At 40.8% G+C, this 72089-nt stretch overlaps 2 protein-coding genes across 3 annotated transcripts; both read left to right on the top strand.

Moving 5' to 3' along the window:
* The first annotated feature begins 21220 nt into the window (after positions 1-21220).
* On the top strand, positions 21221-27825 carry LOC117472918. Its single transcript, XM_034118365.1, has 2 exons — positions 21221-21835; positions 25895-27825. Exon 2 carries the CDS (start codon positions 26089-26091, stop codon positions 26830-26832), a length of 744 nt encoding a protein of 247 aa, XP_033974256.1. The 5' UTR covers positions 21221-21835; positions 25895-26088; the 3' UTR covers positions 26833-27825.
* A 3177-nt stretch (positions 27826-31002) lies between these two features.
* LOC117472463 (calcium-binding protein 7) lies at positions 31003-57159 on the top strand. 2 transcript variants are annotated; one of them, XM_034117651.1, is made up of 6 exons: positions 31003-31469; positions 31565-31848; positions 51034-51177; positions 52060-52172; positions 53546-53696; positions 54526-57159. In XM_034117651.1, exons 2-6 carry the CDS (start codon positions 31740-31742, stop codon positions 54648-54650), a joined length of 642 nt encoding a protein of 213 aa, XP_033973542.1. In that variant the 5' UTR covers positions 31003-31469; positions 31565-31739; the 3' UTR covers positions 54651-57159. The 2 variants fall into 2 exon arrangements, with proteins under 2 accessions (XP_033973542.1, XP_033973541.1); XM_034117650.1 differs by having other exon boundaries at positions 31003-31848.
* Positions 57160-72089: the final 14930 nt, after the last annotated feature.

Raw genomic sequence — 72089 nt, 5'->3', positions numbered from 1 at the left:
TCACTTAAATTATAATCTTTACAAACTGCAGTTTGGTAGACAGCACTGAACAATCAATAAAGGCAAACAAAGGGAAACAAATTCTTTCTCAATAGTTGCAAACCGACCTACCATGCCCTCATTCAAATTACAGCCAGAGAGGGATTTAACTTCCTGTAAATAAGGCACGACTGTGACAGTAGTAAGGAGAGCACCATTTCCTATATACAATTAAGCTATACTCCTGCATGGTGCTGAATTTGCTGGCATTTCCTTCTTGACTGCTGTAATTTAGGAACCCCTGACACAGTCGGAGGGCAAACACATTCATAAGTGCACATTTGCATAATGACACATTATGTTGTTTACATCGAAAAGGGAAGCGACAATTAGCAACAGGCTGTAGACTGGGAGAAAGACAGTCTGATGATATTAGAAGAGAGACAAAAATAATATTTTTTTTTAGGTATGGCACTGAATAGTTAGAATTAAAGTGAGTCATTTAAAAATGATATGTATTTAAAAGTAGTTACGATTCCTGAAACCCTCAGTTCGAAAACAAATAGAAATAGACCAAAACCTTTGAGTTTTGTATTGCATGGTGAGTGCTACTGTTGCTCACAATGAGCCTCAAGGTAACAATGCATTTCTCTGTTGTCTCTCAAATAAAAGCCAAGCAATCCTGGGAAGAAGTGGGCAAGACTGCTGCTAATACAATTAAATTAATTTGGCTAGTAAATGTGATTTTGATTGTATGGAAAAAAAAAAAAAACATTACAATCACGCCTTAAGTTTCTATTAAATGTCATGGAATTCTAGTAACTTGCTGATATTGTTGAATAATTCAACCGTTCCCAATGCTGCAGAAGCTCTGTGTAAAGAAGACGCTGCACAAACATACATACTGTAGCCTACCTGGAGTAACAAATGTGCACACACAAAGCAACGACTGTGCAAATGTGCGCTTAACATACACAAACACTGCTTCACAACTCCATGCCAAACCAGGAGTAAGGGTGTCTGCCGAAACATCCAAAACTCTTCCCCCGTGTTGACTGGACTGTAAATCAACAGCTCAACATCTGTGAGGCCAAGTGTCCACGAGGACTGGTCATTGGCATTGCTCAGAAGGCTGCGATGTGGTTAGCCTGGCCAAATGAGATGGTAAACATCTGTCAGAAAGAAAACTTCCTCTGCCTCTTTTTCATCCCTCTCCAGCCCACCAGACTGTGCACACACTCTCTGACACCCACTAAGCAAACAAATATACCGCTAATGAGATTTACTTGTCAAGGAAAGGTAGTTGATTCATGATATGGCACAGCAGCTTATAGAATAAACATGAGGCTCTAACCCTCAGTAGAATATAACATGTGCCATTTGGTGGAAATGTGGTCATGTGCATTCATTTCAGGTAAGGTGACTTCGGGGAAACAAACTCTAAATTATCTAGCACAACAAACTGAGAACTGCATCAGTTTCTGTAAGGACTGAGGCTGCCATAAAGAATAAACTGCCAATTCTCTACACCCAGTTAGAGCAGTCAGATGCCCCATGCAGCATGCCAAATTGAGATGTGTTAAGAAGGTGGAGGCGCCAACGTTTCTACAACGTCGTTATGAGAACCAGCAGTGGCTGTCAGCAGCCGTCCAGGAAGTGATTGTTGAGTTTGGATTGTCCCCAACAGAACAGCTGTCCAATGATAATTAGTTTGGAAGGGGTGTCTTTCTCCTTTCCCTGACTGAAAGTGGATGTGATCCAGCTGGTGGGTTCTCCTGTGAAGGGAAAGAGTTGTGTTAATGTAATGAAGAGCTGCATCCAATATTACTGCTGTATGTGTTTGGTAAATATATTGCAACCTGATCAGACAGTATTGCAGAAACACTTGACTTTAAATGTTATGAAAGCTGGCATCCTTTGATTTTATGATGGCATATAGTGTGTATCACTATCATACCAGCAAAGGTTATGATAGGACAAACTGGCTTCACTGGCAGAACAAAGAACAGCTTTTGTTATTAAAGTCACAAACGTTGGCTTGTGCTGTTCATCAGGGACCATGTCAATAAATGTGTTAATTATAATGCTATAAAATGTAGCTGGAGTTTTGACCTGTTCGTCCTCACGTAAAGAACATAAAATCAATCTTACAACTCGAGATGATGGAGAAGCATTTAGGCTCTCAACTATGAAGAAGGATTCCTCCACTTAGTTTAGTGGGAATGCTGTTAACAGCATTCCCACTATCTGTTCTTCTAAGCACAACATTCTTTATTATTCCGCCTGTTATTTTGGCCCTCTTCTTCTCCCACATAGCAGAAACTCCGTTCAAACATCGAAACGTTCAGATCGGTCGGGAATCGATTGCTATTACTTTTCTCATTCATAACTTTCATAATTCCCGAGATATATCCCATAATTCATCACATTTTTAACCATTGAAGTCAATGGAGAAAATCTTCAGACTTGAACAAATCTTCATGCGACTTCAACTGCTAACTGTTCATTCATACTTTCACTCAGAAACTTCATTCCATCTTTAAAATGTTACACATCTTTCTGACATTATTCGTGTAACACAAAATCTGATTCTTACTTTTAGAGATATTAAACATTGTTCAGACCTTGGTACAGAGGCCTTCTTCAGATTTTAACATTAACTAGAGTGCGTGATGTCACAGCTTGTGTAGGACAGCTTGAAATTTGCCTTCATATTCTTTTTTAAACCTGCCATAATTCCTAAACCCTACATTCCTGAGACATAATTTTTCATGACAAACGTAGGAAAACATCTCGTAGCTTGAAAAATGACAAATAATTAGGCAAAAAATTATTAAACTAAATTCCTCTTGAGGGCATGAAGTGACAAAAACGTTCAACATGTCTCCATTAAAGCCCATTGTAATTTCAGGCTGATATTTCCTCACAGCAGCAGCCGCACACCTTTAGTTAATGTGCCAAAAAGGCCACATTATTGACCCGAAAGTACACAAAAAGCACACTTCAGATACTCAAGGTCCTTGAGATGCTTCACACTTTGAAATTTCACCGATATCTGTTACGGTTCTTCAACAAAACGTTCACATGTAACAGGTTTATCTCTCATTCAGAACAATGGAAACCTTTGATCTCTGGACACCTCGTTAGCTCAAATATAAACACCTCATGGAACACTATGATGTCAACTCCAACTGACATAATTAGAGCAGCATACTTCAGATAATGGTTAATGGTCCTGCCCTCAACAGCTCTACGTCAATTATGGGGTGTCATCATATGCCGTTTCCCTCGCCATAAAAGACGATGTCGCTTTACATTAACTCCTATGAAAATGTTCAAAAAGTGCTCAAATTTCACATGTGTGCTAACAGTCCAGCCGCGAAGACATCTACGGGACAGTTTTGAGATTTCTTCAAATGCCGTTGCCATGGCAACACAATGCTCGCCATGAAACACGGTTTTCTCATAACTTCAGTGAAAATACTCCAAACGGCCCAAAACTTCACAGGTTTGGTAACGATGCAGCCATCAACGCATCTAAGCGTGTTATGGGATGTCATCAAATGCCGTTGGCATGGCAACAGATCATTCGCCATCAAGTTAGTTCAAAAGTTTGCAGTTCAAATATTCTGCTGCTTTTCCAAGCCTTTTCACTTTCTTTTCTTCTCTCATCACACATTCAAGCCCCCAGTGTTCATGTATCATTTCAATCTAAATTCTTCACTTTCTTCTTACACATTACATTTCAGCATAGCAGTTTAGCGTCAGCTTTTCAGCATAAAGCATTCCCACTAGCAATTTCTTCAGGAATTGCATTCTCTATTTACTAACTGGAGTTGAATTTAGACTTTGGAATTTACGGATATAATTGAGGTTCATTTGTTGATAAGTTTGGACGATTTTCTCCTAGTGTGTTTTATTTATTTGCCTGTCTTGTTATGTTCTAATCATACATTTGAAATATTAAATCATTCAGGTGACTAGAAGTCAATGAGAAAATGACGCTATATTACTCACTTCATGTATTACTCACTATACATTATCCTGATTAGTTCTTGGTCTCTGTTGCAAGTTTCAAGTCTTTTAAAAAGAACATGATTTCCTTTTTTAAATGATGGTCTCATTTAGAATAAAATATTTATAAATGTTGCCTTAATATACAGTTAGTTTGCAGAAGTCATGTTATTTCTGTCCAATTAATCGTTTTATCTTTTTCGACCAGACCGTGGAAATTCATGCCCAGAACTCTTTGAACCAGAGGAAATATACAACTTTAATTACCTCACTTGCAATTTTGTTTCCACCCATTATTCCAATCAATGCAAAAAGTCCAGGTCAATGGGAATTTGTGACAGCGAACACAGAAACATGTATTGTATTGTGTGCAATGTGAATCAATGCGTACCTCATTCATTTTTGTGGATGGTATGAAATGTAAGTCATTTTCATATTTTCCTTCTTAAAAAAAGCATTGTGGCACTTTTATGAGCTTCTTCTTTTTCTGCTTTGTGTTTCATATCCTTCAGTTTTGCATAATTTCCTATTGGTAACCAAAGTTGGCTCACCCAACTTTTCAAGCTTCCTCTGATGTCAAAAAGTGCATTTGCCTCTTCGTGCATGTCAACATCATCACTGTCAACCCTAGACTAAAGATATCACAGCAAAGATTTTCCTCCTTCTGTCTCATTCACTTCCTTACAAGGGCTTAATTTACCCCATGATAGCAGTCAGCTATGTTATATTGATTTGCGGCACCAAACTTAGCGAAGGCCTTGTCTCAGGCTGTGATTGACAGCGCTGCCTCACTCAGGCGCGGACGCTGGAACTGAAACATTGACTGTAGGCTAGAACCAAAATCAATCAAGATCACTTAGGCATGACCAGCTCAGCCCATCATTCCATAACTACCGCTGTCAGGCGACTTGTCAGCTGGAGCATTGACTTGACTGCAAAACGAAGGTCCTAAGTTAACATTGTTGGGTTCCACTGTGTATTGCCTACTGAGACACTTGACTCCTGTCGCTGCTGATGACAGTAATAGCAACGGCAAGTGAGCACAGCAGTGTCAAAAACTTTCTTCGGTCATCAAATGTGTTACTTTTTTGTTAAGGAAATGAAGTTCATAAAAGACAAGCAGATTGGTGTATAGTATAGAGCAGGCTTAGTTGTCATTGATCGTTGCCTGTGGTTTGAGATAAGAAGATTATAAACTTATGGGAACTCTATTCATTAGTAAGAACCTTTTTCTGGACTTTTCCCAACTTTTTATTCACAAGCATCATCTTTCTGCCCTAGTTCACATTGGTAAATTAAGGACATCTGGTTTGCATGCCATCTTATAAATAGTTATTCTTATAGTACTCCAACAACAAATGTTCATGTATGTGTGCCAATGTACAGTATGAGGAGAGGCTACTTAAAGCTAGTAAACCCACCTGGTATGATATCACTGTCCAGCATGTGCAAGCAATTGTCTATTTGAGACACACAACGACATTAGCATTTGCTTGAAGTTGTTATTCTCCCATTGCCCTTGTTTGAGCTAAGCATATGATTCCTGTAACTCTTCAGAATACTTCTGACACATCATAGCACACAACAGCTTTAAGAATAGTCATTTGATTCAAAATACAGGTTAATGAACCTTTACAAATTATTTATATGACAGTACCAAATCATTGTTGTCATGCATGTGAATAAAAATGCACCTATCCTAGGATCTCTTCTCTTGAGTTTCTAAGAGTTCAATGTAGCTTTTTGGCATTTAAAAAAAAGCATCCTTGTATCGTTTCACATAGTCCATATTCTTCATTAGTGCCCTAGACTCTAAGGAACTACATTTACGGCCCTATAGGTGATAACTGTCCCTTAAATGGATGGGATTAAATTGCCTTACACTGTTGCCAACCTCTATAAATATTCCTACACTTACTAGCTGATCTCTCCTTATTTAAATGCTATTAAGGTGAAAGTATTAGCAGAGATACCATGTGTGGGGCAGCTCCCCTTGTGAATCCCTGCCTGCCTCATCCTTAATGGAACGTTTTTCCGGTATAAAACTTGCGCTGTTCCTATCTTTAATAGTCAGGCTTATCAGTTACCTGAATCCCCCAGCAATGGAATCCCTAATCTCTACTCAGGGATGGAGAGGACAGCCCATTTCCGATGGATGTGCGGGGAGAGGGGAAGGTGGGGTGGGCTTTTTACACTCTAATGAAGGCTCCTCACCCTCCAGCAAAGCACTCAGTTTGATATTCCTCGACAGGCAGAAATACATTAGCCTCTGTCTGTCCATTTCTCGTTTGACATTACACAGTCAGGCTGAGACAGGAAGGGGAAGCGGGGGGGATCACCAACGTCTCAGAAACTCCCTCCTGTCCTTTTCCTGTAAAGAGCCGTCAGACACCTAAAGTCACCGCAGACAGTAATGCAAATCGCATGACGGAGAACTAACGATAGGAATACATAAACAGCAACATATGAGAATACAAATGGCCCTTTCTGGGTGTAAAACGGCCAGTGATTTATCTGACCAGCAGAGGATAAGGGATGATTTATGATTCATTTTATAGCTCAACAGCCAGCAAAACATAAGAGGACCAAGATATGTTTAATGGCTCATTGGTTACAATCAAAATTAGGTTATCATAGTGGTGCTGCTCCATCAGGAAAGAGAGAAAGAGAGAGGATTTGTACTCAGGAGTGTGTTTGTATCTCGTGGTAATTTGTGTTACTGTGTATTAAAGGTAGGGTAGGTACGTTTGAGAAACCGGCTCGAGATCGCTAGAATTTGAAAATACACAACCGGAGAAAATCTGCCACTTCCTTATAGAGCCCCTCCTCCAACACACACGAACGCGCACATGACCAATGAGGGCACGAGATAAGTTTGTGCACAGATGGAAGGCTGACAGGCAGGTAGGCCATCCAGTTATTTTAGCCGGGCCGGCTAAAATGATTGGTCGTGCTTTTTACAGTATTACGGCTTCCACAGATGACATTTTTTTATGGATTTGTTGTCAAAGCACTTAAGATATTCATTGCTATCGGGATGTTAAGAGCATTCCATGGAATATAACAAAACGTGTATCTCGAGCCGGTTTCTCAAACTTACCTACCCTACCTTTAAGGCTTAAGCTTATCTGGTGCTAATGCATCTACAAGAGCAGGTCCCTCTTCGACGATTGTATCGTACGTCTGACCTGTTCTCTTTCACGGTTCATAACCCCCTGCTGCTCAGAGAGGGAAACTGCTTATATGTTAGGTACAGTTATATTAAAGAGGCCCTATTGTGCTTTTGGGGGGTTTAAGTTTCCTGTTGTGTGGTATAGGTCTTTGTGTATGTAAATGGTCTGAAAGGCTAAAATCCCAAAGTTCCCTCCAGAAGGAGTTTATCTCTCACACATCCCCCCCCCCCCAGCCTGAAACACCTCCATTGGACTCCTTTGTTTACTTACGTAACATAATGACATCACTATGTAACTCTGGCGATCCTCTGAGAAGCACTCCAACACATTGTACGTGGTAGGCTAAGGGTGGGACATCTCTGAGCGGTTGACCAATCACAACAGAGCCGGCCAGCTAAACAATCAGAGCAGACTGGGCTCTGGTTTCAGACAGAGCGTGAAAAGAGGTGCTGCAGCACAGGCAGTATGAGAAAAATAAAGGGATTTTTGAACATTAAAGCATGTTAACATGTCACAGTAGAGGATCAAAATACAAATATGAACCTGAAAATGAGCATGTGCCCCCTAACACTAAGTAAACAAACATTACTGAAGATTCAGGAATGCTTAAATTAGGATTGTTGATAATATGCTTACAGATTTTGTATCCAGTAAATTCTGATGTGAACATTCAAAATGTTTTTATAATAATACTAATAATAGAATCATATCAATCAGCAGATGCAAAGATATTTTATATGTAGTGGCACTTCAGGGGTAAACAAATCTCCCTTTGGTAAAGACTATTTATCTGTCTTTGCTCTGAAGCTTGTCTTCGGGGATATGGCTGTCAGTCAGTGTTTTGCTGACCTTGCTCATGCTGGCTCTGGTCCTGCTCTGTTATCTCTCCTGCTCATCAAGGCTGCAGTAAAGTTGCTCTAGATAAGGTTGTGTGGGAGACCCTTCATCCCCCCTGCAGCCTCTTAATCCAACTCTCAAAAAGCTAGTGCACGGAGAAAACTGTGTATACTCAAAATACAGTATGTCATATTGGGCATTGGGCCTCATATAGCAGCCTCAATCATTTGCAGCTGATACACTTGTCAGGATATCACTCATTTCATTTCATTTCAAACCTTTATTTATCCAGGTTGTATCCCATTGAGATCATTGATCTCTTTTTCAAGGGAGACCTGCTCAAGTAGGTTCCACATGAAACATTAAAAACATAAACAGAGCAACAAAAGGACATCATACATTAGCATTACAGGGATTACAGTTGACATAACTATCCACATGAACAGGTACCAACAGCTTCCGATTCAGTAGCATCCAACCGAGCTTTAAAAACATTTAGTGGCACCAGATTGCTCAGTTTCCATTTCAATTGCAGACTATTCCAGGACAGTGGAGCTGCGCATCTAAATGCTATCTTCCCTAAGACAGTCCTAGCAGTTGGCACATTTAATAAAACCACAGCATGCGATCTCAGGCAGTAGCCACTTACAATTCGCCGTGAGATCAGGGAGCAGATGTAGGATGGAAGTTTCCCTAACATGGCTTTATATATAAAAATGTACCAGTGACTGAGCCTCCGTACAGTTAGCGAAGGCAAACCAGCCCTTGCATACAGGGTACAGTGATGGGTTAATGCTTTACAGTTTGTCACAAATCTCAGTGCACTGTGATACGCAGCATCTAACTTGACCAGGCAATTGGCAGGTGCATTCATATAAATCAAATCACCATAGTCCAGCACAGGTAAAAAGGTCACAGAGACTAGCCTTTTTCTGGCCTCGAGCGAGAAACAGGACTTGTTCCTGTAGAAGAAACCTAGCCTAACCCTCAGTTTTTTAAGCAGGTTATTGACATGACGTTTAAAAGTGAGACAATCATCAAGCCAGATACCAAGGTATTTGTAACAGGCAACCACTTCAAGTTTTATTCCTTGCGTAGTTACAATATCTAAAACAGGCTCTGGTGTCTTTTTAGCTTTTGAAAGCCCATCAAAATGAACACATTGGGACCTTTCAGAGAGGTAGTTCACAAACCACCCCACTGCATGGCTGGATATGCCAATACTGAGTAGCCTCTGCTTTAAGATGCGATGATCGACGGTATCAAACGTTTTGGAAAGGTCAATAAATAGAGCTGCACAACTCTGCTTATTATCTAAAATACTCGCCACATCATTCACCACTTTCATTGTGGCAGTGATGGTGCTATGTTGCTTTCTGAAGCCTGACTGATGTTTAGACAGGATGTCATTTGTACATAAAAACACCTTTACCTGCTCACTCACTAGGCGTTCAAGAACCTTAGCCAGAACTGATAATTTAGAGATGGGCCTATAATTATTTAATAAAGTGGCCTCCCCACCTTTTAGTAGAGGCAGGACATACGCTGACTTCCACAGTTTTGGAATTGTGTTTGTGCTGAGGGAGAGGTTAAAAAGAGTAGTGAGAGGTGGAGCAATAAAATCTGCAGCTATCTTTAAAAAGAAAGGTTCTACGTTGTCCGGGCCGGCCGGTTTCTTAGGATCTAACTTGGTTAAAGCTTCACGAACAACATCAACAGTAAAAGGAGTAAAACTAAAAGGGTTTTCCAAAACACGTTTTTCAGAGTCACAGACTGTGGTGTTCACAGAAGCAGAGTTAGTCACAGAATCAAACAGAGAGCCACAGGACACAAAATGCTCATTAAAACAATTTAACATAGTGGCCCTGTCCGATATAGTGCCAGATGCTGTGGTAATGCAGGGAGGTAGCTCATTACGGATATCACCGGTGGATATCGATTTTATGGCTTTCCAAAATTTTCCAGGATTATTCAGGTTCTTTGTGGTAACTGACAGATAATACTTAGACTTAGCACTTTTTATTTGTGATGTGAAGCTATTTCTTAGCTGCCTAAAGCGTAGCCATTCTACCTCTGAGCCTGATTTCCTAGCCTTTGCCCAGGCCTTGTTTCTCTCATGTAGGAGACTAGATAATTCAGCAGAAAACCAAGGGTTGTCTCGTCCCTTCACTCTAAATTTACGCAGGGGTGCATGTCTATCTATAATTTCCATAAAACCAAGATAAAAATAAGACCATGCAGTTTCTACATCAGCACACAGATTGATTTTACCCCAATCAAAATCAAACAGATCATGAACAAAACCCTGCTCCACAAAATGTTTTTTGTCTCTCTTACTGATAATGCAAGGTTTAACCTTTTGGACTTTTGTGTCCCTAATTGTGGCTACAACACAGTGGTCACTCAGATCATTTGCAAATACTCCCACAGATAAGTATTTATGGGGAACATTAGTTAAAATGATATCAATTAAGGAGGATTTATTTGGGGACTTAATGTTAGGGCGAGTAGGACTGTCTATAATCTGAGTAACATTCAGAGAGATACAAAGGTTTTTAAAATCCTCTGACACAGAAGTTAACCAGTCCCAATTAAAATCACCAAGCAGCACTATTTCCTTGTAGTCAAGTTGAGATAAAAGTTTTGCCAATGAAGATAAAGAGTCCTTGACAGCTGAGGGGGGTCTGTAGCAGCCCACCACCATGAGCTGTTGACCCTTCGCTACTTCAATATTTAAGGCAAAAAATTCTAGTTGTTTACTAATAGATTTGGAAACCATCTTGGTTACACAAAACTTATTTTTCACATAAATGGCAACGCCACCACCTTTTTTAGGACGGTCGGTACGATATACACTATAACCATTTAAGTAGATGTCAGAGGCCAAAATAGATTTATCTAGCCACGTTTCTGATAAGACAATGATATCAGCATCAGTCGAGCTCGCCCAAATGCGGACAAAATCTAACTTAGGTAACAGACTGCGCACATTTAAGTGAATGAATCCCAACCCAGATCTAGAAATAAAATCAGCAGGAGTAGCTATCTGACTACTACTGCTACTGGGCGGTCCAGGGTTTGGTTGTACATTCCCTGATAGCAGAGGTGTGGACTCGAGTCACATGACTTGGACTCGAGTCAGACTCGAGTCACCAATTTGATGACTTTGGACTCGACTTGACAAAATCACAAGACACTTGCGACTCGACTTGGACTTGAACACCAATGACTCGGGACTTGACTTGGACTTGAGCCTTCTGATTTGAGGTGACTTGATAATTTAATTCAGGGGTCTCCAACACGCCGATCGCGAGATGCCGCTAGAAGAGCAGACTCCTGTCGGGGAGAGCAGAATCTTCAGCCGCTGCAACTCTTGCTGAGAATCCATGCAGGCGGGGGCGGGACTTTATTTTGCTGAGCCACCATGCGGCCAATCATATGCGAGGACACACTAGGATCATACCATTATGTGAAAGAAGGGTGGGGGGCAGACGCTCCAAAGACAGCAGGTGTAGTGGTACAGGCCAGCTACACAGAGCGACGGGGAGACGGGGAGCCGGATTTAAATGCAAGCACGTCGGAAAAAGTCAAGAAATTTGCGAAAACCGAAAAAAGAAGTAGCATCTGGCTGCATTTCAATGATATTGGAGAAAGCAAAGCTGAGTGCAGGATTTGTAAAATGAAAATAACCTTCAGAGCAGGGTTTTTTTTTGGTAACCACTCAGGATTTATTGCCAGAGGTGGGAGAAGTTCAGATCTTGTACTTGAGTAACAGTACCAGAGTGTAGGAATACTCGGTTACAATAAAATATCCTGCATTCAAAATGTTACTCAAGTAAAAGTACAAAAGTATTATCATCAAAATATACTTAAAGTACCACCTGCAGAGGGATCTAGATTCAGGTGTTCTTTTCCCCATAGAGACGCCTCGCTGCACATTATCCCTTGCATAAAGATAGATTGTGGGTCCCTTATAACATGCTGTACACAGTGGAAATAAACATTCTGGTCACCTCAACATGATCTTATACATTAAACTCCTTCTGAATCAAACCGTCACGGTAGCCTTACCTTACTGATCCCTCTTACAATAGAAGAAAACACGTTACTTTACCAGCAGAGAGAAAATGGATTATTAAATTATTAATGTGACTAATAAAGAGCAGTTTGATTATTAAGTATTATTCTGTTGATCGATGTCATTACATTTGTTGAAAAGCACATAAGGACTTGTTTAAGACTCGTTTTGTCAAAGTTTAGGACTTGGACTTGACTTGAACTTTCCCATCCTGACTTGAGACTTGACTTGGACTTGAGCGCAAAGACTTGAGACTTGACTCGGACTTGAGCGCAAAGACTTGAGACTTGACTCGGACTTGCAAAACAATGACTTGGTCCCACCTCTGCCTGATAGTAATAATAGCAAAAAAAACAAGCACCTTTTCCTCTTAACCGACACACATACATTGTCATCTGCTTTAAAGTCACCAGCAAACTCCGCGAAAGTGAGATTAGAGCTCAAGAAACAGTCCTGAAGAACCATCATAGCAGGCAAGTGAGAAAGACAAACATTTGTCGAACTGAATGTCTGTGACAAGGCAACCAGTAATTGTTTGTGTAACACATCCGAATCTTTACAGGGGATGTCGACTGCGGGCGGTAGAACAGACCTGAACCCAGTCGACTTCTCAGGATGACGAGAGAACTTCTCATTGTCCAAAATAGCTAACAGGCATAGCAGAATCACGATAGGGGCCATTTTCCCAGACCAGCACAGCATCTGGATAGGCGCGCAAGCAGGCCCGAAACGTGGAGGCGCTCCGGTCTCTCCGCGATATCCCCGGTGCAAAACCTCCTCAGCACAGCAGGATAGGCGAAGCAGGCCCAGCTCGAGGCATAGAGGCGCTCCGGTCTCTCCGCGATGTCCGCGGTGAAGATCCTCCTCAGCACAGCAGTACAGGATAGGCGAAGCAGGTCCAGCCCGAAACGTAGAGGCGCCCCGGTCTCTCCGCGATATCCCTGTGGTAAAATGAGGGATCATTATCAGTGATTATCATTATCAGAAGATGTTCTTTCTCCATATTCATCACAACCTAGTGGCTGTGACACTAGGCTGTGGAAAAAGGCTGAATAAATACAACATTACTAATGCAGATGCTTTTATACAGGACAGAGGGGGTCACTGAATTGGTTGGGCTCTATGAAAATGATATAATACACAACACACAATACTTCTCCTATTTTGTAGGTGTTTATTTGAATATCCGGTGCACTCTTTATCCCCATCATCGAAACACCAAATGAGGGAATATTTTTTGTCAAAACAGTTTCCATCTTTTTTTGTTCCTTTTCATTGTCTGGAAACAATTTTGGATTTTTTACACTTTGGAACTGTGCCATTTAGAAAATCATGTTTTTATTTCCTACAATTCTACTGGTTCATGTGATGAACATATTCAGCAACACTAAATACACATTCAAACAACAAGCAATGATGTAATAAATGATTACATAGCTTTCCATTATGCCAAATGTGTCACAGTTATACAACATGTTACTATCCAGCACAGATTGAGTGGACTGCAAGCAATAGAGGAAACACAATGCGTCCGTCTGTGTCGATACTTGGCAACGGAAACATAGTCATAGAGTCAAAAAGAGAGTGAGTCCTTCACAGTGGGGGTGAATCGAGCATAGGCTGTTATCTGTGAAATGCTGTTGTGAGGGGAGGTTTGGGAAGGAAGGAGGGGTGCATTGATACTGTGGATCCAGTGAGCAGCTCCATGTGACAACTGCTTTGTTAGAAGCCCAGCCATCAACATTGAGTATGAAAGGCTAACTTGAAATTGAGCAGGAATAATGGAACAGGCCCCTATCCATCTGTCACACCTGCAAGCCTTATGCTTTTATGTGCAAATAGCGCATTTAAAAAAAAAAATGCGATAACAAAGCAATTACAAAGAAAAAAAGGAAACATCTGATCTGTGTTGTGCGCAAAAGAGACACAAATTAGGACAAAAACAAATGTAAATGCAACATTTTCATTAATGATTTCTATGATTTATTTATGTTGTTTTGTCTGTCTGACTGTTTTGTTTGTTTTACTCCTGTTTTTTCTGTAAAGCGACCTTGGGTCCCCTGAAAGGCGCTATATCAATTTAAGTTATTATTAGGGTCTGAGACCTAGGTCGGCGAAGACCCTATTGAAATCGGTCGCGCAGCGACCGATAAACCTTTGACCCCCGCAACATATGTGAAAACTCACCAAATGTTGCACGCGTGTCAGAAGTGGTGCAACTTCAGATGTGTAATTGGTTCCGGAACTTTGCGTCAAAAATTGCGTAGGCCACGCCCACTTCCGTTTTTAACCTAAACTCCCCCCACTTTAACTTTCACGTAAACGAACGAAACTCGCTACGCATATCTAGGGTGCGGAGACAAACCAAAAAGCCTCTTGGAGGGGTGTAAAATAACATACAGGAAGCCGGCCATTTTGAATTTGGAGTCGGAAAAACGCGATTTATCGCGTTTTTCGTCCTCCGCACGAAATCTATCTTCTCCCAGGGACTTTATCCGTACGACTCGAAATTCGTCGGGTAGCATCTCGAGACATGGGCAATTAAAAGTTATCACGGAAGTTTTTTTCTTTCGCACGGCACAGCCGTTATTTGGCGCCAAAGTTCGCGTTCGCTCGATGCTAGGCCCATCAAACGCCATGGAATACGATGATGTCATAACTGAAACTGACATGCTCACAACGCCACCAAACTTCACATGATGGTTAACACTGCGGCCCTGAACAGCTCTACGTCAAAGTTTATGTTACTTAATATGGCGTTACCATGGCAACGCATCCCTCGCCGTAAAACACGATGTTGTCTTAATTCAATGGAAAAGGTTCAAAACGGCACCAGACTTCAGATGACAGTTAATGGTCCGGCCCTCAACAGCTCTACGTGAAATCTGAGATCTCACCGTATGCCGTTTCCATGGCAACGCATCCCTAGCCGTAAAACACAATGTTGTCTTAAGTCAATGGAAAATGTTCCAAACTGCACCAGACTTCAGATGACAGTTAATGGTCCGGCCCTCAACAGCTCTACGCCAATTCTGGGATGTCATCATATGCCGTTTCCATGGCAACGAATCACTCGCCGTAAAACACGATGTTGTCTTAAGTCAATGGAAAATGTTCCAAACTGCACCAGACTTCAGATGACAGTTAATGGTCCGGCCCTCAACAGCTCTACGCCAATTCTGGGATGTCATCATATGCCGTTTCCATGGCAACGAATCACTCGCCGTAAAACACGATGTTGTCTTAATTCAATGGAAAACCTTCCAAACGGCACCAGACTTCAGTTGACAGTTAATGGTCCGGCCCTCAACAGCTCTACGTGAACACAAATAAAACACAATGTTGTCTTAAGTCATTGGAAAATGGTCCAAACTGCACCAGACTTCAGATGACGACTACTAGTCCGCCCCTCAACAGCTCTACGCCAATTCTGGGATGTCATGATATGCCGTTGCCATGGCGATAGATCACTCGCCATCAAACACAATGTTTACTGTATGATACTGCTGTAACTCCCATTTACGTTGTCCGATCGGCCTGAAACTTCCCACGTTTGCCAACGGCCGAGTCCGGAAAACTCCTGCATGATACCTCGACGTGCGGACAACAGCCTGCGGAGCGTCGAAGACCCGCTCAACGCTGCTTGCAGCTTTAATTATTATTATTATTATTAATATTTATTTATTGTTTTTCCAACATTTGTGCATTTACAGCACTCTTTAAATGTTGGCATATAATGCCATCTACTGATTAAGTCGTACATACATTTGCATTTTCTTTTACAATTTTCAGAAGATTTGGTATTTTCTGAAAATGTGGTTCAAATATGCACTAGACTGCTAATAAAGCAAATAGAAACTGCCTCCAGTTTACGTCCCCTCAGAACAGGGTCGTATGATTGACACAGCTGGCTTGGTTTTGGAGTCATTTCCCCTTTTTACAATTTCTTCATGGTGGGTTTAGTTCAACAAAGCTAATTTATAAACAAGCCTATAGAGAAAGCATGCTAATGACAATTAGAGGCATGAAATATTATTCTTGCTTTCATGAATTTTAAAGACATTAAATGAGGTTAGTTTGTCATTTACATTTAAAGCACTATTTTCACAATGTGTGCATGCAGACAAGGAGTAATCTAACCAGGTACTTCTGTGAGTATGGATCCCATATTGAGGTACATTAACATTCCTTACAGCTATAACAATTATTCATACAATCAGGATAAAGCTGATCACTTCCATTATGAATATCATAAAATAAGAAATTAGTGGAAAATGACAACCAGTAAAATACATATATTTAAAAATGACTGATGCAATTAAGACAAGGAATGAGCTATTCCTGCAGTTGCATAATGGGATGAGCGTATAGGGAAACTGACAGGTGGACTGAATGCAAATGATATGAACAAAAGCCATCGGCTATTCCTGGACTTATTCTGCATTTCTTTTGTCACAGTCTACCTCATAGTGAACATGTTGAGGAAGGCTGTTTAAGAAGAATGGCAGGTCAGCTTTCAGATACATTTTTTGTTCAGATTTAACACTGGGTCACACATCAATGTAGCGTTACGACTCTGACACAGGAAGCTGAAGATGGAGCTTATATTGCTTGGTATTCAGAAAGAAAGTCAGTGGCGTGAAGTGGAGAGGAGCAGTCGACAGCAAACACACAGCAGTGAAAGTGTGTGGCTGCAGACCATTGACTGCTGTGATTGACATCAGGCTGCTACTGTAAAAAGAAAAAGAGGCTTTGATTCAATCAAGTGCTCTCAGCTCACTAGACTACAATAAGTACATTGTTAAAGGACATTATTCAAAACACTATTCAAGATAGCAGACGCATTTTTATCTTTTGGACTCAGTACCAGAACATGCATGGGGCACCTGCTCTACCAGATGTGCTAAAGTGGCGCTCTCAGCAGGAGCATTTTAATAGTCACAGCTGCAGAAGGTGTGCTTAAGAAAGACACTGTTAGCATGTTGCCTAAAAGCTAATTACAGTCTCAGATGGAGTTTGTACAGGCCATATACAATTATAAGAATTAGAATTCTGTGCTAATCTCATTAGCACAGAAGCTAACATGACTTCAGTCATGCTTGGATTACACAGAGTCCATTTTTACTCACAGTTTTTCTTACCATAAAGGTAGATGTTTGTTAGCAGGCTGCGTAGACGCTAACAAGAATGTTGTCCCATTTGGAGTTTGCAGAGTCAAAAGACAAACTGTCTTATAAAGGTAAACATTTGTCAGAATGCTGCCTTGAAGCTAACACCCCCACAATTTAGTTTGATTCCATGGTGTCAAAGATAACTTGCTGCCCTAATTCGGCGCTTGTCAAACTCTTGAGTGTGTTTTATCTTCTCCACTCTTACATTTTTTTCTCGATGAGGAGTTCGAAAAAATCTTCTCACCAGGTTGGTCGGTACGAAACTGAGACATGAAGGGAACTTAGAAAGAAGTGAAAAAAAAATTCTGTGGAGTTGTTGAGTACGCAGTTGAAAATGTACTATATTACCTAGTAAAGAGGGTAGAAACACCCTTGGCTTAGCTCATGCTTTAAAGTAGCATCGTAGCTACGATTCAAGATATCAATGCTTTTCTGTCTTTCTTTTAAATAACTACATTTGCGTATGTAGAGATTTTCTTCCTATTACCTTTTTGTAAACTAATACTAGTTTTTTTACTAATACAACATATTTTTACAGAAACATCAGGATAAGACCTACATATAGTTGGGGATGTGTTTTTTGCCAGCTCTAATGGTATTAATACTGTCACTTATTTGAGTTATATTAACATCATCAGCAGTATAACTAATACCCGCACAGAACTAGAAATAAACGTTGTTTCTATAGCTGATCAAATATAAGAGATGCCCAGACCAGGAAAATGTTAAATGTGTGTCCTTTTCTAGCATAATATACCTAATTGAACATATCGGACATAATCTACTTAAACTGGCAGCTACGTGCTGATACTTCCTGATAAGGATAACGAAAACGTATGGCAGAAATGAAAAGGTATAGAACTGATATCAGGCACACACACCCACACTCACTGCACACCCTTTCTATATGAAACATTCACAACTTCTCCACGTTTTCCTATCTGCTCTTGCAGACTTGTCTGAAAGGCCCTTTTCTCAGTGGGGTTCAGTAATGGAGGAAGCAGCGATCTCGGGGGGGGGGGGGGAGTGTTGCCCAACACTCTTCCCTGAATGTTACTCACATTATACTAAAGGGTTTAGCTTGAACTATTCCAAACACACTTGGAATCATCTTAGGAAACTGCCAGGGCCTGCACATCCCTAGAGATGACTGTGAATAATTGATTTAGACCAAAGAGACGTTTGCATTTCCCTCCAATTTCCATTTAGAGGACAGTCTTGAGGAAGTGATTCAATAGTTGACTAATGCTTGCAACACTGGAAAGTCTTTTTCTCCTGTACAGGTTTATTTAGATTCAAATAATTAAGGTCACATGGTGCAGCAATTACCCATGTGATATGCTAAAATAGATGATATACACATTTTCATGTCTAAGGACCTCCAGCGGGAGATTTTCTGTCCTCAGGAACACCGCCTCAAAAAACATTTTCAACAGTGTCACGGTTATCTAATCAGATTTCACCTCACTCTTACTGAACTTGCAGTTTGCTTAACTTTTTTCCAAAGGCTCAAGTGTCTTGTGGTTTCTCTTTCCGCTGCCTTCAGTGTTTTTTTATATTTCTGGGTCATACGAGGGAAAATAGACTCAGGCATTTTCTGATGTGTCAAAATGTTTCCTGTATAAGGTGTGTAAACATTCTGAAGCTCACTCAGTAGGTAAACATGGCACGCGTTTTACCCTCGTTTCCACAACTTTGATGTTAGCGAGATGGCATTAACATTCTGGAGGGAGAGCAGGCGAGGTGCTTGTGTTCATCAGATATCCCTCAAACCCGGGGGGGTGTTGGTAACACGGTCAGTCTGGCATTCGCAGGAGTTTGTGAGAAAAGAGGGGGCGAATGTGTGACAGTTTCTTGAAGGATGATCTCTCCTGTGTCTGTTCAATATAATTTCTCAGGGAGTGGTCTAAGTACTGTGGCTCTGTAAGAACTAATCAGCATTCAAATAATATAAAACCTGATTGATGCACTCCTAATGGAACATTAAGTTTCATAAAGTGGCCGGGGGATAACCCAACACTGGCCAACAGCACAGCGTTGTGGCCCGATGATTTATGCAAAGTGTTAATTTTGCATCCAAAACTGCTCGCATAGCAGTTAGCTTGGACATTTGCCACCCAACTCCGCTGCAGCAAGTAAATTACCTTTTCAAGACAATTTCTGGATATCTGAAATAGGAAATCTGCTAGCCATAAACAAAAAGTAGCAAGATTGCAGAGAAATTCATGAAACAACAAATAATGAATAAAATTGAAATTATATTTATTTTATTATTGCATGGAAATTAAATGTATTTTTCTTAATGTCTCAAAATGTATTTTCTTAAATTAATAAATCAATACAAATTCAATTACTTTGGCAGGTGTGGTGAGATAAGGCCAACCATTCATTGCGACTGTGATTGATGTAATGCTCAACAAGATAACCCTTTGCTAGACATAATTACAAGGCATTTTGAATTACAGTAGGCTTTTTTTCCTATTCTAACTAAAAAGATTTTACGGTTATAAACACAAGCCAAAACACCTAGGGAGAACATGTCTGGGTCTGCAGCAGCTTATGTTGATCCTGCAGCTTCATTCAGAGGCAGAGGCAGAGGCAGCGCAGCACCCACTGGCACATGCATTATTCCCTCAAAGTCCTTTTTCCGCAGCTGGAAACTTTTAAGAATGGCGGCACCAGTCCAGCCTTGTTTAGTCACGCAGAGAGGCATTATCTGAAAAGAGGAATGATGCCAGTCCTCCCAACAGAGGCTGTCTGGATGTGTAATGAGATTGCGGGATGGTGAAGTGATCCAAGGTACAGTCTAGTCAGTAATGGCGGACTTTGTCAGCATTTCAGAGTCCCCCAGCATTCTTCTTGTCATGCAGACATTTTGGAAATGCATCACCTAACAACATTACCTAGTTGTAATGACGACTTTTAATGACATGAGTCTGTTCAGGGCTTTGTGAAATGACCACATTTGTCTTTTTTGTTTTTCCCAAACAGAGAAGGAAAGCCTTTTCCTCCATCAATCCCCGTCAGTCTCCGGCTCTCTCTGGCTCCATGCTTATAATCCTGGAGCAATGGGCTCGCAGTATGGGCCATTATTCTCTCCAATACTTTTTCTCTGTGTTGGTCAATAGCCATGGATGTAGTCAGAATTGAAAAGGCTGATTTGTTCCGCGGAGGCAGACGGATCTGAGCACAGGGGCAGCAGCACATCAAGATCTCATTTTATGGAATTCGATAGCTTTCATTTCACAGAAATGACAAAGAAAATGTACTCATATTTTTCAATTACGGATTGGTTTATTAATGTGTTGACATCATAGACTGTATATATAAAGGTTGCCATCCATTCAATTTGGACGAATCCAAAAAAGTTCTGGCATAGCCTGACATGAAATTGGAATCTTTTCTCCTTTTTTTTAATCTGAGTGCGAAACTGTGCTTTGTCCTTGTTACAATCTCGTCAAGCTTTTTTCTCTTTGCTTATCTGAGCATGTGAGCATGAGACTTGGCAAGAAATAAAGCAAGAGGGTGAGAATTTCAGATTTTTATGATTGCTGTTAGTTGAGCGGAGATTAAGGGTTTCAAAATCTGTCATGTCAAGTCCTCATAAGAAATCAAAGGAGCGCAAAGGCCCAACCCCGTCATATCCATTTAATTTAATTTAGACTTATATACAATTGTGTTTTAAGTAATACAACAAAAAATGGAAGACTTAAGCATTCATTCTCAAATCCACCAGACTCCGATCTTACCTGAATGTAAAATGATTTACCTTAGGCTGCTTGAAGTGGATGAAATGTGTGAATTGTTGAAGAAAGGAAGAAAATGGAACAATGTATTTTATTATATAAAGCTTAAATATGTTAAAAACTGTGTTAAAACTCTGAATGCCATAGTCATGTATCGTATAGTTTAATGCTTTAGCAATATAAACAGGATGTATAACAGAAATCCTGACATGGGTGCTCATAAAGACCTAAGTACGCACTTCCTCTTTCGAGGAGATGAACTCTCTATGCATTTCCCCTTTCGAGGAGAAACATCTGTTATGTATTTCCTCGCTGGAAGTGAACAGTTAACCACAGCAACGAAGAAGGACACCTCTAAACGCACCAGCTTGCACGCAAAGCATGTGACAAACCACGTGTCAGACCATGTGACAAGCCGCGGGAAAGAAGAGGATAAAAGAAGACTGAAGAACATCGGAGAGCAGTTCCTCTTTGAACCCAGTTCGAACTTGAACTCTCCTGCTTTAGCAAGCCACGGAAGACGATCGTATACTTACTCGTATTGAGGCAAAGATCTCGGATATAATATGTATCTGGGCAAAACGCATTTCATTTTTTATTGATGTGTGGTGCTATAACTTGTGAAACTTTAATAAAACTACCTGTTCACATTTGTGAGAGGAAACTAAAGTCCATGTAGCCCTTCTGATTATTGTTGGATAAGTGACAAGTCAGATGGCAAAGTAACCTGTTCCCACGCAGCTTGAGTCCTGAGTCCAGTTTGATTCCAGTGTCCTGTTCCTTGGCTGAGGATCAATCCCTGACGGAGTCTTGCAGAGACACCAGAGAGAACAATAGGTAAGTCGCACCTAAGATAACTCTGTTGCTGGATTCTATGTCATATTGGAGGTCGCCACGATCGATTGATCTTAAATACGGCAGCAGTGCTTTACGGGTATTGAATCCCAAGGTTTCAGAGGTGTGTTCATTAAGGTCCGTGTTTAAAGTCTAAAGGGAAAAACTAACTGGGTAAAAGTTGTAATGATGTGTAAAACTGATGAATGGAGGTAGTATAGAAAGAAGGGAGTTTGTCGGTAACACGTGGTGGTGTGTGGGTCACACCTTTTATGCCCGGTCTGAGTAAAAAAATGATTTAGTAACACAACAAAGTCTGCCGCTAAAAGAAGAAAACATACAAAGGCAACCTCATGGTGAGGCAACGGACATTCGCGGAATAATTCATGTCCCCTATAACCCAAAACCCCTAGGGATTGGCCCGGAACCACAAAAAAGAATCTTGGAGAGTATAATAAAGAATGCCATCTCAATTATAAGTCCACAAGAACCAGTGCTGCTCACTCGTTTCGGAGCAGGCAATTTTGGATATGATGAGGATGCCTCGTTTATGGCAATGTTTGCGGTTCTCAGGGATAATGTAGACAGACAAATATACTGGGTGGAAAACACTCCAGGAGGGTACGCAAGGGCAGCATACTGGCTCCTCTCAGGACAATACAAACAGTACTTCCTAGAGTCAGGCCTAAACATAGATGTACGGGAATTTGATCCGCAACTAGCGCTCCTGATGGATAATCTAAACATGGGATATCCAAAACGTACAAGTGTAGACCCGACAGCAAGGCCACCCCCGTACAATTCACAGACAGGGATAAACCAAGGAAAGCTTAAATCCAATCTCACTCTTAACAAACATGTTAAGAGGAAGTATGGCAATAGTAAAAAGAGGAACTGAAACCCCACCGGCACCTCCATCAACCCCGGAACCTCCGGAAAGTGATGGGGCCCCAGCGGGCCTTCCCCAGCCACAATCATTACCCACAGGTACAGGCACAGGCCTACCCAACGGGAACCCCAACCCAGTAGCACCATCACCCCCAAATCCTCCTATAGGAGGCAGACCCCCAAAGAAACCAAAACCGGTTCCCCCACAGAAAACAGGGGCATTACATAGGGGTCCCATTATAGTAGGAGGCCAAACATTTTATGTAACAACGGCCAAACCAGATGAGAGGCCCTCAACCCAGGGGAAAATAGTAACGTTCAGGATCCCAGAGCAATGATTGGAAGACCAGGATCATGAGTCAGAAATGAGAAGGATAGCTAAAGCAATAGTAATAAATATGCAGGGGAATGAAGTACATACAAAGACATGGAGACATAACATGGCTGTCATGCATCAAGATGCTGTAGAATGACAAGCAGGGTTCCCAGCAGAAAGGGCAAAAGGACTAGGGCCACAGTCAGGATACAGACTAACATACCCAGAGCCAGACCACAAAGCCTTCACCAGCTTCACCCAAGTACAGATACATGTACTGGGCAAAAGCCAAGGAAGAGTGAAAAGTATGGATCTGCAGGCTTTGGCAAAAATGATGCAGGAAGACATAGATGACCTAAATGATGACCAGGAAATGAGGGGAATAACATTTAGGTGCAGAACTCAGGGAAAGAAACTAGGAAGCTGGAATGGAGAAAAACTGGTCAGCTGGAATCCATTGCCTACCATGGGATTCTCTCCCCCACAGTAAAATCATCTACATTCTGGTAGACCTGAAAGATGAGGAAACAGCAATAGAAGCGTTGTTCTCATCCTATAAGGAATTTATGGAGGATGAGTGATAAGTGATGAGGAGGAACTAAGACGCCCAAAGCCACAAACCCCAGTGGAATCAGGCGACAGGGAGACAATAGACAGTGCACACGCAATCCTAGAGGATAATGGCGGAAATAATCAAGTCCTACCTATAGAAGGAGAGACAGAAGCCCAAAGACAAGGTAGAAATGAACAGAATAAGAATGTTAACCGAAGTCCTTGGCAGTCAGGTGAACGAGAACCAAAGACCAGGAAGGGAGGTAGTAAGGTTGAATTTTGACACCCCTGACATCCGAGCACGCCCACATACTACCCCAAGCAGGTCATATCCCCCCCCCCTCACCCCCGTCACATTCGGCAAATCCAAGGGCCCCCTGGTCTGACCCAATCATAGAAAGTGAACTCGTCAGAGCACGCCATGCAGCCAGTAATTTTGCCGACGACCTAGAGTCCCGGAATAATAGCGGACGGCAGCTGAGAAACCAGATAAGAGCAACTGAGAGGTCACCAAGGCCCGCTAGATGGGAAATTAATGAGCCAGATGTGTCCCCCGTGGCTCCAAGCCCGGAAAGACATGTAAGGTTCAGGGAAACGGCTAGGGCCAGAAACAAAAAATCAAAACCAATTCCCCCTATGAGACAAAATAACATAAACACCTGGCCTCTAGAGGATGAGCCTCTATGGACATCAGGAGGAGAAGAGGAAGAGGAAACACAGTTCAGACCTAGGTGGTTAGGAGATGAGGAAAAGGAACTGCCTAAACTGATAGATTCAGCGTGGTACAACGCGAGTATGGAACAAAGGCAAATTATGCCACAAACAAGAACATGCGCAGCCGTACTAGGACAGGCAGGAGTAACTCCCAGGTGGAAGATGATGCACCTGGGAAAAGGTTATGATCAGTTCAGGAACATGTTAATCGATAGGGATCAATCAGTACAAAACTATCTAGAGGGGATGCAGTTTGGTGATGAGCCAGACTGCCCCCAACCCATAGATAGAGCAGAAAGAATCTTTCCCTATCCAAACATGGGATATCCAAAACTTACAAGTGTAGACCCGACAGCAAGGCCACCCCCGTACAATTCACAGACAGGGATAAACCAAGGAAAGCTTAAATCCAATCTCACTCTTAACAAACATGTTAAGAGGAAGTATGGCAATAGTAAAAAGAGGAACTGAAACCCCACCGGCACCTCCATCAACCCCGGAACCTCCGGAAAGTGATGGGGCCCCAGCGGGCCTTCCCCAGCCACAACCCATAGATAGAGCAGAAAGAAACTTTCCCTATCCAAGGGCAATAAGTACCCCTCTCAGTCAGGGAGCTAGAAGTTTCACCCCTGAAAGCCCAGAAACAGAAGAACGAGGTCAAAGGTCAGATCATACATATGTCAACACGAATAATAAATCTGTGTTGGAAAAAATCCCATCCTTACTAACCATGGTCCCGGTGAGGAAAAAGGGACAACAGATGGGCGAGTATATAACCAGTTTAAAAGAAGCTGGCATAAGTGAGGAAGATTTAGATGGGGACCATATGGGAATGTATCTGAGACTCACAGGGAGTATAACGGCATCAAAGAACAAGAAAATCAGTGAGCTAGCCACAACATTTTGCCTGCCAGGACAAGATCCTGACGAAGGAAAAATAGATAGGCTAGTGGAGCAAACCTGGAATAAGGAACTACCAATAAGAGAGGCTATGGATATCATAGTAGGAGAAGGTATGAGTAACTTCAATCAGGAGAAATTCCTGATGAAGGCACCAGGATGTAAATCCCTCGCAGCAGGCTGGAAAGTGTGGTCTAAAGCAAGGAAACAGGAAAAACAGCAAAGTCCTTAAGAATGGACAATGGAACGCATTTTAAAAACAAAGAGGTTCGGACATTTCTCGAAGGAAATGGTATACGAGCAATTTGGAGCATAGCATATATGCCCCAGACTAACGGAGTTGCGGAAAGAGCAGTGCGAAGTGCGAAAGATTTTATTCGGGCAAATGACGTACGGCACTGGGACGATCCAAATAATCTATTGCTATTAAATGAACACATTAGCATGGAAAAAATAATCACTAATGACCCGAGTAGTGTACCGAAGATACCCACAAATGACCTAACGGTAGGTCAGAAAGTATGGGTAACAAGAGGCCTGAAAAACCAGGGTGTAGGGATTAAACACTCGAACGAAGGCCAGGATGAAATTGTTATGATAAAAGGTAAAAGGTAAAGCCCTCATGGTAATCACACTGAATAACCTAGGACAGCCGGGAGTAACTTGTATGATCTGCTATGTATATTTTACAGAAGGAAGATCTGCAGGGAGGCGTACTCCAGTCAGTATATCATCAACATAAGCTTAACCTCCACAGTTCATCAGGGGAAATAAATATCTGTCCCTGCTGTGATACAGAGGGAACAATACAAGTGTTCACTAAACCAGGAAGCTCAGAAGAAATAATACAAATAGTACAAAGAAAGCAAACTACCTGGAAACCAGAATGGCAGACAACGATACACTCTATGAAGAGATATGCAGTGGAATCAACCCAGACCGGGACCAGTGGGTCCCCATTGAAGGCGATGATGGGATTGAACCTTGGGACGAGGGAACCAAACAAATCTGGACCCCAGAGCTCCTGGCAGAAGGAGAACAGGGATCATTGCCATCATTCCTGTCCTCCCCCCACACCCTTGAAGAAGAGGATATCTCCTATTATGTCGACAACCTCATCATCAACTGGCCAACCTTCCCCGGGCCCTCAGTCACCAAAGTTGTGGACGGACAGCTCGGGGGAAACAAGCCCGATAGACCCGGGAGCCCCAACCCACCCACGGTACCAACAAAAATTGACCACTGTGATGGAGGGACCGAAGGAGGAAAACCAGCAGAAAAAGATATTCCAATACAACTTCAGCCCTTGCAGCCCGGAGAAAATAGAACAAAGCGAAGAGGTACCCCTCATCACCCAAAAAATAATGGACCTTCAGATGCAACCCTATCACCCAGACTTGGACCCCCGTCTCTCCTCGATCAGGTCAACACACTGGCTCAATCCACAAGCCAGGTACCAACTGATGGAGGAAAAAAGAACAGAGGTGGGAAAACCTGTTTTGAATATCCGCCGAAAGAAACGAAGAAATACCCGGGGAAGGTCAAAAGCTCTAACAAAGGTGAGCCACCTAGTAAACGAATCCAAATTGATGGCCCTGGAACCAAGGCCTCAATACCCAAGACAATGTAAGACGCCGCAGCTCAACAACTAGAAGATATTGGGCAAACCCCCCACAAAGGTGAGAAAACAAGTCACCTCCAAATTCACAGACAAAACAAAAAAGCAATGTGACCCAGCGAACGCAAGACGGTGTGCGTCATGGGCAGGGGAGTATGTTGCAGGAGAACCCATAGAAGGATCACCCAGAGTCCCGCCAGGGTGGGTGGTAGCCACATGGGGAGGCGACTACTTCATCTGCCCAAAAGAAAGATGTCCACCATACGGAAAATGGCTGGACAATGAAGAACCTCCCGTGCATATAGAAGTACGGGATGCCTTGAAACCTCTGCTGAAAAAGGTTTCAGAAGAAAATGATTTCCGAAGCCAGAACAACCTTAAATATGTTAAAAAACTGTGTTAAAACTCTGAATGCCATAGTCATGTATTTCCTCGCTGGAAGTGAACAGTTAACCACAGCAACGAAGAAGGACACCTCTAAACGCACCAGCTTGCACGCAAAGCATGTGACAAACCACGTGTCAGACCATGTGACAAGCCGCGGGAAAGAAGAGGATAAAAGAAGACTGACGAACATCGGAGAGCAGTTCCTCTTTGAACCCAGTTCGAACTTGAACTCTCCTGCTTTAGCAAGCCACGGAAGACGATCGTATACTTACTCGTATTGAGGCAAAGATCTCGGATATAATATGTATCTGGGCAAAACGCATTTCATTTTTTATTGATGTGTGGTGCTATAACTTGTGAAACTTTAATAAAACTACCTGTTCACATTTGTGAGAGGAAACTAAAGTCCATGTAGCCCTTCTGATTATTGTTGGATAAGTGACAAGTCAGATGGCAAAGTAACCTGTTCCCACGCAGCTTGAGTCCTGAGTCCAGTTTGATTCCAGTGTCCTGTTCCTTGGCTGAGGATCAATCCCTGACGGAGTCTTGCAGAGACACCAGAGAGAACAATAGGTAAGTCGCACCTAAGATAACTCTGTTGCTGGATTCTATGTCATATTGGAGGTCGCCACGATCGATTGATCTTAAATACGGCAGCAGTGCTTTACAGGTATTGAATCCCAAGGTTTCAGAGGTGTGTTCATTAAGGTCTGTGTTTAAAGTCTAAAGGGAAAAACTAACAGGGTAAAAGTTGTAATGATGTGTAAAACTGATGAATGGAGGTAGTATAGAAAGAAGGGAGTTTGTCGGTAACTCGTGGTGGTGTGTGGGTCACACCTTTTATAAAATTCCACATCAAATTCCAATTTCATTGCAGCAAATTAAACATTCAAGATATAAATATGGATAATTCCTACTAGGTATTAAACCTTAAACACATTCAACGTGTGTCTCGCTGCTCTCCTCGTCCCTGTGATCTCTTCGCCTGGATTTTTGCCTCATGTCCCTGACGTCTCCGTGCCAGCCAGCTTCCTGCCTCCACTGCCGTTTACTGTGCCTCTGCTAAAAATAAACTTTTTGTTTTTGACCATCTCTCTCTCTAAGTCTTTTGCTTTGGGGTCCAATATCTCTAGGCCGTAACAGTTCATAACAACTTGCCGCCTTAAATTGGGGCTTTTTATACTTTGTGTGTTTTATTTTCTCCATTCTTCTACCACAGAAAACTATTGCCCAGTGCTGCAGTTCCTCTCAGCTCTATGGAGAGTTTTATCATTTATCAGCTCATTTTGGTTTTGTTTCTGGCAAATGTACTGTTTTGATTAACTGTCACTGATATCACCAGTTGTTGTTTTTTTAGACAAAAAGGCCTGCTGAATCAATCAAGGCCTGCCAATCACCAAACAACTGACAGCAACTAGAGCATTTTAGAAGGCTCTTGAACAAAACATCCCTTGGAAGATTGAGGAGACCAAAACAAAGTCAAAATGAGAGTGAAGATTAACCAGACACATCATCACTTTAAATTAATGCTAATGACTTTGTGTCTGCCTGATGTCTAGATAAACAACATTTTAAAGTCAGAAGAATGTATGTTGTTGTGTTAACAGTTAGCTGCACTTCCCTCAAAACCATTACATGTTGATGTAAGGGAAAGCAGAGAATAAGATCAAACACTCCTGACAAAAACACAGAATCGACTACAAGTCTTCAAGTCAGGCAAGCCAGCAATGATTGTTCTGCTTTGCTCAAACAACAAAATGGGTCCTTTATTTGTCATCATGTTCAAAATGACCTATTTTGCAGCACAAGTAGTCCTGCACTTGAATCCACAATGAGTTTTAGGGTTGAATTGACCCCTTCCAGTCTTGGAGAGAGAAACTTATGAGCAGATGAAAGCAGCAAAACGTTTCCGCCAGAGTGCTGCAGGGGGGTGCATGGTGAATGAAGGAAATCTGGGACTTAATGAGCGAAAGATTCGACTCTTGACTCAACTGTGTAATCATTTGGCTTCAAAACTCTTTGGAGTGATTTCCATTTTTGCACTTTGGGTTTTTAAACTGAACATGTTCAGGTCCACTTAATAGATTCAGACTGGCACCTGCTGAGTTAATGTGGACATTTGTTTCTAGGTGTACTTGATGGTAAGTATAAAATAACACAAATGTGCATTTTATATTCTACTTACATCATTACCAATTCAAATTAAATTGTGAAAATATATTTTATTCAGGTGGATATTGCTTAGTTTTCTTAATCATCCTCTCATCTGCAGCCACAGCAGCATTTAGTGACCAAACATCAGAGTGAGAAAGCGTGGCCATAACGATCAGTTTCTATCTAATACCAGCCTTAACAACAGCTCACCTCTCACACACAACGGAGAGTGTACAACCAGAACCTGAGAGACCTTAGCCTGGCAGGGGGCAATCATTAAACATTTCCAGTGACAAAAGATCCTGTGACATATCGGAGTCTGAATACTGCAGGTACTGAGTTGTGAAAGTGGTCTGACCTTCAAAGTTCCATCCTGTTGAGAGGGCTTTAGGTGGATGCTCTCGTGGATAAAAGGTGGCCCATGTCACCCGAGGATACAAAGTTGGTTGTGCCCTTTTTGTGTCTAGCCAGCGGTGGTTTGACACTGCTGACACTGTTACATAGACCAATGGTCTGTGGAGCAGTAGAAAATGCCAGCCAGCACAATGCATTTTTTATACGAGGAGAATAATAATACTCAGTGGCCGGGTTTATTACAAGGACTTTATAACCAATTCTGACATTGAAGTTTATAAATAATCTTTCCGGGGCATGAGTTTACTGGCATATTTTAGGAGTAAGGCCCTAACATTTCCTGGATGTTTTTTTATATAAAGATGTTTTACCCTAAGCACATACACCTGTCTGTTTATTTTTTCGCTGTGTGTCCAACCCATAAACCTTTTTTAGAGTCTCTGAAAACCGTGCTTGCTGCAGATGAAAAATGTGTCATGAGAGCGATGACAGTGAAGCAAAAGAGATAGAAGTGTTAGCCATGTAAAGTGTATATCTTATTATGACAAAGTTCCTCAAAACAATTCCATAAATAGAATAGATGTGAAGATATAGCCAGGACATCACTGCATATGTTGGTGAAATGTTGTGTTATCCATAAAGCAGGAGTATTTAAGAAATCATTTAAAGACAATTGGATGGATGGAGGCCCCATAGTTATATTTCATTGTAGGGACACTGTTTAAAATAAATAAAGGAAAGACATTTTTGAAAGCTGCCTGACAACTTCTTTTAAATATATTTCAGGGGATTACTAATAAGGCATCTTATGATATGATCCATTCAACATTACTTTACATCTCACCGCCAAATGATTGGCTAAACATGTACATTGAAATGTGCAACAGTTTGTTTCCTCAGATAGTGGTTAATGATTTCCAACCTTCTTCTTTCTGTCTCACGATCTATAAAATACTTGTGAATCACCTCAGCTGCAGATGCGGGTTTACGTCATAGAAAAACTTCAAATAAGTGCCTGATCATCAGCCATATGGAACCATTGTTGGATTCATTTTTTATCATAGCCTCGGCTCAGTGGGAGGGAAACCATACACCATATGATCAGCAATCCCACTTTGCGGTCTAACATCGGTGAGTAAGTGCACGGGGAGAGAAATTGAACAAAAAGAGAGACAGAAGAGGAGGGAGGGTGGATGTGTGTTATTATGCGGGAGGGATTGCCTACACACATACAGAGTGTGTGTGCAGACTTATGTATGAGAGAGACAGAGTGGCGGGCGAGGGAAACAGAGGATATCAGATCCACATAGAGAGCTTCCTTTCACAAAAAACACTCCTCCACTGAAAATGGAACAACTGGATCGCAACGCGCCCCCGTATCCATGACCAAATAAGAGCGAGCGAGCACTTATTGTCTTTTAAGGATCGCGCTGACCGGTCATCTTGTCATTTTACAAGAGACACGTTCATATTTTTTAGAGTATTTCCAAATCATTTGTGTTAGGTGTAGCTCGTCGTTTCTGTGGATTATATGAAGGTGGTTGGATCTTGAAGACGGAGTGCGTCAAGTTAGCGCACGTATCCAACAAGTGGATGCATGAATTCGCTAGCAGCAGACTAAAAACGCAAACAGCCGGTGTCTTGAAATCCTATAAATCTGTGTATCGGTTGAAAAGTAATAGACTAAAAACCTACGCTTATTAGCTCAGATTGTCAAAGGAGATGAATGTGTTAGCGCATAGTCTGAGCCTGAGGTAGTTTTTGTTGTATCTAGTGACTTTGTGTCAAGACATTTTAAAGCAAATAATCAAACTGCAATGAGGTAAGACATTGTTTTTCTGCTCTCCAGTCATTGACCAAAAGCAAGATTTCGCTGCGGTATCCACCGTCTCCCACCTCACCCCTCTCCCCCCATCCATGGACTCGCTTTTCCCTTCCCTCGGTGACCGTGGGGGGAAGTTGGGATCCTCTCTTTAGACATTTCTGTATGAGGAGGGCGCAGCTGGCACCTAAAGGTCGCAGTCATGCCGATGCACCCAGTCTCCTCCACGTTGATGTACCGGGGGATCTGCACCATCCCTGACCTCCTCGCCTACAGAGCCCCGCCGAACCTGCCCGAAGACGAGATTGAAGGTGAGATGTTACCTGTTCCCGTTTACCTGAGGGTGCGCACGGCTTGTTAATTGTTTATCCACAGCATGCTCATGTAGTGACAGTGTATGTGGTGGGGCTCATTCAAACAGATCAGCACCTTGGACAGTGCTCAGAAATCCAGATGTTCCCTCTTAAACAGACCATTTGCACATCTATGTTCACAATGTCCTGATCTTAATATATGAAACAGAGTGTTACAATGAGTCACCCACTTTGATATCAAATATGTGTTTACATTTCTCATTGATTGGACATATGGGTTCCTTCCAAAGGTCATATGCCCTCAAGGTGTAGCTGATTTGGTTAATAACAGAAAGCCCCCCTTCAACCTGTCTTGCCTTAAAGTGTTGCTTCTTGAAAACAGCAGTGATGCATTGGCTGTAACTGGAAGCAGAAGCTCATAACAGGATATTTGGTTCAAGGAAGCTTGATTTTCCCATTGGGTCTGGACACAAATACTTGTTGATGGTCCAGAAAAGTTTGATAGTCCATTTTATCCAGTCAAATATTTGTATGATTCAACATCTCTAGATTAAAAAGAAGTTGTCTTAAAATGATCTTTCTCTTAATACACCTTCAGCATCTACGGCACCGCAGTGTCACCTATCATCAAAAAGAATCACCCTTAAACAAGCACAACACTTCTGAGAAATGAGTTTGTTTACGCATCCTGAGAATAATCAGGCCTGCAGCACAGGGATGTGAACCTGCGACATCTGCACATTATCCTGCAGTGGCCCCGGGACACTGTTCAAGTCCCAAAGCAGGTGATATGACAGGTTATTGCGCGTTTGCAGTGTTTTGATTGCGGTGACACTGTAAGGTATCCCTGGTGAATGATCTGTCCACTGCAACTCTCATCCTTGGTACCGTAATAATGCACACATTGTCTGTGAATAAAACACACTTTGACAGATTGCTCTACTTTGCTGGACAGATTCAGAGAGATGAATTTGCACACATGTCTTTCAAAGTGGTGTTTTTCTTTTTAGGCTCTGACTGACATGCATTAAGTGTGAGTTACAGACAAGCTGGGTCTTGTGAGAAATCTTGTCAGTGAAGGCTGGTGCAGAATTTCCCCGGGGGAAAAATCAGAAATGAACTGTAAATTGAACCTGGAGCTGCGCAAATTTGAAATTACACAGACACACACTCCTTTGTCTCGCACACACTCATAAAGAGGTCTGCATCTGTGGGGAAAAGGTATTAATGGTTGGTATGAATTAAAACAAGCTGAGGCCAATTGGTTTTCAGCAGAAAAAGAAGAGTGCTTATTGAACGGCCTCAATGCATTTTGCCTGTTTCAGAACTAACTCAGCAGAGGAAACACCCAGAAGAAAACAAGAAAGGGTGCCCAATACACAAGGCTGTTTTTAAGTACAAATGTGCCTTTTGGTATTTTATTTATTTATTTTTCGTTCTCTTTCTTTGGCAACAAACACACTGAGCCTGTGATGAAAGGGAAGTGTCAACATGTCAGTGCCAGAAGTGATCTTTACACAATGTCATGCCCATGATTACAGCGTTGCATCACTCAGGCCTTTATTGTCAAACTTCATTTCCAGTGCACAGAGTCCATGCATGACAGAAATGTGTTTTGCGCACAGCAGAAGCATGGAAAGAAATATGGATGTGTCCTATTTCCATAATTTGAAAAATTATTGATATAATATTGATGCTTTTGGTTGTTTGGATTGAGAAATGTCAGTTTCCTCTTCACTCTCCCACTTTAATTTACAGACAGCTTTGGGGTGAAATAAACAGACAGCACTTCATTTTGACTTCAGTTAAGCCCCTGTCACACTGTCCCGGAATTGACACCAGAACGTAAGAGCTTGTGCCTCTTCGGGGGGTGCTAACATTTAAACATACACTTTATTCTTTACTTTCTCCGTCTTTATATGTAGATTAGAAGACATTACTTATCTCCGTCATGTTGTTTCCATAGCAACAACAACTTCCTGTCAACAGCGTAAACTCGCCTTCAAAACAAAAGCATCTAAATAAAACAGGAAGTTAACCTAAATGACATTTAAGACATACAACTGCAACGGAAGTAACAAAAACAATGTAATATCCTTTTCAGTTTCTCAGAACACAAATTGGGTTATTTACATAATATGTTTACATGATTTTGTTGTGCAATAAATGCAATCTCGATGTCATCGTACTATATTACGATGGCTACACGACGGCATTGCGAGGGCTTCACGTAGTCGTGTTGCCTTCCCAAGACAATCGGGCAGCTTCTTGTTTCCTTCGTATTGTCTTCGTGAGGTGGAAAATGCCCGATGGCACCGATGATCACACGAAGTAAAGACGAAGAAGACACGATTTGACAAGATGCACTCACGCTGGCCTTACGAAGGGCAAAATGGTCACACGAATTCAACACGAAAATGAACCTTCGCAAGGTCCTTCGGCAATTTTTTGGCATGCCAAAGATTTTGCCACCGCTCACGAAGTTGCTGCCGGAGCCTGAGAAACTCCACCGGCGGTCATACGATGGCTTAAGATGCCCTCACGAATGGCCCAATGTTGTTACGATCAGAGCCGAATTTGAACATTTCCTTTACGTGTGTCCATCTGGTGTCAATTTCGGGACAGTGTGACAGGAGCTTTAGTCAAATCCGCTTGCTGCAGTCACTCTGGTGCAAAAAAAGTGAGCCAGTGTGGCTTTGCAGCTCAACTAATATACAGTGGCAGTTTTGACTGGAGTAGAGATGGGATGCTTTGCGCAGAGAACAGGAAAGCCCGGGGTAATGCACAGTTAACAGCAGCGACAGAGGCTTTTTTCAGCTGTTGCAGGGCATTAGTGATCCTGCTTGACGGATGTTTTACAGGTTGTGTAAGAGGTAAGAAATGAAAGGCAGAGGAGATTGAGTGTTGTTGTTGTCAAGAGTGTAACTGAGATTCACAGCTTTTCCTGCCATAAAGGAGACAATAGGAACAATTGATTTGGTTGATTACTGGCTCAACATCAGAGACATAAAATACTTCGCTATCTGGCCAAGATTTGTGCTTTCAAAACGAAATGTTTTATCTTTTGGAAACACTCCTTCCTTTACCCTTATCTTATTTTCAGCTGCTCAAAGATGGAGGAGTGCTACAAGCGAGCAGCTGGGATCATAACGCATTTCCTCCCAAGCATTGCATAATACATTCAGTTTATTTTTTTTGGACTTCAGATTAAGAAAATGTTACTCTGTCCCTTTAGGTTATTTTATAAGCTTCATACTTAAGGATATTCTAATTTATTTCTTATGAAGAGGCTCTTAAACTAACTGTGTCCAAAGTGAGTAAGCCTGCAATACTTTTGCTCTGGGTCAGCTGTAAAACGTAATTAAATATCATATTAATATGCTCCATGGTGTTGATAGTTAAGCAGCATTGCCGCAGCAATCCCAAATTATTCTTTAGTATTTTAGAGTTATTGGAGTTTTATAGCAGAGCGGTCTAGGGAGATGAAACATTGCAATCTAGGATAACAAAAATATATCCTTCTTTGTGTTTGAATGACTTCTAACCCAAACAAATTGTATTCATTTATAGTGCATATAATTAAGAATAAAACACAAATATTTCCTAATTGAATGTACCAGCAATGCTTTCAGATCTTTTCCACACAAATGTGTAAGCCCTGTAGGCAGTAAAGCGAACCAATTTTAACTTTTCCACATAATGAGATTTTATAAGGTCAGAAAATAACATTTAAAGAGGGGACATTTTGCAACTATTAGTTGTTAGTTGTGCACAGACATCAGTGTACTGTAGGTCCTCAAACCAATTTCCTGGATACTGTAAAGGTCAATAAGTTCTAACTTGTTATTTGCATTCATCAATCTCAAGTGACTGTGGACGGGATTTAGTCTGCAGTGACGTTTGACTGCTGTAGCGTCAGTCCGTGTCTCGTCGTCGCTCGCATCTCTTGAGAGACGGACAAGAATTGCCTGGGAGTCTGAAGTGTCACATACATCAGCTCAGCCGTCTGGGAGACAGGGCTTTGTCACCAAACGAAATTGCACATTAGTGAATATGTGTGTGTGAGTGCAGGTATAGGGACAGAAGGCTCAAGCCTTATTGGCACACATAGCCAAGGACTTGATTTTCAATTACTGCCTTTGGACAGCCCAGGGATTAGACCAATGGCACCATACCTTGCGACTCTGAGAAGACTGTCGAAGCTATAATTGGAACAAAATGCTGTTTTTCTGAGTGTGTGTGTGTGTGTATGTGTGTGTGTGGGTGTGCGTGTGTGCGTGTGTGTGTGTGTGCATGTGTGTGTGTGTGTGTGTATGTGTGTGTGTGTGTGTGTGTGTGCCTGCACAAGTACCTGAATATTCGGCAATGCGAGCATAAATTGACTCCATATTCTCCATTTCCCCTCCTACACAGAGGGACGGAAAAAAATGTTTGTCATATTACAGGAGCTTAATATAGTTTAGACCTCCTCCACCAGTAACACACACACACACACACACACACACACACACACACACACACACACACACACCACACACACACACACACACACACACACACACACACACACACACACACACACACACATACACACACACACACAAAGCGCAGTGTCAATATCACTGCAGGTGGAATTAGGTGGGAAGCCCATTTCCACAATGCCTAACAACAGCCATATTGGAGGCAGCTTCAGAATGGTCCCAGGGATGAGCCTAAAGCATTTGTAAAGGGTCCCAGAGTGAGGCTTGTGTAATCAGACTACAGAAGTTTCCTGTACACACAAAGCAGAAGATAAGGCTGGAGCAGAATGGTTGTGATCACTGCGTTTTGTGTATCATTTCGTTTAAAATCTGCTGTGGCTTGTAGAGAAGCTCAGGAAGTATGAGGCATATTCCTGTCTTTTGTTGATTTTCTATGTCTCAATAGGAATACTTTGAATACACCTCACCTCAAGCCAAAACCACTGTTGTATTAATTTAGAACCTAGTGTGAACACAGCATTTCTTTAATAAACAGTCAAAAAAGGACATTACGGATGAATGAATCCATTTGACATTCATGATCAAAGTGCAAGAAAAGCTGAACAAAAGGATAGTTTGCCTGCTGTTTAATAATTGAATTGTATGCCTGAAAACATGACTGTATAAGGACGTAATAAGAGCCTCGAATATAAATTAATTAATTACTAAAACTAAATACCATTGCAATCTAAAAGCTTGTATTTTATTTTATTGTCAATAAAAACATAGTGATTTAAATGATGTCTTAGTCATTTAATACACTTGCAGCAATTACTGTACAAATGCAGCACAATAAGAGAAGACAACCTCATATATGGAACCTTGTTTCTGCAGATCAGATTTTTTAATCTAAATGTCAATACACCAAATGTAAAGTTGCATATATATCAATGCTAGTTATTCTTCCCTCTCTCAGTTCCAATTCCAGTGTGTTTGGATGGGCCTGGGAGCTTTCTCTAAATCATTGTCAAGGAAACAAAGTGTTTCCCAAGCCACTGTCACAGAGCTCCAGCAGGGACAAATCTCTCAAGGAGCATTATAAATAGTTGAGTAACTGTCTTCGATATTTAGAATCAACTGCGCCCACAAAGTGATCGCTCCATTTGTTAATGCTCGTGGTGAAGGGGCTTCTTTTTTCTTCTTGTCTCCAGATCAAACACATATTGAGTTGTTACCCAGAGAGACAGGGTGCTGAGATGTTACAAACAGGAAGTGATTGGAATAATACCCTCTTTCATTTGCTTTGTGATACAAGCAATGGCGGGAAGGTCTGCCTTGTCATTACTGAATAATAGACTATGGGCTGGCAATCACCATGTTTACTCTATTTCATTCCTTTCAGTGACAATTGCAGGGTTTGTAGTGGAGATGGGTGTCCTAGTGTCGCTGAGAGAAACGATTACTTCTTCCTGCTTTTTGTAATTTAAGCGGCATTGGCATTGTCACATGTTGTATCTCCAGTGACTGTGCAGGTTTGGTATCCTGAGCTTATGAAAAACCTCCATGTACAAGACATATGTATGAAAATTAGCATACCAATCAGTCCACCAAAGGAGTAATTGAGCAAATGGGGTTAGATCAGGGGTGTCCAAACTTTTTTCACAGAGGGACACATACAGAAAAATATACGAAGGGCTGGGCCACTCACTAGAGGTTTACTGCCTCATAAGTTAAGTTATAAGTTAGCAAAATCAATCAAATGTAGTCCAATTATGCTTGTTACTTTAATATGCTTTAAGAATAATCAGCCTACGTCACAGCTCTCCATAGGGTTTCATTCATTTTGTTAGCAACTCGTTCTTTAAAACAGTAGCCTCAGATTGCTTATAATAAGAGCAAATAGGAAGGGTATATTTCAAGCTTGTTATACAAATAAGTTATTGGGCTTTTTTCTTATCAACTTAGATTTGTAAAAAAGAAAATTCGACTTTAATTGACTGAACTTATTGAAAAATGAGCACTGATGAAAACTACTGTGTAATATATGTTTAAATGTATATTTAAAGGTGAGGTAGGTAATTTTGGAGAAACCAGCTCGAGTGCGCTAGAATTTGAAAATACACAGCTGGAAAAAATCTGCCACTTCCTTACAGAGCCCCTCCTTCAACACACACGAACGCGCACATGACCAATGAGGGCACGAGATAAGTTTGTGCACAGATGGAAGGCTGACAGGCAGGTAGGCCATCCAGTTATTTTAGCCAGGCCGGCTAAAATGATTGGTCGTGCTTTTTACAGTACTACGGCTTCCACAGATGACTTTTTTTATGGATTTTTTGTCAAAGCACTTAAGATATTCATTGCTATCGGGATGTTAAGAGCATTCCATGGAATATAACAAAAAGTGTATCTTGAGCCGGTTTCTCAAACGTACCTACCCCACCTTTAAGAAGTACAATACAAGCACAAGTTTCATTTGTGGGCCATATTCCATTATGCTTTTTTAATCTGCTGAGGGCCGATTCAAAATGGCCGGCGGGCCGCATTTGGCGCCCGGGCCGTAGTTTGGACACCCCTGGGTTAGATCATTTGTCACCAGAACATGCAGACCTCCTAAACAAATGATACATGTAGTTTATATGCCTGGCAAATAGCTTAAGTCCAAAGTATGTCAAAGAAAAATAAACTTGTTTGGGGCAGGAATGTGAGGTTTGATAGTAAACCTTGAAGAAACAACCAGTAACTCTCACATAGGCATAGGAAACTCTGAACGCTTGTGGACTGGATTCATTTGGGTGGGGGTTTCCCTTGAGTCGTAAATATGCCTTTAAGAATATTTTCATGAGATATTCCAACTGCCACTCTGCATTGTGTTTTGGAAAGTAGTGCGCTATCTGTAGTAAAACATTTAACATGCTATCGGGGCTTCTTTTTCAACATTTTTAAGTCGCTCCCTTGACAGAGTTTTGCGACTTTGCAAATCACTTTGACTGACAGCTTCCCAAAAAATCACTGACACCACCGCGTTCCTAATGGCATAAATTGCCTTTGAGGAGATCTTGATGTTTCTGCTCGACTCCTACTGTAGCTGCAGTAGAAAACATTGACTCATTCGTTCGCCCTGAGGTGGAGGGTTGACTTCCATTCCTTTGGAAATACTTACATGAATACAAATGAAGATATTTAAAGATAGCGGCATCTGCTTGGCAAGACAGAATTATGCACATAACGTATTGCTGGTGCAGAATCAGTGGGCGTTGTGGGGGTGAACTTCCAAGGGGTCAACTGAGACCATTTTAAAACATATGCTGCTAAGATGGTTTGGAGATGCTGGCTCATTTTCACAAGTGTGGAGTGTGCAAACGATCCAGATGTGTACAAAAAACACGTATTTGTATCTTCTTTTAACTTCAGCTATTGACAGCCATTAGAACGGCTCTCTCCCAGGAATCCAAAATCAGTTAAATGATTGTTGTCTTCCAAAACATCCCTTATTTTACTATTAAATTGGATCCCCTAAACAAGCAGTTGGTTTCGTCTCGCATTGGTGAGAGCTTTTCCTTTCCTCCTACAGAAAGAGATATGAGTTTTAAATCAAAGGACTCTCTCTCTGAAATTAAATTGAAACAATATAGTGATTTCCAATTCCATTACTTTTTCAATTCCTCGATTTCAAATCCTTTTTGACAGTACAATTCTAGCAACATCAGTTCATAACTCAGACGGCTTGTGTTTGTGATTAAAAACAGAAAGAAGGAGATGCGGCATCAACAGCACTGACTGCTGTAATAGTTAACTTACTCTAACGTTACATCTAAAGCCTGCAACATATTCAGAATTTGACATCAGGGCTGTTAGATTTGTGACTTATTTTTTCCTATTAAAACACTGAAGCAGGGTCGTGACTTAATGTTGCATGTACTGTATGTGGAGGGAAGGTGACGGATCTGTAGAGAAATATCCGTTTGAGTGCCTGAACAGCTTCAGGGGCTTTCCTGAAAATCATTACGAAACACAGAAGGAATAACAGGAACACAATCAATACAGGAAGAATATATTCATCCATTTTGGAAAAGGATGTGGTTCGTGACATAACAAATATGTTTTCTGGGGACATCTTTGAAAGCACCCTGCTCGTATATAATAGGGCAGAGAATAATAATTCCCACTTTGTACATTTTCCCGTCAATCCTGAACTGCACTCGCTGTACCTGCATGATGGAGAGTCTTCTTACGCAGTCTTGCTAAACAGACATACAAGCAGCATGTATTTCAAAATGGCAACCTCTGTTTATATCACTACCTAGATTAGACGGAGGTATATGAAAAAGCTCTACTTGACATGGATGGTGATGAGTGTGAGCAGAAATTAGCCGTTTCTTAGAGGGGGAAGTGACCCAGCACCACAGCTGGTGAGCCACAGGTTGAATCTATCCAGTGAAACTGTAAGGTTTAAATAAGGATTGTGTTTTTTTGCAAATGTTGTGCATTTTCTGATTATATTTTTTGCTAAACTTAATAACAACTGAAATAATTATGCTAATTTCCAGGTTTCATACTTGTTTTTTTGTGCCAATACTGGGACATGTTTATATGATTCAATGTTCAAAAAGCTCTTAATTTTTCTCATACTGCCTATGCTGCAGCACCTCTTTTCACCCTCTTTCTGAAACCAGAGCCCAGTCTGCTCTGATTGGTTAGCTGGCCGGCTCTGTTATGATTGCTCAACCACTTGGAGGTGGCCCGCCCCTTAGCAAATCAGGTACAATGTGTTTGAGCTCTAGCCAATATAAGCGCTAGTGTTACGTAGTGGCGTCACACAGGCATAATAGGGCCCCTTTAAGTATCTTGCTTCTCCCTGTAGAAGCCGCTGCAGTAAGTTGATTTTTAGTGAAACTGTATTATTTTTTAGGAAATATTTTTATCTTTCCATCTGATGTCCCAATACTGCCCTGCCTTAATTGATTTAAAGTGTTTCCTTATAAAACCAAAGCTTTACTTGTTGCTAAAGTCAGGCACATGTTTTGTCCTTGTTTCTAGTCTTTTTTGCTAAGCTAAGCTAAGTGGCTACGTGCGTTAGCTATATAAGATGGAGAGATAGAGGAGTCAATCTTCTAATTTGACTCTTTGCAAGTACATTACCAACATGTCAAACTGTTGCCTTAATATGAAAACTGAAGTAATATGAACAATATGAAATGGGAAATCTGCAATAACGTGGACTTTTGCATTTTCTCTTGGGGTTTGAATAATATCCCCTGAATGTACCTTCTCTGACGTCCATACTTCACCAACAACCACAGTCTTATATGAATTCTCAGTTAATCAGTTACTGTAATCTGGCATGACATTTATTGTTGCCAGGTTTGGTTTTGATGGAACACGTGGTGCAGAATAGCCGAGAATATCATGAAGTGCTGTAATTACGTCTGTCGAGTAGGTTCAAGTTAAGTCATTTATTCCCACTTTGATCGATTGCCATTGAGGAGTGGATCCAGCAGACTTTATTACCTGTGAAATTAACTGTGATGAGTTCTGGATGGTGGATTGCTTTTTCCCCACGGTAATATTTCCTCCCTTTGATGAACAATGCTGCAAAGTCTATACCAGAGAATAACTAAATCCAGCGGTGGAAAAAAGTAATATGTGAGCAGGTGCGTAGCGTTAACGTGGTGGAACTGATGAGGGAGCGTATTGCAGAGTGGAGGCTTTCGAGTGTTCGCTTCTGACCTTTGTTTGAGGTGCTTCTTTTGCCTTGTGGATATTGGCCTCGGCTCAGCTTGGTATCTGCTGTGATGATGAGAACTTTGAAAACATAAGAGCGAGGGAGGGAAACAAATGGAGACGGATCAATGATTCTGCCACTGAAAATAAAATCCAGAATAAAGCAACAGAGATGGGCTATAGTTTCATGGCCTTTCGCTGACTGCAATCGTTCAAGGTCAAGTGGGGTTTAAGAAGTTGGCCAGAGGATTTTTTCTTATTAAGCTTGAAGCACCTCGACCTTCCCAACTTATTTTCTCTCTGTTTCTCCCATTTTCTCCCCGTGGTCGTGTCAGCGTTTCAGTGGCGAGGTTTACTGTAAGCACTTCAAATTTCGTAATGCGAGACGTTTCTAGCCAAACCCAGACATGGGATTTCCTTTAAGACACAGACGACACCATGCCATATACCCCTCTTTAATACTCCAGAGCCTTATTAGATGCCTGTTATGGTAATATGAAAATCTTCCGGTTGCCCAAGTCGGCCCATATCCAGCTAAAGATGGATTAAGGTTGCTATGGGTGTTTAAAAATAGTCGCCGGCAGTTCACACAAACACACACAGCAAAGCAATGTTTTTCTCACACTGATAAGGTCTTACATAAAGAGTGGGTGTGCTGCAATTACCGATCCAAAGCAGCCTTAAGCAGATGCAGGTCTAACTGAGGCAAAGAAGATTTCTAGCTCTGAAAAACAAGCCCCGGATTACATTCACGGACACTTCACTGCTACAATGGCTCAGGCATTACCCTGTTCTGCTCAAAGTGCATTGCGTGTAATCAGCAAAAGTTTCCACTGATGCTAATTTTACCCTGAAAAGGAGTAAAGCTTGGCTTCAGGCATGCCTCGAAAATCCCAGTAAACATTTCCCATTTGGCACGTTTCTGTTCTGTTAGGCAGAACAGTTAAATCCACCTTTTTTTGGATCATTGGTCTTTGAATTCATAATACAGAGAAAAAAACCTAAATAAAAACACCACATTAAAAGTGGATGTATAATGCCCTTTGTCATTGATACTTGACACTTCATGAATCCAAACATTTTCTATTTGTCTGCTCCATTTCCAAATGATTCCTGGCTCTGTCTAGTGCTGGGTACAGTACACAGACTGCTTCACGTCTCTGTGCTTCAGAGAGAATATAGTGCACTTCATTGATAAACAACAGTGTTCGGGGAGAGCACCTTTTCTCTTGTGGGAGTTCAGCTTCAGATGCTTGGCTCACAACTCTAACATGGGCTTTTCACCCTCCGTCAGATCACACCGCAGGGGACCGCATGGCAATGCATCTTTGAAGGCCAACAAGCACCTCTCTACATCAAAGCAAACACCACATGCTGTCATCACAAATATTCACATCCCCACAGTAGAGCCATGGTCTCAGAGACAGAACAACAACAGCCACTTCTTAAAATTAAATACAAGTGGTATTTGATATAAGGAGGCCAGAGGCATTAATAAAAGCTTCAGGAATGAAGGAAAATAAATGAAATGGTGACACTGATTTCAGTCCTTGTTGGAAGTCGGAGAAGCAAAGGAAGATGGCACAGTTGGAGCTCCTGCATCCTCACATCTCCACTGTCCATGTGCTGCAGTGCCAGTAAGGATCCTTCTGACTGGACGTGGCTGTTTATAACACAGACAAACTGTACAGTTACAAAGAGGCTGAAATTGCAAACAAAAGTTGGTAAATTACTCTACAGGAGCTTATGTATTACAATTACAGTCCAATAGGTTGTGTGCACACAGATTACTTCAATAATAACAACTAGTTTCCATTTAGCAACATATTGATCATTTTACAGATCAATTATCACATCTAAACTGGTTCTATTAACTCAGGGTTTTTCACACTTCTAAGACTACCTTGTAGTTGTTCTGTTTTGGTTTAGTCTCACGGCTCTCATCAACCCAGTTTTCAGCCACAGCAGCTGGTTGAAGCAAAAAACTCAACAAAAAATCATTGTACTGTCTGCTATCGTACCAGCACCAAATGACATTTTAGACAAAGTTAGCAACCAGCTTGTCAACTTAGTGGAGCATTTTACAGGTGAGATTGAATATTAGACATGCCGCCAAAACACAACTCCAAATGAAGTGCAGTGATGTTCCTTGGATGTTTAATAGGCAAATAATTGCCAAGAACTTCAACTGTAAAAAACAAACTAATAAAAATAAGACCATAATAGTCAATGTTTTGATTATCATAATATACATTTAAAAACATAACAAAATTATATTAATTTCAGTCTATCAAATGTGAGGATTTGTGGATTTTTTAGTTTTTTATAATTCAAAAATGATTATCCTTGGGTTTTTGTTGCTCTGACAAAACAAGCAATATGAAGACGCCCACCTGGGCCTTTGATACCTCTTTCAATATTTTAACCTATTTTATAAAATACACAATTGAAAGTAATAATTATATTCAGAGCATTTAAACATTTTAGATCGTTTGTAATTGCTGTGATACAATTTGGGGGAATTAGCCAGCCGTTTCGAAAGAACAAATCTTACATTTTGTGGCCAGCAAAAATATTTGGATCCCCTGCTTCATTTATTATTATGTTACCTCTATGATATAGTTTGGGAAGATGCCATTGAAAAGTAATCCCCTTTTTACAGTAGATTGATACATTTAAAGACTACAGGAAAGTTTGGTAAATGTTACCAACTGCCTCTCTTTGATTGAGCAGGATAATTCAGGTCATCTGCGCAGGCCTGCACTAAAATCTGTGTTATTCTGTTTCTGCTCGAGCATTTATTCACGGTCTGGAAGAGAAGCAGTGTCTCAATTACAAGAGTCACTTAGGGGGCAAACGAGTGGATGTGACCCATTTTGGGCTCAACGAATACATTGAAAATGGGAGAACATAGCTGTTACTGCTGAAGATGATTAAGATCAGATCTTAATGAGATAGCAGTCTATGTGGATGGCATATGGTCGAAAAGATAAAAGCATTTCTTGTTGTGTATGAATAGTCAGACTCTTGAATGAAATTGGACTGGAAGATCATGCATTATGTTCTAGTGATCCTCCGTCTAGATTTCATGTGGTTTTGATTATATTTTCTCAAGGCATTACATATTGCAGCTTAGTGATTGTATATCTCCCTGGACATGATAAGCCATTCATAATATTTCTAGCCCATGCAGCACTAAAGCATTTATAGTCTGTAAATGTTATGTGACAGAGTACAAAATCATCCTATAGTAAATTGTGCCTGTATTTTATTAGAACACAATACCATTTTTTTTAGCAATCACAGTCTAGGGTTTTGCTCACCTTGGCCTTTCATCAATAAATACAGCTTTCAGGGGAGACGGAGTATTTCATAAAACTGTTTTGGCACCTTATTTAAGAGTGTGTTTGCCTCCTGTGTGGCAGAAACATTTTTTTTTCAGGTAGTTCTGGAAAGCCCCTGTTTCCAAAGTAAACAGATGGAGCAGGGACCTCAGGTGGAAACTGAGGTATTGTTTTTCTATAAACAATAAGATCTCATCCTGCGAAGGAAAAAAACCCACCGCTGGAGGCTCTCAATGATTCAAACTGTGCCTCCAGTAAGACATTTTGTTTGGAAAAGCAATGTGAAAAATAGCTGCTGTGAATGTCACTCTGCTGGGTTTTATAAATTGCATGCCCAGATGTAATCTATTGTAATACATGATTGACAAGTAGCCCTATCCCTGTGGCACGGTTTCAATTCTTTGTTTATGATTACAGCAATCTATTACCTAAAGCACAGCGCGCACATTATATTCAAAATGACACACGCTGTTTTCTGCCATTATTGGTATTTTACGTTTTGTTTGGCATTTGAAATATATGTCTCAGGCTGTCATGCTGCTGGTTTGTCCCGGGGCTATTCCTCACCGCTCTACACTCCGGTAAATGACCTAAGCGGTAATTCCCATTTACCAAGACTTTGCAAGGAATTGATGAAGTGCATGGCGTACAGTTAAATAAGAGCTAATTTAATTCAAACAAAGAATGGAAAGTCATTTAAATTCAAATTCTAAATATTATCTTGCCTCCCCAGAAGGATATTGTTGTCAGTGATTGTCAAACAAAGACATATTGTGCAATTTGTAACAACATCATTTAGCTCTGTTTGTTTTTTATCAGTCATTCAAAGCCCACTCTACATCTTTATCATTTAAAGCTTATCGTTGCCTTGACCTAAAACATAACAGTCTATCAGACCTCTGGTAAATACCTTATTGACCTGAAACGTTTCACAAATGCAGAATATGACTCTTATATGAATATTTCATGATGTATTTCATGGTCTCTGTTTCAAACAGATTACAGAGATATATAATATGTGATTTTCTAAAGATTTACTCCATGCATCATCTCCACTTTAAGATTCCTCTGCGGCTCTGCACTTCTGTGTGGTAATAAGGCGTGTGAGATGGATGGAGACGGAGATGTGACAAGTCTAAAACTGTAGGTGACTCGGCGGTGGATGTTACTGCATTTTAATGAAGGGATTCAGTCCCTCATGAAGAGTAAACAAGCAGAGGACGAGGGGGAAATGCACTGTGGCTGGACTGAGGAATTAGCTGCTCAAAGATGTCCTGCAGTGATTGTGTCTCTGTGTTAGCGGGGGGGGGGGGGGGGCATCTTTGACTTTGTTTTGGCAGAGTTCAAACTGCATGTCCAGTACTGTGACGTCTTTGGATTGGATTTTATTTAGCTGTGGTCAACACATTCTCACTCCCAACTCGGCCTATGTTGACGTTATGTCAGGGTCCCTGTCGTCACTTTCCAACGCAAGGGGGGGCCCTTTAGCGTCGAGTTTCAACTATCAGGGAGTCCCCATTGACTTGCATAGAGCTCCCTGAACGTTGGTAATAGACGAGTTGGGATCGCGGAGAAATGCTCTCCGCAGATCCATTCTCACAGCGTTTATCAACCTTCTTTTTACTCAATATCAAGCCAAACTTATTGTTTTTACTTCTTTATTTTAATTGAATAATGTAGGATTTTTGTTGCTGTCAGTTAGGGGGAGAGTAGGGGCTCAGAATACTGAAATCTGTATTGTTTCATCGTTTTTTCCTTCTAATTTTGTATTCTTTTCTAAACCACACACTGTTATTTACTCAACAATAAGACACAATTATCCTTGTGTTTATTTGTTTGATTGTATAATGTCGGACTTTTGGAGTCCGTCAGGACCGAGGGTCGGAGCAGCTCATTCGAACACAGGAAGCTGTATTTTCAAAATAAGAGTTCATTTTAATATTATGTTTGATAATATATTTTTTATTAACTAGACCACTGGGTCATGTTAAGACCATATTTTCTGTCGGTTTGGTGTTACGAATATAAAAACAATATATGTGTGGATAACAAAATACATCCATCATAAACTAAACTGGAAACAGCAGTATGTTTTATTGTGTTAACACTGTAAACCTGAGTGCTTTAACCGCCTAGTGGTGAAAGCATGTTATTGAATTCTTTTGTTGATACGTTATATTTGATGAAAACATAAAAATATTAAGAGTACATACTTTCATAGGGGGAAAGTAGAAGGTCAATGATAGAAATATAGAATATAAAATATCAATAAGATACTGTAAGTGATCTCTACAATAAAACAGTTTAGTGCAGGACGTCCAAAGATATTAATAGGAGGATGTGCAAAACAGACAAACTAATTAGGCTTTATTTAAACATTAAAGAATACTTTAGGTTAAGGTCTTCTTTTGAATAAGAAAAAAGCTTTGGGGGTTACTACAGATAAATATTAAGCCTGACAAAGTACTTAACGTCTAATATATTGCATAATTTGTTTTGGGACTTGACAATCAACTTTCCTGCAATGTTAACTATGTGGAAGCACTTATTTTAACTGATATTATACATATGTATTAAACTCTTATAAGATGTTTGTAGATAGAATAAGAAATATGCACAATATGACAGTTTAATGGTGGAGGTACACACATATTGATAAATGTCTTGTAATGCACTGTTGAGGAACCTGCCCAAGCTTTTCATCTCTGACCTTGTCAGGTATTGAACATTCAATAAATAAAGAACACAGAATTATTCAATATAAAACACAGAATTTGTGTGATTATACTAAATGATTTACAAATAAACACCACTGCATATTTACAACTGTTACACATGCTGCTGTAACGAAAAAATGTCCAACTTGGGATCAATAAAGTATATCTTATCTTATCTTAAGACGATCGATGGCTACTGCCATATTTGCAAAATGTGCCTCTGAACCTTGACAAGTGCATGTTTCAGGCTTATCAATTAACAACAGGAGGGGTCACAGACATAAGACCAGCTGTTAAATAAAGCTCTCCTGACCTTAGCTGTCATGTGGGTATATATTAATGCTGCCCATTATGGACACAAGCAATTTTCACCCATTTATTAATTATATGTTTTAAATGTGAGTGTTTCGTATCCCCTAAACCTCCAGGGGTGTACACAGTTTAATACTGGCAACTTCTTATTATGGGAAATACGAAAACGTCTTTTAAAACTACAATTCCCAGTAGAGACGTGCCATAGAACATGTTGCGAAACACACAATAACCAGCATGTGTAGTTCTGGGGACGGGGTGGGGGAGGGGGGGACGGGGTGCGTTCAAATCCAGTTTTGGACAGTCTGCCGTGGTTCCATCCCATTTCAAAGTGCTGTTTGACGCTCGGCGTAACCCTCGGCGTAACCCTCGGCGCAACCCTCGGCGCACTGCCACTCAAACATCCAATCACAGAGCTTGAGGACTAATCACGGGGTTTGAAGCGAAGCGGAGAGAATACTTACTTCCGTGTGTAAAATCCTCTAAAGCAACTACTATGAGCTGCTCCGACCCTCGGTCCTGACGGACTCCAACTTGTGTTTATTAATCAAACAAATCAATAAACACAAGGATAATTGTGTCTTATTGTTGAGTAAATAACAGTGTGTGGTTTAGAAAAGAATACAAAATTAGAAGGAAAAAACGATGAAACAATACAGTATTCTGAGCCCCTACTCTCCCCCTAACTGACAGCAACAAAAGCCCGAAATGATTCAATTAAAATAAAGAAGTAAAAACAATAAGTGTGGCTTGATATTGAGTAAAAAGAAGGTTGATAAACGCTGTGAGAATGGATCTGCGGAGAGCATTTCTCCGCGATCCCAACTCGTCTATTACCAACGTTCAGGGAGCTCTATGCAAGTCAATGGGACTCCCTGATAGTTGAAACTCGACGCTAAAGGGCCCCCCCTTGCGTTGGAAAGTGACGACAGGGACCCTGACATAACGTCAACATAGGCCGAGTTGGGACTGAGAATGTGTTGCTGTGGTTTGACTTTCTATTGGCAGTTATTTATACGCAGAGTAGTGGAGTACAAATACTTTGTCACTGTACTTAAGTACATTTTTCTGGTATCAGTACTTTACTCCACTTCTTATTTTTCTGACAACTTTTTACTTTTACTTCTTACATTTTTAACACAAATATCTGTACTTTATACTTCTTAATGTACATTTTCAAAACAGGCTTGTTACTTTAGTTTTAATCTGTGTTTGGTGGCCTGATCATTATTATTTAGAGTCATTGCGTGCCTATTGATTTTAACACGATCCGTGTATCCATCATTTCCTGCAGGTCTTCTCTAAAGAAGAGGGACCAATGAAAACGTTGTCATGTTGCCGTTGTTCAGCATCGAAACATTCATTAGCTCACAATGACATTATATTTCGATTAATATAAAGGGAGGTCAGTTACTCTTTAAAACAGTTGGTAGTTATGGGTACTTTTTACGAAGCCCATACTTCTTTACTTTTACTTGAGTAAAGAAGTTTAGTCAGTACTTCTACTTTTACCAGAGTATTTTTAAATGCGAGTATCTGTACTTCTACTTGAGTAAATGATGTGTGTACTTTTGCCATCTCTGTTTATACGGGTAAATTGGCCCCTTGTGTTTCTCTTCTGTTTATCTCAAACTAACTGCTGCCAGTACCGTGAGGCTCCTTACTCCACTTATACATTATCGAGTTAACTCCAGTGGTTTAGTATTGAACTTCCATTAAGTCTGAGGAGTCGCAGGAGATGTGATCAAAACGCAGTGCAGCATTGGAAGATATATTTGCTGCTCTAGATACGTTTTAGTTCTAAGTATGAGTCCAGGTAGTCTGCTGCAAGGTTGAGAAACATGGAATGAGAAGAAGGGAAGAGAATAATCTCACGGCGGAGGATTTAACGGACTTGGAAGCTTTCATTTACCACCATTATTCCTCGGAACATGAATTCCAAATCCTTCAAAGGTAAAAAGAAAAGAATAGAGGGGAGAAGCAGGAGTCTTTCAAGGACTCAGCTTTAACTACAAACTTTTAGTCTCCTGATTTATATCCTAACAATATAAATTAGTATCAGTATTAAAGTACCACTTCATGAAGAATTAGAAGACTTCAAAATAAAAAACATACATTTGTCACATTTGTCGACAATTTAGTTTGATGACTTACTGAACATAATGCTGTCAGTTAATTGATATAGTAGTATAATGTTTTAATCTTTATGGTAGATTATTTCTTAGGAATTATAGAACGGATGAGATACTAGGAAATGCAACCCCTAGAATATTAAGTTTATTACACCATTTTTTGTGGTCATTTGTGGCATTAAACCTTTTGGCCGCAGATACAAAAATACCTAAAAGGTTACATTTTACAAGAAGAGCATGGGATCGCCCTTTAGGATGTTTTTTGTTCTGATCACAGCTCTTTGTGAGAGGATATTTATTTTTGATCCTTTTTTTGTCATTTTGCTGTTGGAATTTGTTCTCCTCAGCTGCCAACCCTCATATAACTATGACTCAAGCATTGATGCAGCATAACAAATGTATCTTTGGTGCGTGGAACATTTCCCACTTTCATATCCTGCTCTGCTCTAAGCTCACGTCTGTGTGTGTTTCTGTGTTTGTGTCTTCTTTGCAGAGATCCGCGAGGCCTTCAAAGTGTTTGACCGCGATGGGAATGGGTTCATCTCAAAGCAGGAGCTGGGGATGGCGATGCGCTCCCTGGGCTACATGCCAAACGAGGTGGAGCTGGAAGTCATCATTCAGAGACTGGACATGGACGGTGAGGCAAACACACACAGCTTAGATTTCATACTGTCTTAAAGGTCTACTATCATGCAAAATGCACTTTTGTATGTCTTTTATACATAAATATGTACTCACAAAGTGTCAGAAAACAAAACCCTCTCTCTTTTCCTCCGTACCCAAATCTCTAAAAACGGGGGTACAACGGAGCTGATCCAGATTTGCTGCCGATATGACGTATAATCGGAAATGTGGGCTGGCTTTACGCCCACAGCCCTATCAGAAACGTCGCTATCAGAAACAATGCGTGACGTGTTTTGGAAGTAATATGGTCTTTGTTTACATTAGCAAGCATCGCTAACACTCAGAGCTAAGCTAGCAAGCATCGCTAACACTCAGAGCTAACCTGTACTGGAGAGAGTAGGCTATGTGTAAAAAAGCAGGATATAAGAAGGTACTCACCTTGTGGTAAACCCGCAAGAGAAAATGCATTTGAGCTCCATACTGTTTCCGAAATAATCCTTGATGTGGTTTTGAACATGATATGGCGTTTAATCACGGCAGCGTTTAGCTGAGTATCTCGTAGAATTATGAGCAGGCATTAGCTCCCCCCCCCTCTTTTCTTTTTTTAAAGCTACGTACCCAGAACCGCACTTCTCTAACAGGGCTGAAATAGATGGATATGAGGCATGGTTAGAATTCATGATCTGTTTGGTATTTTGAGCAAAACACTTCATAGACATGTTTTTTATATATTGTTATATATCTGAGACGATATATGCCTAAAAATAGTATGAAAGGAGACCTTTAGGTCGCAAAGCACAGAAGCTTTGCTCTCTTTCAGCAGACAGATGTGGTCTGTAGAAGGCAGTCAAACCAGCAGCGATAAACACCAACTGTTTTTTTTTTATTTTCACAGGCGATGGCCAGGTGGACTTTGAGGAGTTTGTCACTCTTCTGGGCCCAAAGCTGACAGCAGCTAGGTTGCCAGATAAGTTCCACGGCACTGACTTTGACTCTGTATTTTGGAAGGTGATCATTATTCAGTCACTCATTTTGTGCTTATTAAGAAGATAGACAGCAGAGTAGCGGCTCCAGCAAACCTCTGAGCGCAGAATCCTTTAGACTCTGCCAGTGTGCCACTTGCCACGTCCACTGGGTTGTTATTAATGGGAAGATTTTAATCTGGAAGAGATTCCTTTAAGAATCCAGACTTTGAGTTAATATCTTTGCCTCATTGTGTGTGGCGACAGTCTTAAGACTAAGAACATTAAAGTCAATTTGATGTAAAATTGATATTAAATTATTTACACACGCTTCATTAGATAATCAGCCTTTGCTGTAGGTACGTGATAACAGCCAGAGTGGCAGTCAAAAGTGAGGCTCCAAATTCAAGTTTGAAAGAGATGATTTGTGGGAATATTCGGTTCAGTCAGTTTATAAAAAATGAATCATAACCAAAGACACCTGCTGAGAATGTCAAGATACCAGAGGGAACTATTGCTAAGGCTGCAAAGATAACATTATAAAGCAGTGTGAAGTGATATCAAGCATGTGCTGCACACTGGTAAGCGCTTGCCAAGCTTTGCATGAAATCAGAAACATTGATGAGTTTTCCAAACTTGCACAGATACTGGATTAGTATTTTGTTTTAAGTTTCAGATCTCAACACATTTTCAATAATGCCAGTGGTGGACTGAGTTCCTTTACTCAGAAAATGAACTTTGAGCTACTTTAATTGAATAATGTTAAACTCAGGTACTTAAAGGTAGGGTAGGTAAGAATGGAGAAACCAGCTCGAGTGCGCTAGAATTTAAATCTACGCAGCCAAAAAGAATCTGCCCCTTCCTTCAGACTTCCTTACAGAGCCCCTCCTCCAACACACACACACTCACATGACCAATGAGGGCACGAGATAAATTTGTGCACGAGATGGAAGGCTGACAGGCAGGTAGGCCATCCAGTTATTTTAGCCGGGCCGGCTAAAATAATTGGTCGTGCTTTTTACAGTATTACGGCTTCCACAGATGAATTTTTTTAATGTATTTATTGTCAAAGCATTTAATGCATTCCATGGAATATAACAAAAAGTGTTTCTGAAGTGAATTACCTACCCCACCTTTAATACTTTGAAGCAAATTGTGTTATTTGAATAGGAAATTAAATTCAGCTTGTAATTTTGATTGGATGGCAACTTAAACAAAAGTGTCACACTTCTACGGTACATGTTAGGGATACGTTTTTTTTTGTAATTTCCATACACTATTTGTTGCTGTTTGTGTTCTCTTCCTTTCCTACATGAGTTTTTGCCTACATATTGTCTGTAAGTGTTTGTGCGTGTGTGTGGTATTGTGTCCACCCGTCTATGTCTAAGTTAACGTATAGTTATGTGTGTCTTTCTCCAGTGTGACATGCAGAAGTTAACGGTGGAGGAGCTGAAAAGGCTCCTCTACGACACCTTCTGCGATCACCTTTCTATGAAAGACATCGAGAATATCATCATGACTGAGGAGAACCACATAGAGAACCCCGGGGAGTGCCAGGTGGATATAGACAGTAAGGAAGAACGTAAAACCTCTGCTGTTTATGTGAATGATATTTCTTAACAAAAGGTCCCAACTGAGGGCGTTGCTGTTTGTTTTACGTTTTTTAAGTTATGGATGTTAGTATTGTAAACTATAATAAAACTGTCCACCTACAGTCTCCTACTGTAGGTGGACAGTTTGCTTGTTTCCTGTTCCTATACCATGGAATCATGCAAAAGTTAATATGCATATTCTGTCCGTTGTTTTGCAAATGTACAAATGTCTGCAGAAGGGAGACTTTTAAAAATAAACTTCACCAGTGCTGAAGCTCCATGAGCGTACACAGACTGCGCAGAGAACCTTTAATTTAAAAGTCACTGTCAGAAATGCTAAATACCCTGATGGCTGAAGAAAATAAAGATAAATAAAAAGCGAGATCAGATTTAAGAAGCTTGAAAAATCTTCTATTTGGACAAAAATACAAGATTCAAAACCCAATAGCTGCCTTTGCTCTTACTTCATACGATTCTGCCAGTATACAACACCTTTTCTCTGAGCGCTGGTGTTTCGAGCATCCTTTAATATGCCAGTCAGGTGCCAATCCATTTGTTTGTTGTTCCAAACCGGCAATCAGCATTTCAATCTAGATGCTGTTACACAGCGTACAGGTGTGAAAACTTATTTTCTCTGGGTGTTCATCCCTTTTATTTGTATTCATCTAATTCAAAGGCTTTGTGATGCGCTCTTTTCATTCTGAAATTGCTATCGAGATATCTTTCAAGCATTAAATTACACCTGATTCAATAGACCTTCAGGTAATTATTTTCTTCTTTCCCTCCCACCTCTGTTTTGGTTCCCAGGTTCCAGCCCGACCGTCAAGCAAACTTGTGTTCGCAAGAGCTTGATTTGCGCCTTTGCCATTGCTTTCATCATCAGCGTCATGCTTATCGCAGCCAATCAGGTGCTGCGGAGTGGCATGAAGTAGGAGCAGCGGCATTTTCAGCCTTGACTACCACCTAAAGGCTGCCTCACGGACACATGACTATAAACATAAAGCTAAAAAATATAAAACGGATACAACAGACAATCACGCAGCTGTAAAATTGGCAAATGACTGCGAGAAAAAAAATGGAGTCACAGAAAACAGATTTGTCAGAAACATGCTGAAAACTTTCAAGGACAACAGGACCTCACATAGACAGAGAAAGTGGTGTGAAGTGGACGGCTGCCTATACATATCACTCATACAACATTTAGTATCCATTAGCTATGTGCATTTGAGCAGTGTTGCATTCAGTAAGGTGGCAGCTATAAAGAGAAGTGTTTTGACTGTCCAGTTGTGTATTTGTCCAGTGTACCATGCCGTTTATTATAAAGCAGTAGAAAGAAATCTGTGAAATATTGTGGGCACCGTTGGAGAAAATGTATTCCTGAGGCTGGAAGGTGTTGTTATGTGCAAGGTCTGGAGTTCACAGTGTTGTGGAGATATTGTATACGGTGCAACATTGTTCAAGAACAATTTGTGTATAAAGAATGCCTTGGTATGAAACAAATATCTGCAGGGAGGTGCATGTGGTTGTGTGGATAGTTTCACTTATTCACAGGCTGCAGGGTTAGCAAGGTTACCAGCTCGCGGGAGGAATTGTGTTGAGGTCTGAAGGGACAGGGGCTTTGCAGGCCTCTGAGAATGACCTTCATCTATGCATGAAATGCATGGATTTAAACAGTCGCCGTCTTGACACATTTGTAAAAGTTATTCTCTATGTATTAATCATAATGACTGTAACAGCTGTTCTCAATTACTTAACGACAACTGTGAGCAATTATGTGCGGTGCCGGGTGTCAGCAATCACAACAAAAGCAAAGCATACAAATGCATGAAAAAGAAGGGCTGCTTTAGTACATGCTCTAAAAAAAAGATTTCCAGGATTGCTAAACTGCTGACCTTGCGCCTGATGACCACTACCACCGTAGAGTTAGATATGTGTCTTGCAACCATTTTAAAGAATATGCATTGGAAATCATCTGGTTGGTAGTACAGCTGAACAGGAATGTATTTTTATTTTATTTTTTTCTGTCTGTATGCGTTGCGAAAGAGCAATAAATGTATGTAAAATATACATCTTATAATGCTTGATACAGACAGGAATCTTCAAAAAAAAGTAACCCCCAGTGGACCTATTAACTGTTAGGGTCAGAAAAGTTGCGAAAGCACTTTCCAAATGAAGGTTTTTGCAATACAACAGAGACCCTCTTGTTCTGTGAGACGCAGACAGATGAATGGGAATATGTGTGTCAGAAGCTGCATAGTGCATTGAGGTTTGACAGGGGCCATATGGTGTAAACTGTTGCAATAAAACATAAATATCTGTGAGGCCACCACATGAATATGATTGGGGTAGATTAGATTGTTTTGCATGCATCTGGGTTAGTTCCCTCATCATCAGTGTGTATTGTACATACAAAAACAACTTCAACCAAAGCTTTGGAGGGATCTGTGACAGCAGAATTAGGCCACACAACGAAAGTGAGCTCAGAAAACAACAATTAATTTAACATTTTAATTATTGAGATGAACCCAGACATCCTGCATAAGTCCCACAGCTTCCACTCAAATGTTTTAATCAGTAACTGAAACCAAATAAAAAGGCATAAAAGGTCCTTCAAAATGCCCTCAAAAACAACACACTGCGATAAACAGTTGAAATCTAAATAATTCACATCTTCTGAATTTCTCTATTTAGGATCTCTATTGGCAGCTTCCCAAACTTGGATCCCAAACCAGGGCCAAAACCTCATTGAGAGGCAACCCATTTAGACAACCCTATCAACAGGAGCCAGGCAGGATAATGATTATCTGATGCACCCAGGCAATTTGTCAAAAGTGTCAACTCTGTGGGGAACACACGTAAAAAAAGGGAGAAAAAAGCCCATTTGTTAACAGATACCTTTGTTTCCATTTTTGCACTTTACGATGTGCTGCAGCGCACAACAACTCACCGTCATGATTGTTCATCCGATTCCTCATATAGTTAAGGCCTGAAGAATTACATTTGGGCCTAAAAAAATAATTACTTTACCATAGATGTCTATTTTTGTGAAAAGGAAATATTATGGAAATAGATATAACTGACTGACAAAATTCACGTCTCGTTCATTTTCTATCATATCATCACCAAGGGAACATTTTCATTGGGAATAAAGTTATTATATTCATTTGATTGTTGCCTTATTCTTTGAGACACTTTTGCATTGTGCATACTCATAAAATCACTTGTACAAACCAATATTTATTTTCTTTTTACCGATGAAAAAAAAATGTATGAACATGTTGATAGTCTACTGAATGTTCTATTTCCATTGTATTGTACTTTGATACCTGTCTTTGGATCTTGGAAATGTTTATTGACAGTGTGATATCTGTTCATTGACTCCACCCAACGTTCTATGTCTGTGGAATGGTATTTCACAATAATAAAATAACTACCATGTTATATTCCAGTGAAATCCTTTTAGATGTGTCAAATCTTCAATCAAGCAGCATGAGATGACCCTAAGCATGCTGAGGATCAGTTTGGCTGTATCGATTGACATCCACATCAAGTGATAGATTTTTCAAGGTTAGCTGAATCCATGGATTGCTTTTTTCCATTTTGAGAGACCTTTTGGCTTAGCAGAGTGTTGTGGACCCCATCTGTCACATTTATCCCAACACAATGGCCTCTTATATCTCAAATGTCCACTAGCTTTGGTCAGGTTGTTCTCTTCTGGGTGTATAAAAGGAGACTAGGGGAGTCTTCTGCAAATTGACTTGAAAAATGCTGCTTTTTATTTACCACATAAAGTTGTCTACCTATGTTATCTAAACAGATTCTTGTGCATATACCCTAACCCTAAGGGTCTGTATCCTTACCCTAATCCCCATTTCCCTTGCACTGTACCAGGGTTTGCCCACTTACCTTCCCAACCCTAACCTTAACCAGCCCCCCACTTGGATAGTGGACCCCACGGTTTCTGTTTCTTGTCACCTTGAGTTTTTATGGACCTAAGACACTACACATGGGGCAGGAGCTCCAACAAGGCATGTAGGAAAGAGAGTGCATTCACATACTATACAGAGATGCTGTATGAGAAAACCAATGTGATTTTGGAACATTGAACAATGTAAATCTATTGTAGTATACCTCAATAATGGAATTATGATCAGTAGAAATGGCCATGACATGGGACCTTTAAGTCATTTACAAACTACTATTCATATTTGCTTCCCAGCTTCTTCTGTATAGTTCCCTTTTCATTTATTTGTCCATCTTTGGTATCAAATTTCTCAAGTTTCAATTTAGTAAATATTGAGATTGTAATATTTGCTTAGATTCCGGCAACATGATGATTGATGTTGCAAGTCATTGATGCCTAAAATAGAAATAACCAACAACACATATTGAAAGAGGAACAAGTTATGATTAGATATATTCAAGAGCTTTTGTAAGAAATGAAAAAGAAGTAAATAAAATATCTGCAGTTGCAAAGAAAACTCCTGCAGGGGCAATTACATAGCAGCTTCAAGAAAAGCCCTTTGATTTATTATTCCATTTTGAAGAAGGTCACAGTCAAAAACAGACAACTGATAATAACTGTTTTCTGTGTCTTTACCACATTTGTCCAGCCTGATATGCTCTAAGTACAGGGTTCCAAATGGCAGCATAAGCCACTGCCAGAATGAGTAACGGTTTGGTCTTACCCATAGAGTAAGGAAATAGGAAAAGTATTTCATTTATTTTGTCCCAACATTAATCAGTTGTCGAATGCCTCAAGGTGAACACTGGTAATCAAAAGGAAATAACTGACATGACATTCATCTTTTTATTGTGCTGCAGAGAAACCTTGGAGAAACAAAAATAGAAAAAAAACTACTCCGCAAGCTAAAAACCAATGACCAGCGAACCATTACGGTCACCTGATGATCAATGGAGGTCAGAAAACGATGTTTCACAAGAACACATGAATCACAACGAACAAAGAGGCACTTGTCAGTTTCGACATGATAGTGGAGCACCAAACTGAGAAGCCAGATTTATCCCAGAATCCCCTGTGGTATATCAGTGACTCACAGCAACTTTATTACTCAACTGCAGGGTTCAGAAAGAGCTCTATTGCATCAGTCCGTAAAGGGCTCTCACTAAAGTTCTGCATATCACCAGTGCCTTCCTGCACCCTGGGACAATCTCCCTCCTTGCAAAAGCTTAAAGGCTTTTCATCTTAAAACTATATATCTTGATGCTGCTTCAAAGGAACACGTCATGGTTCTTAATATGACTTGAAACCCATGGCATGAGCCCAATCGGTGGCAGACAGAAAACATGAGAACATGTTTCAAAAATACCTTACTTTTCTGTGAACCCTTAGAGGAAGTTTTCCCTAATTTGATCACAGCTTCACAAACAAAATGGGCAATTGAACATGTTTTCCTATCTACCAGACCTGAACAACAGTGTTGGGTGTAACGCGTTACAAAAGTAACGGAGTTACAGTAATGTATTACTTTTTGCTGTAACGAAGTAATGTAACGCATTACTAATGAAATTTGGGTAATATACTACCCGTTACAATTCTCAGTAATGCAGTTACAACTCATTTTAACCCGAAATGAAATGGTGTTTTGTTTTTTAAGAATTCACTAACATCGCAAGACATTCCGACACCAGAGTAAAATTGTGCTGGTAGATTAGTAAACCTGGGCCCAGGAGTTCAAAACTTTTAATCCCTATCTGATCAGATCAGATTTGGATTTTGGGTAGTTCAAACCCAAAAAACAGGATTAGGATCACTTTGATATCCGATCAGATCAGGAAATCCAACCCAAGCTTTAATCGGGATCAAATCTTCAAAACGGGTAGTTCAAACCAACAACACAGGATTGGGATCAGTTTGATCCCAAAAAACTGGATTATCCTGATCCCACCAGAGGGGTGGATTTCCAGTGGATTACCAGAGCAAAATGTACTGTACAATTTATTTTAAAATATGTTTCAATTTAAATAAGATGGCAAAGTTAGTTAACTGAAATAATACACAATTTTTAGCCTTCATGGGAAATACATTTTATTTTTCCATTTTTGCTCACGTTTGTGGTGGCCTATTTTGATTTCAACCAAATGTTGATGACATAAATGTTTATGCTCATAAAAGTATCACAACAAAGATTGTCAATCACAAATGTAATTTAGATTAAAGTAAAAATATCTTCAACAAAAAAAAAGTCCATCATCTGTCATCACCTTTCAATTTAAAAAATATAATTAGACATTATAGATGTCTCTGCAATGTGGTCTCTTGTCTTCCTTTTTTTTCATATCCACTAGATGGCGATCGGTAGGATTAAAGCACTGATATTCAGGATCTACAGTAGTCATCTTGAAAAGTCGTAATCTGGATCAGGGTGATCCTATCCTGAATTGCTTTGAACTACAGGGACAAAATCTGTCCGACTTGTCTGATCCTGGATCACAAAAAATGGGATTTCAAAATCTGATCGGATCTGATTGAGATTAAAAGTTTTGAACTCCTGGGCCCAGGTGTTTACGTAATCAGTCAGGTTGATCTTGATGAGCCTGAAGGGTGTTCTTTTCCCCATAATGACCAAGTCGCTGCACATTATCCCGCTTATTACATGGCCAGATACTAAACAAACTAAGGAATCGACTCCCAATATTAATTGAAATGATTTTATTGACTTAAAATTATCGTATTTCTTCCGCTAAGAAAAAAAGAAAACTCCAGTCCACGGCGCACCAACGGCTGGAACTGCGACAACAACAACTTTACGGCAGCACTGTCCAACTCTGTTCCCAGTTTCTGATCCACTAACAAGTCCTTAAAAACTGCAGAGCCCATACCGTGTTCCTGTTAGTGTTTACTTCTTGTCTGTCTTCTTCTGTTCATTTATCTGACGTCCAGTGTTTTACCCTCTTTTACTTTCTCTTTCTTGGTCCTCCTTAGCAACAAAATTGACCAATCAGAATCGAGTATTCAACTAAGCCTTGTAATAAAAGTTGTTAGTAGCCTTAAGGGCCTACACAGTTGCTGCACTAAACTACATTTTAGCATTTAAAATACCTAGCCATTATTTTGCGGTTATTTTGGTGAAAGTAACTCAAAAGTAATATAAAAGTAGTGTAACTCATTACATTTCAGAGACAGTAATATTGTAATGTAACTTATTACTTAAAAAAGACAGTAATAAGTAATATGCAGTGACGTGCGGTGAGGTTCATGGCTGGTGAGGCACTGGTTGCGGTCGAATAGAATAATTAACATCTATCACTGTGTATATCACCATTCAAACATCTTTTAAAAGTTGAACAAACCCCACACAGCTCAGTAAAGACTGTGAAATGTTGACTTTATTTGATCATTTCAGTAAAAACTAACGTTCATATTTCTGTTTTTGATTATAATACTGATGAACGTTCAAAACAAAGCACTTTGGCAACTTACCACATACGTTTTAAAATGCTTAATAAGCACCGTAACTTTCATGATATCATTTCTCGTTCATAATCGGTTGTTTCCGTGAACGGCCGACTGTTGTGTGACGGCAAATGCCGCGGCCGCAAGGCATTGTGGGGCAGCATTTTCTCCTCTCCTTTCGGTTAGGGAGGTCCAGTGGTTCCTAAGCTAAAGGAGGTTATTACGGTGGCCCGGAAGTGCAAGACACCACAGCATTTCACAAAACACCGCAGCATTTCAGAAAACGCTACAGCATTTCAGAAAACACAACAGCATTTCAGAAAACGCTACACCATTTCACAAAACACAACAGCATTTCAGAAAACACCACAGCATTTCACAAAACGCCACAGCATTTCACAAAACACAACAGCATTTCACAAAACGCCGCAGCATTTCACAAAACACAACAGCATTTCAGAAAACACAACAGCATTTCACAAAACACAACAGCATTTCAGAAAACACAACAGCATTTCAGAAAACGCCGCAGCATTTCACAAAACACAACAGCATTTCAGAAAACACAACAGCATTTCACAAAACACAACAGCATTTCACAAAACACAACAGCATTTCAGAAAACACAACAGCATTTCAGAAAACGCCGCAGCATTTCACAAAACACAACAGCATTTCACAAAACACAACAGCATTTCACAAAACACAACAGCATTTCAGAAAACACCACAGCATTTCACATTGGACGGAAAGGTTATTCCTTTAGGGAGAACACTTCTTGTTTGTGATTGGACAGAGCCAGCCAGAGAAGCACTGCTGTGATTGGTTGTTTTTGCTGCCAGTCAAGAAATGACGCTTCGTGATTGGTCAGCACCCGAGCGCAACATGTCCCAACACATCAACCGTTAGCTGTTAGCACACACTCAGAGCTCACAGCTCCTCCTATCTGTTCAGAAACTGGACAAAAGTTAAACAAGTACAAACCATAGACTGTATATGTCATGGCGAATACAGTCGCTGCTTTATTTATGTCTGTATGACGCTGTTGTGAGTGTGGACGGAGCAGCTACAGGTTAGTTTAGCCTGATCGATCTGCCCCCTCTCCAGCACGTCTTGTTTGAATGACAGGAGTAAACACTGACAGCTGCGGTGAAACTCGACAACAAAATGAACATATTGACCATGATTTAATTGTAATACACGTTTCAAAGTGATGCCGAAGTAACTACATACTGATACCGGTTAGTAAAAACCATGAATTAATGCTTTGATAAGTCTGCAGACAAGACGGCAGGCGAAAAGCTTTTAAAATGCGTGTTTTCTGAATGGAATCGGATCCATCAGCTAAACTAACCTGTAGCTGCTCCGTCCACACTCACAACAACGTCATACAGACATAAATAAAGCAGCGACTGTATTCGCCATGACATATACAGTCTGTGGTTTGTACTTGTTTAACTTTTGTCCCGTTTCTGAACAGATATGAGGAGCTGTGAGCTCTGAGTGTGTGCTAACAGCTAACGGCTGATGTGTTGAGACATATAGCTGTTAGCACACACTCAGAGCTCACAGCTCCTCCTATCTGTTCAGAAACTGGACAAAAGTTTCCATTCAGAAAACACGCATTTTAAAAGCTTTTCGCCTGCCGTCTTGTCTGCAGACTTGTCAAAGCATTAATTCATGGTTTTTACTAACCGGTATCAGTATGTAGTTACTTCGGCATCACTTTGAAACGTGTATTACAATTAAATCACGGTCAATATGTTCATTTTGTTGTAGTTGGTATCTCCCATAGGATTTACATGGAGATACACCCCGCCCCCTCTCCAGCGCGTCTTGTTTGAATGACAGGAGCAAAACAGCTGACAGCCGCCGTGAAACTCGAGCGATTAGAGCGATGCGAATATTGGGTAGTCTACCATAGTATTTACATGGAGATAAGCCCCTTAAAACCATGAATTAATAAAGCATTAATTCATGTTTTTTTCGCATCGCTCATCGCTCAAGTTTCACCGCAGCTGTCAGTGTTTACTCCTGTCATTCAAACAAGACGTGCTGGAGAGGGGGCGGATCGATCAGGCTAAACTAACCTGTAGCTGCTCCGTCCACACTCACAACAGCGTCATACAGACATAAATAAAGCAGCGACTGTATTCGCCATGACATAGACAGTCTGTGGTTTGTACTTGTTTAACTTTTGTCCAGTTTCTGAACAGATATGAGGAGCTGTGAGCTCTGAGTGTGTGCTAACAGCTAAGGGTTGATGTTTTGGGACATGTTGCGCTGTCGGGTGCTGACCAATCACGAAGCGTCATTTCTTGACTGGCAGCAAAAACAACCAATCACAGCAGTGCTTCTCTGGCTGGCTCTGTCCAATCACAAACAAGAAGTGTTCTCCCTAAAGGAATACCCTTTCCGTCCAATGTGAAATGCTGTGGTGTTTTCTGAAATGCTGTTGTGTTTTCTGAAATGCTGTTGTGTTTTGTGAAATGCTGTTGTGTTTTCTGAAATGCTGTTGTGTTTTGTGAAATGCTGTTGTGTTTTCTGAAATGCTGTAGTGTTTTCTGAAATGCTGTTTTGTTTTCTGAAATGCTGTAGTGTTTTCTGAAATGCTGTAGTGTTTTGTGAAATGCTGTTGTGTTTTGTGAAATGCTGCGGCGTTTTCTGAAATGCTGTTGTGTTTTGTGAAATGCTGTTGTGTTTTGTGAAATGCTGCGGCGTTTTCTGAAATGCTGTTGTGTTTTGTGAAATGCTGTTGTGTTTTGTGAAATGCTGCGGCGTTTTGTGAAATGCTGTTGTGTTTTGTGAAATGCTGTGGTGTTTTCTGAAATGCTGTAGTGTTTTCTGAAATGCTGTTGTGTTTTGTGAAATGCTGTTGTGTTTTGTGAAATGCTGCGGCGTTTTGTGAAATGCTGCGGCGTTTTGTGAAATGCTGCGGCGTTTTGTGAAATGCTGTTGTGTTTTGTGAAATGCTGTGGTGTTTTCTGAAATGCTGTAGTGTTTTCTGAAATGCTGTTGTGTTTTCTGAAATGCTGTGGTGTTTTGTGAAATGCTGTGGTGTCTTGCACTTCCGGGCCACCGTAGGTTATAAAGGAAGTTTGAAACCTCCTTTCCTTTCATTTAGAGAATTCGAACGGCACTTATCATGGCTGCCACTGAGGGACTTCCGGGTCATTTCACTCTGTTAGGAAGGTTCCTAAGCTAAATGGACTATTCGACCGAAACCACTGACTCACTGAGTCAGATTTACAAATATTATATGTTGACCTTAATCGAAATATTCGGTTATTTTCAAAAGCTTTTTTAGTCTGATGCTTCGATTCATTTTAAATAGACCATTCAACAAAAGGATACCCAAAATCTAAATATTGGATTGTTCTTTCTTAGTAAGATCCCATTTTCATTACAAATGTGCATGGTCTTACCTTGACTTGAAGATGAAGTCCATGCTATCCTTCTGGACAACAATCTCTATTACTTTTTTGTAAAAGTCCTCCTTATCTTCCTGTAGTTTCAAAAGTCTAGTTTGTTGTTTGCGTCTACCGTCTCTGCGTAGAATTACAGTAGCAACAAGAACCTGTGGGCTCACGTGCGCCCCCTTCAGTGCGGCAGAGGTGACGGCTGCCTCCCCTGGTGCTTTTTTCATTGCCGTTGTATGATGAGACCAGCGAGCCTAAATATCATATATACGTGAAATAAGTTATTTAAAGACTATGGATGGCAAGGATAAATGTAATAAAGGGATCTACAAACATTACATTGGTGACCTACAGTGAGATGGTAACAGGCATGCGCTTAGGGCCCGCTTTTCAGCCAGTTTCTGTGGGGTGAGGCATTCTGAGGTGAGGCAGATCTCATCTGTGCCTCACCTTACCCCACAGTAACTGGCTTGAGCGCGCTCACAAAATAAGTGGCCGCGCTAAATTAGTGCCCGCGCTCCAGCAAGTTACTGTGGGCTTACGAGAGGCAGAGCTCGTCCCTGTCTCACTTCTCATCGCTCCCGTAGCGGAGCTCGGCAAATTTGCTGATTTTGACTATAAAAAGCGATTGGAATCATACATAAATCACACTTACAACACAGATCAGTGGAGACATTTTATTATTATTACTATTTAGTTTTTCTTTTGTTGTTTTTCCGTTACATTGGAGTATGACAGGTGAGGCTCTGCCTCCCCTGCCTCCCCTGCCTCCCCTGACTGCACGTCGCTGGTAATATGTAATGTATTACATTTTGGAAGTAACTTGCCCAACACTGCTGAAGCACTAGAGCTAAGCCGTTATGCTGCAGTACCAATTTATTTATGGACGGGAGCAAATTAGAGTGCAAATAAAAAGTTTGGTCTGGGGATTTTCGCATCCATAAGAATCATATTTAGACCAATAAGCAAACGTTCATATGGGAGGACAATCATGCAGGAAAACACTGAACGTTATATTACTAATAGCTTGATTATTCGCCAATCAGTAGTGACAGGGAATAATTGTCCATACATGTTTACCTTTTGCCCTCTGACGCAGATGCTCCGACCTTGAGCAGTCGCTATCTCCCTTAAGGAGGGGCTGCCCTAGCAAGTTGTTGTTGTTGTTATGTTACCAGTTTATGACCGGGCAACTCTCTTTCAGAGATAGTTATTGTTGTGGGACACCTGGAACACATCCTTCTCGGGGTATAGATGACCCCGAGCCATAACGACAACAAATGTGATTCAGTGTCCTCAGCTGTTTAATCTAACTAATGAAGAATGTTGATTAACCTTAGCGAAACTAGTTAAAACATCATACGAGAGGAAGGTTTCTTCAGAATTGATGTGGCATCTCTACTTGTAATGTTGTGACATACTCTTTGGTCCGGAGTTGTGAATACCCGGAATGTTATAGGTGTGACACCAGTTATGATGTAGTACAGGGGTCCTTCTCAGGTCGATTAAATGGAATCCTTGCGTCCCTCACTTGCGTCGTTTCCCTGCGTTTAGTCCCTCCCACCAGGGAAGCATGGAGAGACGCAAGGAAACCACGAGAAGCAGGGAAATTAGTTTTAAGAGCAATGGGACGTCCTTTCCTCCGGAGCGTCACGTGAAGCGACGTCCGTTTGTGATGACTCCGCACAGCTGTTCGTCTGACAGCAGCTCTGTCCCCGTTATTTTCCCCCGCCTCTGTTAGTACACATTAGGCTTGTTTGAGACAAGCGAGACCTGCGCAGACCTGCGCAATTGCGATCAACGTCTTGCTCGTGCGTTGCATGATGGTTAGTCATTTTGTCCGACTTGCTCAGGAGGCTCGCCTACATGAGACGTTGAAATCTCGCGGGACAAAGACGCCCGCAGACTTGAGAGCGAGGCGCAGCGAGGCGGCGCAGTTTCTCTCCCCGGGTTGCGGAAGCGAAATGCTTGATGGGAAACGACTCGCTGGTATCTCGAGCTGAGCGCTCATTGGTGGGTTTTACCCCGTGCTGGAGATGAAACTCTCCATTGGCTCGGCAAAAGTGTGTTGTTGTTTTGTGTCAGTTTTACGTCGCCACTTCCATTCACATTTTTCATCATTGTTCCACAATGTTTATCATCATGACATTAATATCTATATATTTTATACTATACTTGCACTGCTTACCGTTGTCATACTTTATATATCTTAGCATATTCATACAACACACTGTTCATACTAGGCTAGGCTACTGTGTATATAGTGTATTCATACCCCTCACTGTTTTTTCATCATTCAATTCATTCTATATTTTATTCTGTAGATTGTGTACATTACTTTTCACTTTACTGCTTTATGTACTCCTGGTTAGAAGCTAAACTGCATTTCGTTGTCTCAGTACCTGTAATCTGTGCAATAACAATAAAGTTGAATCTAATCTTGAGCAGGAACAAATGTATTTACTTAGTACATATCTGACATTAACGATTAAACACATTTGTCCATTCTTTATCAATCAATCAATCAATGTTTATTTATATAGCCCAACATCACAAATGTTACATTTGTCTCAGTGGACTTCACAGTTTGTACAGAATATCAGTATGACAATACGACACCCTCTGTCCTTACGTTTCACATCATACAAGGAAACACTTCCAGAGAAAAACCCACAGTTTAAAGGGGAAATGGGAGAAACCTCAGGGAGAGCAACAGAGGAGGGATCCCTCTCCCAGGACGGACAGACGTGCAATAGATGCCGTGTGCATTTATAAATGCAAACCGAGTCAAGCCGACTCCGGAGGTGGCAGTATGCACCTTAAAGTTGTTTGAAATCCGCCAAAAAACCGAGAGAAGAAGAAGAAGAAGAAGAAGCCGACTCCGAGCTGTCCGACTTCAGGCGAGCTTTTTGAGACCTCCCCCCGGTAATGGTACAAATCTCAACCTGTCGTACAATGGACAGCTTCCCCCCCCCCATCTATGTATATACTCGCATTTTAGACTCTGTTACTAACTGTATATCTGTAGACTTGGTATGTCTTAAATGTCCGGTTAGGATGTATTAGAACGAAATCTAAAATGAAAATTGTAAATAAGCCATCTGTATGTAAAAAACCACCTGTATGTAAATTGTAAATAAGCCATCTGTATGTCAAATATGTCTTATATGTCTTAAATGATATGATGAATTGGAAATGGGGGACCCTGATGTAAACAAGACGAAAGTCTTTCTCTGGTCTGCATCCCCTTAACAATTGTATGTTTTGAGCTGTACTGTACTGTACCCAATATACAAGCTGTTAATAAACTTTTCAATCAATCAATCAATCAATCAATCAATCAATCAATTCAATCAATCAATCAATCCCCCGGCTGCGATCGGCTATTCTCGTCTACTTTCGAGGCGAGCCGCAGCTCGTCTCAAACAAGCCTATTTACTGACACAAACATTTGTATCATCTGTTGTAGACCCAAATACATTAAATAAAATAAGAACTCATTCTCAAAAAAGATAAACGCCATTCTTAAAATGTATAAACGAACAATAGTTGGATTAATATTGATTAGAGTGCACAATAAATAAAATAATTCAGAGAAGAAAAAGAGATATGTTATCTATCAAAACCCAGTTAGATTAACATTCATTGCATTGGATTGCACACTTTGTTTGTGTGGATATGTAGCAAATTAACATGTTAAATAGCACTTAATGACTGACTGAATGGAAATGACAATAAATGAAAATGTAAACCGAAAAAAGCGATCATGAAAATCTTTCCAATAAATGAATAAAATAATTTTTGACCACTTTGTTGTTCAGATATATCACATATTTGTAACTGAATGATGCATTCATTGAAACAAAACACAGTATAAACTGAGGAGTGAGTCGCGTGAGTTTCATGTATTTTCTTCACTCCGCTGGGAAACTGCTCTCATGTCAAGAAGCATCAGATCAGTGCATGCACTGCATCGTCCAATCAGTGAGCGATACACAGTAAGGGGGCGGGGAGAGTATCTGAGGATTTCACCGGAGGATGGTCTGGTGGTTCCTCGGTTATCGCTCCTCCATTATCGCTCCTCGCTCCTCGATCCTCGGTCCTCCGGCAGAAATAAGAGTCATGGGACGCTACTCAAGATGGCGCAGACAAATCAACTTCCGGTGATACCGAGGACCGAGGACAGAGGAAATGAAAATAGTCGACCTGAGAAGGACCCCAGAGCGTGAATAAAGCACGGCTAACGATACTCACTGTCTCCTGAGTTGTCTATAATAAAGCAAGATACACATACAAAAGGACAACACTACAACTGGCGACGAGGATACCGCAACACATCGCAGAATGAGGGAAGAGAAATAAAATACCCACAATTCTGGATAAGCGGTAAGCGAACTACGCTGGCTAACACATAAGGCTAACAAGCTAGCCATCCACGAGACGCACCATGGTCAATCTCCCACATTTCCCGCAGTTTGATGTGCACACTGAACCCAGCTCTGGAGGCTCGAGGTGGAAAAGGTGGATTAAACGATTCACCAACTTCCTAGTGGCATTAGACATAACGGAGGATACACAAAAACGTGCGCTATTGCTGCACTATGCTGGATCAGACGTGTATGACATATTTGACACGCTGCCAGGAACGGGAGACGCTGATGATTACGATACGGCCATAGCGAGCCTGCAAACCTATTTCTGCCCCAAAGTAAATACTGAATATGAGATCTATATTTTCAGACAAGCCAGGCAAAATGACAGTGAGACATTGGATGCTTTCCACACGCGACTGAGACAGTTGGCGTCAACATGTGACTTTACCGACACTGATAAGGAAATAAAGTCACAGATTATTCTAAGCTGCAGTTCCGCGCGCCTCCGCAGGGCGGCGCTAAAGGGCAGCGATATGACACTTCAAAAACTACTGGATGCAGGCAGAGCTCAAGAACTGTCAGACAAACAAGCTGCAGGTATGGAGACAGGAAGATCACAAAAAGAATTCCCAGTGCATGCTGTACAAAAGAAAAGCATCCAAAGTCATAAACAATTCAATAAATATAATAATGTGAAGCATGAATACAAAACCTGCAACAACTGTGGTGGACATTTTCCTCATGAGGGAGGACAAGCAAACTGCCCAGCAAAGGGGAAAGATTGTAAAGCATGTGGAAAATTAAATCATTTCCAAAGATGCTGCAGATCACAAAACAAAGATTATACCCCTAAAGCTGCAGAAAAACAACAACATTACCGACCAAAATACAAAGTGCATCAGGTGCAGAAACAAACTGAGCAAAAGACACAGAGACCAGACACTCCAGACAGCTCAGCAGAAGATGACTATGTGTATGTTGTATGCACACTGCAAGACAAAGCAGAACACAAACGTACACAAATAAAAATTGTGGACACAGTAATAAATGTTATTGTTCAGCGACGTGCAGTCAGTGGAGGCAGGGGAGGCAGAGCCTCACCTGTCATACTCCAATGTAACGGAAAAACAATTAAAGAAAAACTAAATAATAATAATAATAAAATGTCTCCACTGATCTTGTGTAAATGTGATTTCTGTATGATTCCAATCGCATTTTATAGTCAAAATCAGCAAATTTGCCGAGCTCCGCTACGGGAGCGATAAGAAGTGAGGCAAGCACGAGCACTGCCTCACGTAAGCCCACAGTAACTTGCTGGAGCGCGGGCACTAATTTAGCGGGGCCACTTATTTTGTGAGCGCGCTCAAGCCATTTACTGTGGGGTGACGCATTCTGAGGGGAGGCACAGATGAGCTCTGCCTCAATTCAGAATGTGTCACCCCACAGAAACTGGCTGGAAAGCGGGCCCTAAGCGCATGCCTGTTACCATCTCACTGTAGGTCACCAATGTGATGTTTGTAGATCCCTTTATTACATTTATCCTCGCCATCCATAGTCTCTAAATAACTTATTTCACGTATATATCATATTTAGGCTCGCTGGTCTTATCATACAACGGCAATGAAAAAATCACAATGGGAGGCAGCCATAACCTCTGCCGCACTGAAGGGGGCGCACGTGAGCCCACAGGTTCTTGTTGCTACTGTTATTCTACCGCAAACAACAAACAAAACTTTTGAAACTACAGGAAGATACGGAGGACTTTTACAAAACAGTAATAGAGATTGTTGTCCAGAAGGATAGCATGGACTTATATTCATCTTCAAGTCAAGGTAAGACCACAACTGTAATTAAAATGGGATCTTACTTAGAAAGAACAATCCAATATTTAGATTTTGGGTATCCTTTTGTTGATCGGTCTGTTTAAAATTAATCATAGCATCAGACTAAAAAAGCTTTTGAAAATAACAGAATATTTCGATTAAGGTCAAAATAGGCTATAATATTTGTAAATCTGACTGAAAGAGTCAGTGCCTCACTAGCCATGAACCTCACCGCACGTCACTGTTATTGTTGACTCTGGTGCGACAGTGAACATATTAGATGATGTTTCCTATGAAGAGCTAAAAGCCAGTTGTGAACTGCAACCATCTGCTGCCAAGATCTATCCATATGGCTCATCCACTGCTCTTCCTTTGAGAGGAACATTTAAATCTGCAGTCCATTCAACTACTTCAACAGTAAATGCAGCTACATTCTATGTGATACAGGGTGACCATGGCTCACTGCTGAGTCGAAAGACAGCAACAGAACTAGGACTTCTGAAAGTTGTAAACTCTATGTCCACAGAAATGCCTATTTCATTCCCAAACCAGCTCCTCCATGAGTACCAAGACATCTTTCAAGGCATAGGAAAACTCAAAGATTTTCAAGTGAAGCTACACATTGATGAGTCAGTGCAACCTGTGACACAGCCACACAGGAGGATTCCTTTCCACATGAGAAAAAGAGTGGAATCAGAATTAAACCAGCTACAGGAAAAAGGAGTCATCGAGAGAATCAGTGGCCCAACGCCATGGGTGTCTCCGATAGTTGCTACACCAAAACCAAGGAACCCTGACAAAGTTCGCATCTGTGTGGATATGCGCCTGCCGAACACAGCAATACAGCGATACCATCAACTTGAGCTACATCCAGATTCAAGGTATATCACCACCTTCACTACACACACTGGCCTCTGGAGGTACACCAGACTGAACTTTGGCATTAACTCTGCCGCTGAAGTGTTCCAAAATGTCATTCAAGGAGTGCTACATGGCATTCCCAATGTCAGGAACATGAGTGATGACATCATTGTGTATGGGAAAACACAAGAAGAGCACAACAGTAGCCTCAAAGCTGTTTTTCAGAGACTAAGGGAGAAAAATATCACACTCAATGCTGATAAATGTGAATACAGTAAACCAGAGCTTGAGTTTTTTGGCTATATTTTCTCTGCAAAAGGCATATCTGCAGATCCTAAAAAGATCACTGCCATCAAGAACCTTCCTCCACCCCAAAACGCATCAGAGGTTCGTAGTCTGCTCGGGATGATAACATACTGCTCACGTTTCATTCATGACTATGCCACGATCTCTGAACCGTTACGTCAACTAACAAAAA

This window comes from Trematomus bernacchii, unplaced genomic scaffold (assembly GCF_902827165.1).
Source record: "Trematomus bernacchii unplaced genomic scaffold, fTreBer1.1, whole genome shotgun sequence".
NCBI classification, from domain to species: Eukaryota; Metazoa; Chordata; class Actinopteri; order Perciformes; family Nototheniidae; genus Trematomus; species Trematomus bernacchii.
Note: the sequence above shows the minus strand (reverse complement) of the source record. Positions and strands in the feature narration are given on the sequence as shown.

Bases quoted from the DNA above. Each gene is read 5' to 3' on its own strand.
- LOC117472463 (XM_034117651.1), top strand. From the start codon at position 31,740: ATGCCGATGCACCCAGTCTCCTCCACGTTGATGTACCGGGGGATCTGC. The intron at 31,849-51,033 runs GTGAGATGTTAC...TCTTCTTTGCAG, and splicing joins GCCCGAAGACGAGATTGAAG to AGATCCGCGAGGCCTTCAAA. The intron at 53,697-54,525 runs GTAAGGAAGAAC...TTTGGTTCCCAG, and splicing joins GTGCCAGGTGGATATAGACA to GTTCCAGCCCGACCGTCAAG.
- LOC117472918 (XM_034118365.1), top strand. From the start codon at position 26,089: ATGGCAGACAACGATACACTCTATGAAGAGATATGCAGTGGAATCAAC.